The sequence below is a fragment of the Rhinichthys klamathensis genome, unplaced genomic scaffold, assembly GCF_029890125.1.
Source record: "Rhinichthys klamathensis goyatoka isolate OS25496 unplaced genomic scaffold, OSU_Roscu_1.1 h1tg000068l_1, whole genome shotgun sequence".
NCBI lineage: Eukaryota > Metazoa > Chordata > Actinopteri > Cypriniformes > Leuciscidae > Rhinichthys > Rhinichthys klamathensis.
The window spans coordinates 6168504-6218994 of record NW_026606611.1 but is presented as its reverse complement, the minus strand read 5'-3'; the positions used below and the strand labels follow the sequence as shown (position 1 = coordinate 6218994).

Here is a 50491-nt window from a genome sequence, read left to right as displayed (position 1 = left end):
TGTAGTTACTTTGTATCAAGGAAACCCTAAAATAACCAGTAATAACAATAATGTAAATTTGCAATTACAACTAAATAGCATCTGAACGAACTGGATCGTTTTATGAATGTACCTACCCGAAGCGTAAATAATAAAACGGTAAAAGTAAAAACTGACAGCTGACTTGACAGGTTTAACCATAGACTGTAGGGCAGGGGTCTCAAACTCAACTTAACTGGGGGCCGCTGGAGGTAGAGTCTGGGTCAGGCTGGGCCGCATCAAGTATTCCACAAAAAATAGTATTCAAGTATTCCAAAAAAGGAGCACAACTGATCCAATCTTCTCAATCTTTATTATTAACGTTTCTTCTGAACTGTTCCTCTGAATTTGAACATTCCTTTCTGTACATGATTGGTTCTTCATGAGCTGTCCTTCTGACAGTTGAAGTTCATTTTACAAACTTTCTTTGTCTATTTCTTTGTCTATTTTAATATTTATATTTGCTTATGTCCTTTTTATTTTCTTTATACAACACATTAATGATATTGAATGTTTTTTTTGGAAGGCACATTTCCTTTTATTATATACTTAGAATAAACAATTATTGCTTTTGAAATACAAATATTTGCAGTCATGTCTGCCCGTCTTATTGAATTCTTTCTACACATGCATAGTGTCTCAGGCAAATTACTGACTGCACAAATCAAAGCAAACCTTCTTATCAACCTGTTAGACACATATTACAAGCTCAAAATGATTATTCTCACATTGTTTAAAGCAGGGTCTCTCTCCAACACGTCGCTCTCGACAAGGGGCAGTTCACACATCGCCCTCACATATTTTGCGCGCTCAAGTTCGTTATTTCAAATGTAGGTGCGCGTGCGCGGCAAGCGCGCTCATAATTGAAGCGACGCGCTCATTTTTTCCAGGCGCGCAGTATGTTTGTACTTAGCGGTTGTCTATGGCAACTATTGACAACAAACCCACCGTATGGTAGCCCATTTAAAACGCGGCACACGCAACGACGGGCCGCACTAACATTACACTTTAATGTCAAGTAGGGGGCCACAAAATATCACCCCGCGGGCCATTTGCGGCGAGTTTGAGACCCCTGCTGTAGGGTTTAACAGATTCCCCGCCGCGCTCAAGATAATGTGCACGAGCGGTAGGCGCGATCTCGCACGCACAGATAGGTAAATGAGACTCCAGGGGCCCGTTTCAATAAGGAGGTTCAACCAACTCTGAGTTAAAACTTGAACTCTGAGTTGACTTACCCTGAGATGGGAAACTCTGAGTTTTCGGTTACAGAACAGCTGAAGTGAGTAAGTTCAATCAACTCTAAGTTGACTGACTTTGAGTTAAGCGCGTGCTCCACAACTATAAAAAGCCATTATCAATGGGACTCATAAATTTTGGGGCATCTCGCCCGGGGGGCGGGGTTACGTCCTGCTTCACATCTCTCATGCGGGTTCTCGTTGACCAGGGTCAGCGCGCACAATAGCGCACACAGGCACTAAACCTAGCTAGCGAACCTAGGTCTAAACCTAACCCTAATTCTAACCCTACCCGCCCCCCGGGCGAGATGCCCCAAAATTTATGAATCTCCATTGAATCAATGGAACGCAGATATAATGAGTCATCATGGTAACAGCGCCAGACAAAAAGAGGTCTGCATATTTCTCACCAGCAGTAGCCTACGCAAAAAGCAGCGGCGATCGAGAGAGTTAGTTTGGGAGAAAATAGTTGCTCGAATCAATGCGTAAGTTTACATTTTAATTACTGTTATACAGTGTTGGGTGTAATTACCAAGTAATCTAAATACTGTCATTTAGTTAAAGGGATTACTCTTAATTATTCTGTAATATAAAGTAAAATATGATGTCATTGCATTAAATACTGCATAGACTATAGAACAATTCTGTTTAAAACAATAGTAGATTTAACATAACATTTTTAAAAGGTATATTTTTAATGTAACCTTCACTCTCTACACACTTTGGTCAATTCAAGAATAATTCAAGCAATTGTATATTGTTAATTTGAAAGCATTAAAAGTGCAGTTTTGTCTCTTTTTGTATTGTTCAAGTGGTTGAGGTTGATATGGGATTTAGAAAGTAATTAGTAGGCTAATAAGTAGACCAATACTTTCAAGAGATAGTAATTATTACATTAATCTAATTACACTGTTGAAGATGTCATTTGTAGTTAGTAATTAATAACTATTTTAGAGGAACTTATACCCAACTGTTATAATATCAGAGTTATTCAACCTAATTTTAATTTTCATGTATGCAATCCTGCAGGCATTAAAAGAACATGGCAGCAGCTGAAAATGAAATATAAAAACATAATTCAATCAGGTAAGGCTTGAGCATATCATGGATGTAGGGTACCTGACTTTACAAACATTTGACATATTAAATAACTAAATAGCATCCAGCATGCAGCAGCATTTTTGACATAGGTCTAATTAACACAATTAAATGTTCATTCTCATTTGACTTCTACTCAGCCAACAGAAAGAAGGAAGAGGCTCACAAAGATGGAGATGAAGATGCAGAGGAGATGAAGATGGAGATGCAGAGAAGATGGAGATGAAGATGCAGACAGGAGATGGAGATGACCCTGAGCCTAAATGCTGGAAGGACAATGGCTGAGGGAATTCCTGGAGGGACTTCATCCGAGCCAGTCACTCCCAAAGATTCAAGTGCCTTCATATAAGAGATCTACATGTGTTATTTTTTATATAGGCTGTTTTTGATATTTCCATATATTTTACTTTGGGTTGGGTTTTTTGTTGCTCCCAACCGATTCTGGTGGTAATATCTGTCTTTTGGAGCCTCCTGTCCCAACAGAACCCCAGGCAGTTGTAAGCCTATACACCAGAAATTATGACAAATAGTATTATAAAATGTGCTCAATCAAATGCTCATCTTCACAGGACGATGGGGATGAAGAAACAGTTTCTGCTGCCACAGAGAGGCCTACTAGGAAATGTTAATATTATGTGTCTACACATCAAACAATCTACACATTCAAATTTCTTCACATTATTTATGTAGAGTAGCCTATAGAATCTAAGTTTATTTCTAAGTATAAACGGATATTCTTATCTCTCCCCTGTCCCCAGAGTGTGGAAGAACAGCAGGAGGAAGGTCCATCAACTTCTGGTGCACAGATAAACACAGTTCAGTGATTTTCAGTGAATGCCACAGTTTAATTCTGTAGAATGTGTTTAGAACTACATGATGTAACTTTAATCTACTGTATTTTCAGTTGCCAGTTAAGAAGTTATATAGACTTCATCTTATTAAAAAAATTGGAGAGAAAAAAAACAGCAATGAATAAATGTACCGAAAGAATGAATGAGGTGTTTAAACACCGCTTCCTCTATAAAAAAGGGGAGGAGACCGAAATAAACTCTGGGTTTACGGAAGTAAACCTGCTCCCGACCAGGTTAGGTTCACAGAGTAAGTTACCATGGTAACTCACAGAGTAAGTTACCATGGTAACTGACTCTGAGTATAAGTTACCTCTCTTTCAGGAACGGGCTTGACTGACTTACCTTACCCTGCTTTCTCAGGTTTGACTTACCTCCCATTCTGAAACAGAAAACCCAGAGTTTCCCTCATTTCAGGGTTAACATACTCAGCGTTTTCACTTAACCTCCTTTCTGAAACAGGCCCCTGGTGTGTTCGACATCGGCTGCGGCTGGATGTAACAAACTGGAAAACGGAGACGTGAAGTCGGACACTTTCTGGTTCCCGTAGTGACCGCTCACGTAGTGTTTGCATACTTTACCACAGCTGAAGTGAAATAAATGCAATATTTGCCAAATACACAGATATTTCAGACACATTTTTATTCAATACTTTACTGCTTCATACAGCAAGTTTGAACAAGAATAAAGTCCAAAATAAATAACCCTACATCAATGAAGTGGAGTCAACGTTTTTTAATCAGTTAAATTTTGATAAACATGACACAATATAACATCGCAACTACATGAAAAGACTGTTTACTGTTATAAAAAAACTGATGTGTGAGCTTTAGTGGAACTAAAGGTGTGAGAATAAACACGAAACGCACGTGATCGTTGTCATGCGGTGAATCCGGCCAATCGTGAAACAGCTGTGTCGTCATCAGAGCTTGTGCAGCCGCTCTTGAGAAGCTGCGCTGGCTGACTCCCTCAATGAAGCAGGGTCTTATTTCCTTGATCCCCAAAACGGATAAAGACCCACTTTTAATTGAAAACTGGAGACCTATATCACTGTTAAATGTTGATTATAAATTACTTGCTTTAATTTTGGCAGCTCGTTTAAAATCTGGCCTTATAATTGGCGAAACACAAAATGGATTTATGAAAAATAGGCATATTAGCTCCAACATAAGATTAGTCCTTGATCTTATTGATTATTCAGAGAATATTGATTCAGAAGCTATATATAGCTATTATAATGTTTTTGGATTGTTATAAAGCATTTGACTCTTTAGAGCACCAATCTTAGACTTTTTGGTTTTGGAAGTAACTTTATCAACATGGTGAGCAATAATGACATTAACTCTTCAGTGTTGGTTGGCTTTCAAACTACTAAACGTTTTAATTGCGATAGAGGAGTGCGCCAAGGTTGCCCCATTTCTCCATTTCTTTTTCTGTTAGCTGTTGAGTTGTTATCAATTGTTATTTTACAAAATCCCAGTTTAGAAGGTATTTCTTTATTTGGTAAAGAATTTAAAATATCTCAATTGGCTGATGATACAACCATTAAAGATCAAAGTCAAATTCCCTTGTGTATCAATATTATTAATTCTTTTTCTGCTGCTTCAGGCTTATATTTAAATGTATCAAAGTGTGAATTATTCTGTCTTTACGACACTCAACAACCATTGATGCATGATATACCTGTAAAAGACTGTGTCAAGTACCTGGGGATTTTCCTAACTAAAGATAGATTGCTCCGCCAACAACTTAATTTTTCACATAAAATAAAAAAAACAATTACCATATTTAATTGTTGGCCACGAGATCTGTCAATCTATGGGAGAGTACTCATTTCTAAAGCAGAGGGTTTGTCTCGTCGTGTTTACCCCTCTTTATCTTTATTTGTTAGTGACAAAATCTGTGATGATATTGACAAAATCTTATTGAATTTTATTTGGAAGAACACTTCACAAAGTTAGGAAATCTGTTTTGTCTAATAGACGTTCTGAGGGTGGACTGGAAGTTTTACACTTTAAAGAATTAGTCAGCTCTTTTAGAATTAGTTGGTTGAAAAAATGTCTTTGCAGTAATGGCTCGATTTGGTACTATATCCCCAATGCCATATTTCGTAGATTAGGCGGTCTAGAATTTCTTTTAAAATGTAATTTCGCCCCTTATAAATTACCATACGGACAAAGAAATGTATAAATAAATAAATGTATAAATAAATAAATGTGAAAATAAATAAATGTAGACATAAAAACGTATATACATAAATGAATGTGGAAATAAATAAATGAATAAATGTATAAATAAAAAAATAAATAAATGTACAATAAATAAAAAAATACAATTATACATAAATAAGGAAATAAAAGTATAAATACTCATTTATTTGTACTTTTTTTACATTTCTTTGTATATTTATTTATTTTTAATTAAGTCAGCTTTGGCATTCCTGGTGACCGTTGATATGCTTTTATTTTGAAATGGAAACTCTTGTAGGCGTAACCATAGCGATCGGTTCAGCAGTCTCAAAGCTGCTGTGCTGTCTTCACTCTACTGGCAGGAATGAGCTCTCACCGGAAGTGAGGTGGCCTTGTCGAGAGCAAGCGAAAAATAAACACGTAGCCGTGACTACAAGAGTTTGGAAGCAACAAGATTGCTTTAGATGGAAGGATAGAAGCACGACGCTGTCATAAGAAGAGGAACGCAAAAGAGGTCATCTCTCTAAAGCAGAAATAGCGGATTTCTGCGGCTGTAGCTGCTAGGTAAGACACATCTCAGTAACGTTACTGACTGCTTTTAGCTAGTCGGCCAGTTCATACTTGCCAGCATATGGTCGGGTTATTATAACACGTCTTCGCGGATTTAGTCAGTATTTATTATCTGTGTTGCAAGTTAGATTAATAACGACTGTCATGCTGTCTTTCGTAGCATTCATGTAACTTAACCGTTCAGTGCTAATGTATGGGTGCTGTTTTCAAACAGTCTGCAGCTAAGTTAAGTGTTAGAGACAAACCTAATAAGTTACAATGTAACTAATTTAAAGCTTAATTTTAGTCACTTCTGGTTTTAGTAATATTTAAAACATGCCCAGTTTATGCATATGCCTACTGTGATGTGGGCCCTTACTTTCACTTCAGTTTACTAGAAATGTCTATTCGAGGCGAGGCATGTGATTTTTTTTTTTTCTCCATATTTATACGGGTTTTAGTATTGTTGACTGTTCTCAAGCGGTAGTTCACGTGAACCTATCATCTCTTCCTCGTTACTTCTAATTACTGTACAAAATAAACATAAACTAACATCAGAGGGCATGTCACAGGAAACAGTAAGTTACAACTTACTGAAATATATCATGTCACATGTAATAGCTCAATCAGTGTTTTAACTATGGATAAAACGGCTTGTAAACAATTTACCTCACAAAAAGCCATTCACTGTTCATAAACTGTATAGTTAGATGTTCGTTATATTTTTTACTTTAATGCTATTAAAATGTATTATCATATAACATTATTATAAAAACGGCCTTATATCCAATTGTATACAAAAATACTGTGGAAGTCAATGGGTGCGTCAACTCTCTGGTTTCCACCAACATTCTTCAAAATATATGTTATGACAGAATTTATTTTCTGTGTGTGCTCAGGTTTTCCTTCTTTAGCTGATGACATGCCACAGCTGAATGTTGTTAATATTTGTTTGAGTGTCATGAAATGTTGCTTGTCCTCATCATTGATTCTGAAGCTCATGTCCTTTTTGAGAGCAGTGCATTTTCTCCTCTCTGCAGTGCAAGATGGTGCGAGCCACTCTTGTGACGACCATCAGTTTGGCACTGACTGGCACAGTCATTGCCCATGCCTACTTGCTCAAGCACCAGTTCTACCCGACTGTGGTGTACCTCACCAAAAGCAGTCCTAGTATGGCAGTAAGTCGCCGTTGGTTTATTCAGTATCAAATGTTGATGGAAAGACGGGTGGACACTAAACTCTGTACTTTTTCTTTGACAGGTTTTATACATTCAGGCTTTCGTGTTGGTTTTCCTTTTGGGGAAATTTATGCGGAAGGTCTTTTTCGGGCAACTAAGAGCTGCTGAAATGGAGGTTGGTGTCTAAATTGTCTAAGTGTGCGAGGGCAAATTTTTATTTTTGTCATTCTCATTTTTATATTCTTTATATTTTTAGCACCTGATTGAACGCTCCTGGTATGCAGTGACGGAGACCTGCTTGGCCTTTACAGTCTTCAGGGATGATTTCTCCCCTCGCTTTGTGGCCCTTTTCACTTTGCTGCTTTTCCTCAAGTGCTTCCATTGGCTGGCTGAAGACAGGGTGGATTTTGTGAGTGAATATTGAAATGTTACATTTTATATACAATATATACAATATTTGTAGGGCTGTCACAATTTTTTGGATGTGATTCAATTAAATGTACGCCTTACGAGTTTAATATATATATTATGCGCTTTAATTATTTACATGCGTGTAAGTTGCGGATCTGTTCACAGTAAATGCTTCTCCACATGAACTGTTATCATTTACATGTGTGGAGCACGTCTCAAACTCCGTCTCTGCATATGCTGTGAGTTCGGGTTGCTTAAAACGATCGTCTGGGAACGCAATGTGCGTCATTTAATCAAATTTGTTAGGTGAATCATTTATAAGCCTACGCCAACACAGGAGAATATGTTTCTAAATATGCGACCTGTTCACCGTGATTTCAAAATAAAAGTTTAAACCCATGCGCTGAGTTTGCATGTTTTGATGTCCACATATTCTTCTACAAGAAATTACAGTGGCTGTAGCATTTCTATCGTAAAGAAAAGGCCAAATATTAAAAATTAAATGGATATTTGAAAATAAATGTTGTTTAGCCAATATTAACAAGGATTTTATCATGCTGTAAAGTGTAACAACAATAGATTGTAAAAAAAAAGATTGAAGAAGTCACATCCCTGTTTTTATAGCATCAAATAACTAACTAAAACCAAACTTATTTAAAGAACGAACACTTGAACTAACTTCAGCGTGATTTTAAAAACAGCCTAAAATGACAGAAACCATATTTGGAAAAAAATGATTTGAAGTGTAATTTGATTGTTTAGTTTGTCTCGCGTTCATTGCGTTACATGGAGAAGGCGGGGTTTATGAGCTATACTGCATCTAGCAACCTGGGGGCGATCGAGACGCTCTGGCTTCACTTTTCAGGACTCGTGTGGCACGCTTGGTAACAACACCAGTCCGTTTGGCCTCTGCAGGCATTTAATATATTACAACATAGATACGCAAGTTGATTGTTTATATTATGTATATTATATTATGTTTTTTAACAGTCTTGTTCTATAAAACCATGATTACTTACTTTTGATCCTTTATTTGAACCAAAAATGATTGCCTCAAAAATCGACTGATTACTCTATTAAATATTTATTAGTGACAGCCCAAAAAAAAAAAAAATTGTGTGTATATATATATATATATATATATATAATTTTTTGATTCTAATGTTTTAATTGATTTTTTAGATGGAAAGGAGTCCAAATATCTCCTGGGTCTTCCACTTCAGAGTTCTCTGTGAGTACATTATGACTGGGTTTGCTGCGGCCTGTTTTCTATAGCACCAGTATATCTCTTACTTCCTTTTTATTTATGAAACTACTTTACCAAGTCATTTTTTTGAACATGCAAATTTTTTGAGCTGCACCTGCATTTTAAATTTAAAAGCATTTGACATTAGACTGCCTTCGGAGTCACTGTGTTGTGGTATTGCATCATTTCATGAGCGTGTCACTACTGTTCTTTTTTTTCTGGTACAGCTCTTATGGTGTTGCTGGGAGTGTTAGACTTTCTGTTTGTCAATCATGCGTGTCACAGCATTATAACAAGAGGGGCATCAGTGCAGCTGGTTTTTGGATTTGAGGTGAACAACAATTTAATTCTAGTTTTATTATGTCTTAGCTTGAGTGAGATCCTGCTAAACTGAATTTCATTAATATTATTGAAAGGCCCATTGACCCTAAACTCTCACATGGTGGCCCATAACTTGATGAAGTTGAGCAATTTAGAAATCAGAACATATTTTATACTACTAGAGTTTTAAAATGCCATAGACTTTACAGTAACATGAATGCTGTATTTCTTTCAGTATGCAATTCTGATGACTATGGTCCTCACCACCTTCATCAAGTACACCTTACATACAGTTGATCTGCAGAGTGAGAATCCATGGGACAATAAAGCTGTCTACATGCTGTACACAGAGCTCTTTACAGGTACGTCCTAGAGAACCAGAGCATGGGATGCTGCCTATCTATCAAATAAGCCCATTTACAGATTGACTGATATTATGTTTATCCTTCAGGATTCATCAAGGTGCTTTTGTATATGGCGTTCATGACCATAATGATAAAAGTGCACACCTTCCCTCTGTTTGCCATTCGGCCCATGTATCTCGCAATGAGGTGAGTGATACATCATCAGATTCCAGCTATGAACAGCTGTCTAGCTTGTCTTTATTCTTTTGTCGTGTGCAAAATGTCTGTCTTCATCAGGCAATTCAAGAAGGCAGTAACAGACGCCATCATGTCTCGACGAGCCATTCGTAATATGAATACTCTGTGAGTGTTTCTCTAAAATAATCATATCTTTTAATATGAAATTATTTTTAAAGTTTTATTATTCATCTATTTTATTAATTGACAAATGTTTTTTAGTATTAATTTCTTTATTTGTATTTTTTTTCTTTTTGTTTAGAAAAAAGTATTTGTTTATTTTATTGTGTATTTAATGTTTTTATAATTTTATGCCGTTCAATATTTTTTGTATTTTGTTTATTTTTTTCAGTAAAATTAAATCTGTTTTTATTTTATATTTAGTCTTTTTCTTAATATTGTGCCGTTTTTAATATGTTGAGTATGTATTAACAGTTTTCTGAGTGTTTCTCAAATCGCTGGTTGCCATGCTTTGTCACAGCTATCCTGATGCCACCCCTGAAGACTTGCAAGCCACCGACAATGTGTGCATCATTTGCAGAGAAGAGATGGTGACTGGAGCCAAGAAACTGCCGTGCAACCACATCTTTCACTCAAGGTTCATGTCCACTGATTGACAAATCTCAGTTCCTTTGGTGTTGATATCTCCATGCATATTTCAAATGGTCTTTTCCTCTCATTGTAGTTGCCTTCGCTCATGGTTCCAAAGACAGCAGACATGTCCCACCTGTCGTATGGATGTCCTCCGAGCATCCCAGCCAAACCAGAATCCAGCCCCAGCTCCTGCACAAGCACCTGCCCCTGCTGCTCCTGCTCCCGTACCCGTACCTCCACCTGTCAATGGTAAGACCAGGCCGGTTAATCTGCTGATATTTGGCTGAGATTGCTAATTGAGATTGCATGCCTACACTTCTGTGCAGTTGCTCCAGGTATGATACCTCAGTTTCCTCCGGGGTTGTTTCCATTTTGGGGTCCCTTCCCTGGCGCACCTCCTCCTGCTGCCCCTGGTGCACAGGCAGCTACTGACACGCCACAGACCAGTACCGATGGAGCTCAGGGATCAGGTGAGCACCTGTTCTACCTCCCTGTGGAAATGTAGAATACCCATGATTCTAATAAAAATTCTCACCATCTGTCATGTAGAATCAGGAGCCAGCAGCTCAACTCAGCCGACTGCAGACAGCGCCTCTTCTGCTCCTGGAGCTATCCCTGGATTCCCCTTTTCCATGCCGCCACCTTTCACATCAGCTCCATGGCTGCCGATGCCTCCACCTCCACCTTTTAGTATGTCAGAGTGGTCAAAATGCTTTCTTGTTAGATAACTTCATGTAGAACAAATGCTTTAGAAACCTTCCAGGTCAGATATTTGAGTAAACTGTGATATCTGTTTACTAGTGTCATCCATGCCACCGCCACCATCAACTCTATCCACCATGTCAGAGGCTGAGCTCAGAGAACTGGAGCAGGAGGGCAGGCGAGGTTTGGAAGCCAGGTTGCAGTGCCTTCACAACATCCACACATTGCTGGATGCCGCCATGCTCAACATTCACCACTACCTCAGCACGGTGGCTACATTAAGGTATGCAAGTGTTGCTTAAGGTTTGATAGAGAGTGGCACGTCCAGTTCCTACCTCTGAAATCCCCGTGTGTTTTTTTCTAAACTTCCTGTTTAGTCCGCCAAGATCAGAAACCAACACTGGTGAGACGAGTGCATCAGTGAATATGGAGTCCTCACCCTCCCCGGGCAACACGGAAACCCCCAGTCAGGAGAACGAGGCTCAGAGCGGTGAGTGGAAGAAGGAAAAATAATGCCACAACTTCCTGAATGACTGAGCTAATATTGTATAAAAAGAGTAATATTTGAATTGACACGCCCCCTGATACACAGCATGACTGACAGTGAAATGTTATATATGTGTGTGTATATCCATATATGCACCTCCTACTCTCCTAAACTATTATACTAAAACACTAACATTCTAACACAGATATATTAACTATGTAGCCAATTGGCTGCCAGGCGCCTTGGTCGCATGTTAGTACCAGGGTCATTGTATTCTCTTGTTCCTAGGTGAATCAGTGAATGGAGCTACAGGCTTTTCTCGACCAGACTCAACCACAGAGGACGACAAAGACCGGATGGAGGGAGATGAAGATGACGGCGAGCCGAGCGCTGCCGAGTTGAGACGGCGTCGCCTCCGTAAACTGGAGACCATGCCCACTCCTGACCACTGATGATGTGATGCTTAAATACATGACAGTAGAAACGCTTCTTATGGACTTTTTGGGCACTTTTCATGTTGAGATGTCAGATTATCTGAGGAAAGTTCATGTGTTCTTAGATGTTATCTAAATGAAGCACATCAAGGCACTTCCCAGTGTATGGAGGATTTGTCATTGTCGCGTGTACAGAAGACTCGGTTAGAGAACTGGTTTCTGGGTAACCATGCGTGAAGATTTAAAAAAAAACCTTGCACTTTGAAGGTCAGCCTTGACTATTGAATCGAGTATTGACGAGACTTTCCTCTCTGAATGTGATTTCTGTTTCTCAGAGGATCAACAAGGTCTGTGGATTTCTCATGTGCCCTTAAAATTTGATGTTTTCTCCCTTCTTTGTGTATTTTCATTATTTCTAGCTCTACATAATAGATTTTGTTTTCTTAGATCTACTTTGGTTGTGGGTAAAAGATGACCATGAACCAAATATGAGTAAATTAACTTAATGTACATAATGTATAAAGTGTTTTAATAGGAGGATATGTACATACTGCACAATAAACTGTTCAAAACAGTCTTGTGTATGTCTGGTGTGTTTATGAAGTCTGGGGTCAAAGAAATCAATACTTTTATCTGGCAAGGATGTATTAAATCAATATATAATGTTACAAAAGATTTCTATTTCAAATAGTGATTATCAAATACTCTTAAGCCGCCTTTCCACTGCACACGACAAACGACAGCCGTTGGACCGGAAGTCATTCATTTCCAATGGAGAGTCGTACGGGAGCTGCGGGGAGTTCCGATCATATGCGTATGCGGAAAATTAGTGTCCGATTTGAGTTTTGGATCTGTTGAAATATCTAAACTTCTGCGGCAAGACCGTATGCGACCGGCCGACCGGATGTGATGTATTCTAATCAAAACTATGAGCGTGAGGCTAGAATTACCAATATTTCAACTCTTTAATGTTATTCTGTAAACGATATTTCTGTAAAATGTTGGTTATTAATAATTATGGAAGAAAAAAATATTTTATAATTATTAAATCAATATTTATATTGATTAGCTCTGTAAAATCTATTGTTTTTATTGTAGATGTATTGAGGGTAATTTGTTTTGTGTGGATATACAGGTCCTTCTCAAAAAATTAGCATATCATGAAAAGGGGCTCTAAACGAGCTATTAACCTAATCAACTAATTAACTCTAAACACCTGCAAAAGATTCCTGAGGCTTTTAAAAACTCCCAGCCTGTTTCATTACTCAAAACCGCAATCATGGGTAAGACTGCCGACCTGACTGCTGTCCAGAAGGCCATCATTGACACCCTCAAGCAAGAGGGTAAGACACAGAAAGAAATTTCTGAACAAATAGGCTGTTCCCAGAGTGCTGTATCAAGGCACCTCGTTGGGAAGTCTGTGGGAAGGAAAAAGTGTGGCAAAAAACGCTGCACAACGAGAAGAGGTGACCGGACCCTGAGGAAGATTGTGGAGAAGGACCGATTCCAGACCTTGGGGGACCTGCGGAAGCAGTGGACTGAGTCTGGAGTAGAAACATCCAGAGCCACCGTGCACAGGCGTGTGCAGGAAATGGGCTACAGGTGCCGCATTCCCCAGGTCAAGCCACTTTTGAACCAGAAACAGCGGCAGAAGTGCCTGACCTGGGCTACAGAGAAGCAGCACTGGACTGTTGCTCAGTGGTCCAAAGTACTTTTTTCGGATGAAAGCAAATTTTGCATGTCATTCGGAAATCAAGGTGCCAGAGTCTGGAGGTAGACTGGGGAGAAGGAAATGCCAAAATGCCTGAAGTCCAGTGTCAAGTACCCACAGTCAGTGATGGTGCTTCTCTGTAGCCCAGGTCAGGCGCTTCTGCCGCTGTTTCTGGTTCAAAAGTGGCTTGACCTGGGGAATGCGGCACCTGTAGCCCATTTCCTGCACACGCCTGTGCACGGTGGCTCTGGATGTTGCCTTTGTATGTAATCTACTCGCGCAAATAATTAAATTCACGTTCGGTGTGAACACACCATTAGGTGTGAACGCAGCAGTTACATAATAAAATATTGGTCACAAATGATTGGTCACTTTCTAAATAGTAAAAGTATAGCGCATCTACTAATAATTATATAGTTTTTTTACCGATGCAGATGTTAGAAACGATGCATCGCGATACAAATGCCAACTTGTATCGATGCACACTTATTTAAATCGATGCATTGCATCGTTAGCTTTTATGCCGATGCACCGATGGGAATCGGTGAATCTTACCATCCCTAGTATATAAGCATTCGCCTCGATAGTAGTCGTGTCTCCATTGCGTATTTTTATATTTTGAATATATTCCTCCACTGCATACTGTAACCCCTTGTGCCTCGATCTGGAGGATATCGCTGAGGTATTGCTCCAAAAAAGGTCACTGACACGCACGGGTATACCTCTTCCCGTCATGGCAATCTGTCGCGCTGGTCGTGTTTGACCATTTGTTTGACAGGCGTAGTAACAATAACTAGGGGGCGTGGCTTTTGCGAACGGTCAATTGGATAGACCTACAACAACCAATCAGAGCAACGCAGTAAATGACGTATGTTGAGCTACGCATAGTCAACATAACTCAACTGCACACACGCTGGAAGTAGTAGTAAAATAATGAGTGTTGCTTATTTTACTTGGTCCTCCACAAGTGCCACCAAAGGAGAAACCACAACGACCACAGGGTTTTCATTGCGTCCCATCTTCTTAGCGACCATCGGAGCCAGCTGATAAATTAAACTTTTGCCGAATCCCGTAGGAAGGACGGCAAACACGTCACAAATGGTCAAATGAGTAATAAAGATTCATTTTCTAAAGTCTGAGTGTTAGTCTTTACTGAAATTCCAACAATACATGAACGCACCATAAATATGTAAAAAGCGAGTTAAAAATGAAAATGTTTAAATTAGTTTTTTATTAACGTAAATTGGCAAATATCAGAGCACAAAGTACCAAATTTATTGCTTCCATATGCACCATTTGAAATGGGAGGAAGGTCACCATCCCACACTCACAAATAAAAATAACATCTGTTAATACATTTCAAAGATTCTCTCACGAATGATAAAAAGATAAATGTGGTTATAATCCTTGTAGTAAAATCATTATCTGGTCCCTTTTATCATGAGCATCTAGTCTAATTGTGCTCAGCTTCAAAAAGTCAAGGTGCAATTTCAGAAGTATTAGTGCAAACAAACCTATTGAGCTACTCAACAGGAAGAGGTAATGCTGTGCTATTGCCTGAGAAGGTCAGAGGAAGATCTCTGCAGCTTTGCATAGCGGTCAGGTCTGTGGAGTGGAGTAAAGCGAGTGGTGTTGGTTGATCTGGTCGCTCCTGTTGAAGAGGAGTGGAGTCGTCTCACTCGACCCAAACCAGCTGTTGGTGCAGACACTCGGTTTTGATCACTATATCACAACTTTTAACGTCAAATATCTGAGTTGTAATACTCAAAGCCTGATGAACACATTACCTGCTATGAGGATTGATACTGTGGCTCCAGAGAGAAGCCGTGTCATCATCCATTCCTCGAGGATCATCAAAGAAATATGACTGTGAGGCTTGTGTGTTGCACATGGCTGGGCTGCAGTTCTGAAATAAACAACAAAGCAAACATCTCAATGACGTGACTTTTTTTTGTGCTCAGACTTATTTTATTCAAATATATATATTCTTTTAAATACAGGAAGCCAACATTTAATGCATATATATATATATTAAATTGGCAGATTAGTTTGCTTTTCATTCTTTTTTTTTGTCATTGAACTAAATACAGAAAATGTACACTACTGTTTAAAAGTTTGGGGTCTTGTAAGGTTACTTAATGAAAGAAGTCTCGTATGCACAGCAAGGCTACGTTTATTTGATAACGTAAAAACAGTAATATTGTGAAAGATTATTACAATTAAAAATGACTGTTTTCTATGTGAATATATTTTGTAATGTAATTTATTCCTTTTCTCATTCATTTCCAATGCGGACATTTTTTAATGTGAGAAGTACAAGAGTGACTATTTTTTGCACAATGACGATTTTTTTTTTTTTTTCACAAAGCAAGTGTGTCAACCCCTTTACCAAGTTTCGTACCATTCATTCATACCATGAAGTAAAAAATTCTAAAATAAAAACAAAAAAAACTAGGGCTGGGCAACGATTAATCGTGATCAATCGCATCCAAAATAAAAGTTTGTGTTTACATAATATATGTGTGTGTAGTGTGTATAATTATTTTGTATATATAAATACACACACATGCATGTATATATTTAAGAAAAATGTGTTATTAATATATCAAATATTTATATTTATATATAATATTAATTATGTATAAATATATATAAAGTATATACATGCAAATATTTCTTAAATATATACATGCATGTGTGTGTATTTATATATACAAAATAATTATACACACTACACACACATATATTATGTCAACACAAACTTTTATTTTGGATGCGATTAATCGTGATTAATTGTTGCCCAGCCCTAAAAAAAACATAAATTTTTTCAGTCAAAACTGACCAAAGAGTACCAGAGGGTTACAAAAATAAATAAAGACCTTTTCTTGAGGAGGCTGGCGAACTCTGAAGATGAGAATGAGCAGGCCAGTAGGTAGCAGCTCCCAAATGAAAAGAACTGCTCCAAAGATAATGTAGCCTCTTTCTCCAAGTTCACTCTGAAGGTCAGCCTTTGAGAAGAACACACAACCATCACAAACTGACCAGTGAGAGAAATACCCTTTCATTAGCAACCCACAAAGTGCCCACCTGATCAGAAATGTTGTACCAGTCATAGTCAAAAGCCTCGACTTTATGATTCTGAGACAAAAACAGCACTGCAAGATTGTAGCAAGCCCTGCTAGAGAAGAGCAAGATTACACCGGCCCCCAACACCACAGTCCGGCAAAGCCCCTGCAAACACAACACAGCTGGAAATAATGCTTTTTTTTTACCAAAGTTTGTCTTGTTTATCATGAACAGCAACAGAGATTTATTCTTGATTAGATATTTAGCAGACACTTATCCAAAGAGTACCATAAACTACATCAGAATATTTCAGATTAAACAAGTAAAATAGATTGCGACTACCATTTGAGCTCAAGTCCTTGCAAAGTATGTACCTTACTGCGTAGATAAGGGGGGGTGGTGGTGGGCGAGAATCGAGTTAACAGGAGCAGAGATGTGGCCAGACACACAGCTTCCAGAATGAACAGCAGGTCATTAACCAGAACCCGAAGCAAAACCAGGCTCCAAGCATTTTCACCACCTCCACCAGAACCTCCATGCTCTGCGAGGCTTGCGCAAACTATGTTGACGCACAGGAAGACGGCACTCATGGTGGCATACACACACCGAGCCGCCCGTCTGGAAGTCAAAGTTCACACACAATTCTTGGGAAACTTGTTTCTGCCACGGAATAAATCATAAGGTGATCGCAACTTTTTATCTCACAATTCTGACTTTATAACTTGCAATTGAAAAAAAAAGGGGGGGAAAAACCTCACAATTGTGAGATATAAACTCGCAATTCTGACCTTTTCCTCACAATTCCGAGTTCAGATATAAACTCGGAACTGTGAGATATATAAACTCACAATTGCAAGTTATAAAGTCATAATTACGAGATTTGAACTCTGAATTTTGAGAAATAAAGTCAGAATTGTGAGATTTAACTCGGTATTCCCAGAAAATTTCAGAATTACGAGTCACAAAACTCGCAATTATGAGAAAAACAAATCCAAGTTTATATCTCGCAATTTTGCAATTCTGAGGAAAATAAATCTGAATTGTGAGACAAAAAGTGACAGAAACAAGCTTCCATACAATTCTCATTAAACAAATGATATCCATTAATATTAAGGCAGTAGATTTAACATGTTAATTTAATTAGTTACGAAAAAATAACGTGTAACGAAACGAAAAAATTCTCTTTATTTACATTTACTCACCCTCATGTTGTTTCAAATCTGTATGACTTTTTATTGACCTGTATGATTATTTATGACAAGATATTTTGAAGAATGGCTGTTGTAACCTTAAAGGCTTCTGTGTAAAATGTTGAATATGTCAAATATTTAATTCTAAATCTACTTTAATAACTTTTTGATGTTTTTCTTATTTAACACTTTATCTTTTGGGGGAAATTTCTCAGCTGAATTTGATGTGCAAATTAATTTGCGATTAAATAGATTAATTAATTATCACATCATGTAATTAATTTGATTATTTTATTCACTTGACACAGCACTAACTAATATGCATGCATGTATGTGAACTCACAGTGCTTTGCTGGGCTCAATGTTGAATACACTTCTGACTTTGAGCAACTCCTGTCAAAATGAAACGTTGTTATTAGGGAGTGGATTGATTTCACAAACATCTTACAAATCTTTCTCTATCTAACTTTAACTTGACTTACCTGAGTAAAGTAAAGGTTGAAGAGACTCAGAGTGAAAAACTGCAAGCACACTGGGAAGCAATAAAGGAGCCAGTAGACTGGAGTGGACAGGTGGTTGGCCGCAAGGGCATCGTGGAAATAAAACGAGAAGAGTGTTGTGCGAAGAGCTGCCCAGAACAGGCAAAGAAAAAGAAAAATACTCTGGTAGCTCCATCGCTTATGCCGGTAGATTAACAGCAACCAAAGCTGAATGTATACGACTAAAAAAAGACCCCCATAGAGACAGGCGTAAAGAACCGTGACACCCAGCTGTACTGATGGGGCCACGGCTGGTCTCATGGGGGAAGGTGGAACTGAAGTGTGCATTATGATGATGGATGTGAGAAAAATATTATACAAAACAATGTATATACCAAAGCATCAAAATAAAATAAAACTAAAATGGTATAAAATTTCAGTATAAATCATATTAGCAAAATGGTAAAAAAAAAATTAATTCAGCCGTACTGTCTTTGTCTGAGTATCATTATATGATATTCTGTCACATATGGTGAAGCCAGGATCAAACTACACGACAAGAAAAACACACTTCTTCTGAAAAAAAAAGTCCTTTGTGAGAATTTCCCTTTTCAACCTGTGATCTGCAAAATAAAAGTGAAAGCGTTAAATGTACGTTAACTAAAGTAACACAGCCAAGTTTTACATCAACTCAAAAATTGACACAAGAACACCATTTTCCTCATCGCAAACAAAAGCATCTTTTATCTGACAACAGCCATTACAGTGTGACTGATTGGGAGTTTTGACAGTCGCGAATGACAGCACGACTTTTGTTTATTCGCTAGACCTGTTCGTCTGCACGGTGTACAGCACAAATTTTAATAGTTTTTAACGGTTTAACTCATTCTAACACTGAAACATTCGTATCAAAATTACTTTGTTTAGACTGATACAAAGTGGCTAGCTGTGTGGCTAACGTTGCTAGATAAGGGTTTAAAATCGATTTGCTAGTTCATAGGTCAGTTTTGGCATAAATATGCGACACGCATTCTTTAAAGATCCCCTAAAATATTACAAAAATAAATTCAACAATACCTTACAAAAAATGACCATGTAATCGACGTGACACGTCCAATAAATCCTTTCCCTCATCACTAAAGTCCCTTTCGTGTTTATGCACTGCCTTATCTAACGGACTCATCAATGGCGACATCTAGCGGTACATACTGGTAATGACAAACGTAAACAAACGTGACTTCCTCCTCATGCAAGACCACGCCCACTACGAAGAACGGTAACGAAAACAACGATGCTGTCCTTAAAATTCTTTCTCACCAAACTCTTCAAAGGTACAGAGGAGTTTCAAAAAGGGGGAAAGAGGAACAAAGAGATCCGCCATCTTAATTTTTAGGAAGTATTTTGTATTTAAGCATTATGTAGTGGGGGTGGTTTGTACTAGTGCTAGGCTGGCTTTACAGTGGTAGAGGGCGTGAATTGAAGTCTAGTTTCAGGACTCATGAGTCATGACAAACGCCCGTTGCATTACCGCACTTGGCCTGTAGGGGAGCCCTTAATCAATCAACCATGGTACTACTGTACTGAGAAACGGAGAAACGGCGGTTAGTTCAATTTTGCGCATCAATAACCGTCATGTCAGCTGTCATTCCTTCCTGTCATTATGATTTATACCTGCTTTTCATTACACGAACCGAATAAAGCGAGGAAATCAACAACTTGGTTTAAATAACACTTTTTAAAGTTATATATATATATATATATATATATATATATATATATATATATATATATATATATATATATATATATTGTATTTGATGAACTCATCATTTCATAACATGAACAAGAGTGATGATGTGCGGTCAGTATAGATTCGCAGGCTGTGAGTCAGAGGTGGTTTGTAACGTCTGAACTCATAGCGTGTTTAGTAGGCGAGGTTCTTCTTCCTCACTTTTTCCTCTCACTCTCTCGCTCTCTTTTCTTCACTGTACCGCACTGTGTGAGCTGTAGTTCTGCAGCCACGTCGCAGACCGATACAGCATCTCCTTTACCAAAGTATCCGCCTGGGATCGACTACAAGTTTACCACCTCGTACAGATCGTCATACGTTTTGTTTTTACCGTTTTATTTTTGAAAATAGTTACTCGTTACGGATAAGTTGAGAATAGTTATCGCCTGTGGTCATGGTGAGTAGCTTGCGTGCTAACTAGGGTTTCAAACTTGCTGGCTTGGTGTTTAAAAAGGTTAACTTACAGCTTCTGTTCTTTAGCGTTTAAACAGTTCAGTTTGTCTCACACACCTTCTTCTACTGACCTTGCATAATGTTAGACAAACGTTTTGCTACTTGTTAACCAGTCTTGCATTTAGAGATCAAGGGATGTGGAGTTGATTATTCAGTATTATCTTTCTATTCTATCTGTCTACTCTACAGTCTTTGGATCTTTTAAATAATTTTGCATTTTATACTTGATAATAACATACTGCATGTACCAAATGCATCTACAAACAACAAATTAAATATACATTATTTGTATACACCCTTTATCCTGTCTATATATCTACAGTCTTGCATTTTATAATTGCTAACAACATAAGCATATGTACCAAGTGTAAAGAGTGTATGTATACAAACAACAAATTGCATATGTCAAATGTGTATACACCCATTATGTTATGTTTTTGCATTAAATTATGTTTTTGAACTTATGCTATAGGAACCAGAGGATGTATATTTTAGATCACCAGAACAATTGATAGATGAGGAGGCGAATGAGAAAGCAACATCCGAGAGGAAGGAGGATGGAGAGGAATCCCGTAAAGCAGGGAGACCACCGTTGTCCCGCATCCCTACCTTTCAAAGCTCAATGGGCCGCAAGCGAGTCACCATCCAGAGTGCAGAGTCATCACTGAAGATGGATGGATCCAGCCAGCAGGGCCAAAAAGAGAAAGCTGGTTCTACAGAGGCTGGAAGAGGCAAAATGCCAGTATCTGGGGGGAGAGAAAAAGCACTGCCCATCCCATCGGCTCGTTTACCCACAAGCCTTGCTGATGTTCTCTTTGAAGGTGATATCTCGGATCACACCTCCACTCTTTTAGCTCCGAAAATAGATCAATCCCTTGATCAAACGCCTGAGATTACAAAAGACTCTGATCAGGATGACATGTCACTGCAGCGACCCCCACTCAGGGACATCTATGAGACCAATGATCTCGTCGCAAAGCCTGTTTCTGAATTTGAAACTGCAAGTGCAGAGAACATCTCAGAAGATGAGCAGATGTCGGCACAGGATGATGTTGTAGAGGATCTGAGCTCGGGCTCCTCTGATGATCAACTCGAGGCCTCGGCTCAAGCTTGTGAAGAAACTTTGAGTGAGGAAAAAGGAAGTGTATCCCAATCACTTTGGACAGAAGAAAATCGTGTCACAGAGAACAATGTGAAACAGTGCTTTGTTTCAGATAAGGGTGATGGATCCGCACTTAGTGGTCAGGATGAAACCGCTAAGATGCAGAAACCTTTAGATAGTAAAAAATGCATTGAAGAAACACGACAGGGAACCAAAACTGGCAATACTAGTCCCACAAAACACACCCAGGCCAAAATGTTTACACCCTCAAAGGTGAGGTGAATTATATTACATGCAATATGCAAAATGAATGGTGTTTGCTTGGGCAAGCAGACTATTGTTTTTCCTGTTGAGGAAAGGCATGCTATTACCTTTCTAAGTGAACAGACATAGATTTACCCTGAAGAAGGGAATCACTGCAAATCATTTTCTTGTTTTCCAGTACAACTATCCAAACATTTTTAAATGAACATACATTTACTTAAGAATAAACAAGGCATAATATATTAAGTTTTCTGAATGGTTTATCAAAATAAAATCAGTTTTCTGTTTAAAACAAATGACTGCCAATGGGCTAAGAAAAATAAACTTGTTTTCCCTTAATATTATGCTAGTTTTGAGCCTAAAACAATATATTTTGTCTTGTTTTAGGCACAAACTCACATAATTTTTATACAAAATAAGACTCAATAAAATAAGTAGTTTTGCTCCTCAAGTAAATGTATCTTGTTTTAAAAATGTTGAGGTGTTTTTCTTTTTTACTGGAAAACGTGACAAAAATACTAGGTAAGAAAGAAAAATACTGCGGTGCAAGCCATATCTGCAGACCAGAATGTCTTTCTCGGGATTAATTTGACCTCTTTAATTTGCATACATATACAAATTCGAAGTATCTGAGTCTAGTTGGCTTCAAATATGTGTTTTCCCATCAAAGAAGAACAGAATTTCAACAGAAGAGGATATGTGAAATGAAAAAGCCACAAAACAGCAATTTCATCACTAACAGATATCTGCATATCTTGTTAGATAGATGCTAGCATAAGTAAATAGTATGTCTTTCATTTTATTTTTATATTGTTTTAGCAGACAAAAGGAAGGAGCTTTTTCCTTTTCTGTCTCGTGCCCTCCATTCTCCTTCTTTTGGGTGGATTTGCATCGCATATCTTGCAGTATGGAGTCCCTAAATCCATGTCACACCTGATGTCACAACTGGAGCTTCACTGTCTGGAAAGTTTCTGGATGCCTCAAGAGACGTGCATCTCTGACTGTAGGTGAGGAAACGGATCCTGAAGAATGTCTAACTTTTTTAAATGGCGAGTTTGAGATGTTTAAATGTGTTTCTAAATGTTCTTTATCAGGCTCACTCTTGTTGAGAGTGTCCCAGAGGGCCTCAGCTTCCCTTCAGGCTCACCACACCTGCCAAGCATTTCAGAGACTTGGACTAATCTACTAAACAGAGCAAACAGCTCTGTTCACATTGGTGCTTTCTATTTCACACTCCGAGATTCAGACCTGGGCCTTACGGAGCCCTCGTCTGTGCTGGTATGTTGTGCCGTGGACATTTTACTGTGCATAAGTGAGAATAATGCACTCTACGCTCTAGAACATTTGTTATCGGCATATGATCTAATAAGATGTGGATAATAATAGGATAGTATTGATCCTGATTATATGGGAAGGCAGTTCATTTGTATCTTTTCTATAGGGCAAAAAAGTGTTTAACCAACTGAAGCAGCTGGAACCAAAAGGAGTGAAGTTGAAGATTGCAGTGAACGCCCCTCAGCCATACATTGCAGACACAGACGAACTGGTAGCAACAGGTACAACACCATGTCTGTTGCACACATTGAGAATTGTAAGAGCTTGAATGATTTTGAATGAATGTTATGCAGCCTTTTCCCCTCAGCTTACTTGCTTTGTGCTTTCTCTTTTAGGGGCTGACGTCAGGGGAGTTGACCTGCAGAGCATCACTGGAGGCATTTTGCATACCAAACTGTGGGTTGTGGATAAGAAGCATATATATTTAGGGAGCGCAAACATGGATTGGCGTTCTCTTACCCAGGTGAGTCGAAGGCTGCATCCGGAAGCTGAAAAATGCTATCCTTCGCTGCATACAATATCCCAATTCTGTGTGTTAAGATTCTGTCACAGTAAGAGCTAGTGTGTGAAACTAATTAACAACCTAGGAAACTAACAAAGAACTTAGGCAGGCAAAACAGGAATCAGTTTTGTGAGGTACCTTTGTGAAAAAAACCTGCCTGCAAAGTCATTGCTTGATAGGGCAGCTTTCGGACGCAGCCGATATCTATCAATATCATTATCTTATTGGATGGTAAATGGATCGTATTGGATGTTTCTGTTGACATGCAATGCCCTTGACATAATGTAATTTTTGTTTTGTTTTTATTTTATTCATTATTCAGTGCCGTTTATTAGACTATAATGTCAAAATCAACCCAAATAAACAATCCTATAAAAATGCTTATGCTAAAATATAGTCAATATTTCTACTAGGTGAAAGAGGTTGGAGTGACTGTGGAAGACTGCAGCTGTCTAGCACAGGACGCTTCACGGATATTTGACGTGTACTGGGACATTGGAGCTCAGAAGAATGGATCTCTACCTGCTTTCTGGCCAGGCCGGTTCTCCGCCCTCTCCAGTTCTAAGTACCCATTAGCTGTTAAATTCAACGGTGTCCCTGCACGTGTCTATTTGTCTGTGAGTTGTGTTTCTCTCACAAGTTGACTTTGTTGTTATGTCTGGTTTTCGTTCACCCTATTCATGATATATATTTTTTAATTGCATGTTTTGCAATCATTTTATTCAACGCGTTCACAATTCCACTCATTCTCTGACTCTTTTGTGTTTGCTGGTTTTCATTTATTCTATATGAGTTTTTTTTTTTTATGCATTGTGTAGAAAGGTTGGCTTTTTGTCATATTGTCACCTTTTTCACTTCTGAAAAAATTTAGCTTTTTAATGAACACATTGCATGGACTGTATGTATGTCCTGTATCATTAATTTTCATTTGTTTCTAAACATGATATGCATTTTTTTGTGTGAGCAGAAATGTTTGAAATTTTTACATGGCAATTTTTGACTTGTTCTTTTAGAGTTCCCCTCCTCCTTTATCACCATATGGCCGTTCTGATGACCTCTCAAGCATCCTGTCAGTGATTGCTGATGCTGAGCGCTTCATTTATGTGTCTGTGATGGACTACCTTCCCATGTCCCAGTTCACGGAGCCCATTCGGTAATCTTTACCATTTTATATTGAGTAAAACTAAAAACATAAAAATTGAAATAAACTTTAACTGAAATGAAATAAAATAAAATATTAAAGTGCCCTCATTATGCTATTTTAAAGGTTGCTAATTTAGTTTTGGAGTTCCTCAATAGGTTTACATGCATCCAAGGTCAAAAAACACTTTAATTTTTTTAACGTCCAATGACGTTTGAGCAAGACTGGTTTAATAAGACTGGAATTACTATTGACCATCAGTCAGTTCAGAATTGGTTCTTTCTTTTGGGAGACAATAACAACATTTATTAGGCACTTTGATCTTTGAAACACACCTTTTACATTCACAAACAGTTATATTACACAATACATGAAAGTTAATATCCAATAAAAGCATAATAGAGGCGCTCTAACAGCTAGTAGCCAAAGCGACATTTCTCATTTCAATATACTAAAATAACTAAAACTAAAACTGAAATAAAAATTTATAAAAAGTATAGATATTCTTTTTTTAATCAATAGCTAATAAAAATGACAAAAACACAAAATTACTGATAATTTATTTAAAATGAAACTTGAATATAAACTCATTCAAAATATATATATAAAAAAAATACTATCTCAAAACTAAAATAACATTAGTGGGAAAAATAATTCCATTAACTGAAGTAAGTTAATCATTTGTAATGTATGTGGTGTTTAATAGCTTAGTTTGACTAGTTGAAATATTGGTTTCCATGATTTTTAGGTTTTGGCCTGTCATCGACTCGGCCCTTCGTGAGGCTGCTTGTACCAGAGGTGTTGAAGTGAAGCTGTTGGTCAGTTGCTGGAGTCACTCTCCTGGTGCCATGTTTGTCTTTCTTCAGTCTCTGTCAGTCCTCAACAAGCCCCCTCTGAGCTGCAACATTCATACTGTACGTTTCTCTGCTCTTTATATTTAAAATAAATAAATAAATAAAATGTTAATCGAGGCATCACATTTACATTTACATTTATTCATTTAGCTGACGCTTTTATCCAAAGCGACTTACAATTGCTTTATGTCAGAGGTCGCACGCCTCTGGAGCAACTAGGGGTTAAGTGTCTTGCTCAGGGACACATTGGTGTCTCACAGTGGATTCGAACCCGGGTCTCTCACACCAAAGGCATGTGTCTTATCCACTGCGCCATCACCACCCGCATCACTGGTGATTTTAATTTTAATGCCTATAAACCTTTTATATACAGAAAGTTTTCGAGGTGCCCTCAACACGAGAGCAGCAGAGGATTCCGTTTGCACGTGTCAACCATGCCAAGTACATGGTGACTGATCGAGTTGTTTACATTGGTATGTTAGCTGTCTACATGCACAATTTCACACTTGCATGCTTTTCCATATTGCTGCAATCTGACGGCAGGTTTCATAATAAAAACCTGCCAACAGAAACAGTCCATGTTTACATTTTGAAGCACTGTGAATATGAGTGGTGCAATAAAGTCAATGTCATACTTATAATCCTGCTACAATGATCGATTGTTATATTGTGTTTTACAGGAACTTCCAACTGGTCTGAGAATTACTTCACCCAGACGGCAGGGGTTGGGCTTGTTGTGAATCAGACAGGTTCTGCAGTGGGGCAGGGCCAGCATACTGTTCAGAGCCAGTTGCAGAAGATTTTCCAGAGGGATTGGCATTCAGAATATGCCCAACCCATCACTGACGTTCACGCAGAACATTGTAGCGGAAAAAAGCTTACATAATGTATCATGCTCTTTATTTGTTATGTTGCTAAGCATTATGATTCAAAAAACCAAAACATCAAAAACCAAAAACTCTTCCCTGCGGCATTCCTGCCTACTGATAACTTATTTATGTTTTATGTATTTGCCAAAAGGATGCTGTGCATTTTTAATGTTTGTTATAAATATGACATTAATTCTCTTTTTTTTTTCTCCATCAAGTGCATTTATTGTATATTTGCATTATGTGACATTTGCCAGAATAAGGACAAGGTCCTTGAGCAAGCACTGATCTATGATGTTGAACTGGTTAAACATGCATGTCAATAAAATGTTGTAATAGGTGCCTTGGCTGTAAAGTTTGTTTTCAAAATAAAACTACTTTTCAGTAAGAAAATGCTTGTGCTCTGTTGTTCCTGAAATTACATTTAGCTTATTTAGGTCTTTAGTTTAAATATTTTTTTAAAGTTTACTTATATAGTACATCGTTTAATGCATCAACATTTACCTAAAACAAACAAAAAAGACAGATGTCTGCCACTTAACAGACAGGCTGAAACTCAGCTCTACAGCTAATTTTAGACATTTTCTTTAAAAAGAAAAGTGACGCCAACACATAAAATAATTTAAAATGTGTCTTATATATGTGCAATTGTGCATGTTAATTGATAAACGGCAAATTTACAACAAATTGTAACTTAAAATAAAACAAAACAATCTTGTAAATGTTGCTGCTGTGTCTCAAAACCTAGTGAGCCCCCTACCTAGACTTCGCTTTTAAGATTAAGAATGCTAGTTCCCATGATGCCCAAATATGCTGTCTAAGTAGGCAGCTCACTAGGCTTTGAAACACAGCCTGCGTCTTCTCTGCGCAGGAAGTGAAGGCGCGGAGGAAGGAAGACGCTAAAAATGGCACAAGAAAGAAGCCCAGCTTTGTGGCTTCACACTCAACCAAGTGTAACTCGTAAAATGCCGGTGTGTCACAGAATACTCTTACTTTTATGGCTACTCCACTTTTCTTCCGTATATTCAGATATAACGGACGGGAATGCGGAGCACTTAAAGCGGGAGCACTCGCTCATTAAGCCATATCAGGGTGAGTAGCCGCTGCCTGCTAGTGTTGTGGTTTGTTCTTGACGTCATTTAGCCTCATCATCACTAACGTGCTTTAAGTTTTCTGTTCACTACGTTGAGTAGGATTTCACCTTTTATTTTGTAATGTCATAGATCATGTATTTTATTGGTAGCATGTACCACAGGGAAATAAGTTAAGTAGTCTACAGTAGAGTATTTAAAGGAACACAACTTAGTGTAAACAAAACTAGTCAGCGCCTTTATTTGAACAGGTGAGGGTAGTTTGCATTGCCTTCACACGCAGAGCATGCAAATTATCAATCACTATTTTAATTGTGGGAAAAAAGTAGCATTATTCTTGCATGGCACATTTACTCTTTTGTACATGCAAACATGCGTAAATATATCCAAATATTTAGAAAGTAGCAGAAAGCAGTTTTGTTATTTATACACTATATAAATATACACATATTTACACCTCAAGTTTGTGCTAAACTTGATGATCATGTTCTCCAAAATGGCAGAAATCTGCAGTTAAAACTACTGTGGTGTTGTTTTCAGTAGTGGAGGAGGATGCCTGTATAACCTAACCATATGTTTTATTAAGTAACATAATGTTAATATACCGATCTACTTGAACTACCATAAAACTACCAAAATCTGCTTTGTACCTTAAAATGTGCTGACCTCATTATAAATGAGCCAGCATTATAATACAAGTTTTAAATTAAGTGGCCTGTTCATAAAACATGGTCAATACTTGTATGTAGATGGTGCACAAAGTCGTAAACAAAACACCATCATACCGAGTAACATACATGAGAATAAAATAATGTATGAACATTAATTAAAACAAAAATTGTAACACAAAACCCCCTAATTTTACATTTCTAAAAACAAAGTCATAAGTAAAATATAATCATATGTGATGTCACGTGGGCTTCTGGTAATGTCCTTTTACTGTTTTTCACTGTAAATGATATTGTTATTAATATTTTTTATTTGACAGAGTATTTCACAGTAAAATCTAATGTTAAAGCATTTACAAAAGTTCACTGTATGTGGTAACTTGGAGTACTGCAGCATTTTTATTTTTTTTTCTGTAAAAATGTCAAACAAATGTTTACAGTGTGTAAATTTACAATTCAATATTTTCATTGTGGTCTCCGGCTTTTGAACCCCAGTGTATGTGATGTCTAGTTCATGTTTATCTCATAATGTTCTCATGGTTTGTAGTGTGTGTACAAGCTTACCATTACAATCATGAGAAGCTTGTGACTGACATCCAAGACACTGTGAATAAATTATGATTATTAATTTATCTGACGATCAGGTGTTGGAACGAGTCCCTCAAGTCAGTGGGACTTTTGGGGAAGTACTTTAGTAACCAGCCAGTATGTGCGTCTAACTCCGGATGAGAGGAGCAAACAAGGGTCTATCTGGAATACAGTGGTGAGTAAAACTTCCTTGAACTAAAAACACAAACTTTTTTTTGTCAGCCGAACCCTTTAGATGTAAACTATTTATTGAAGTACCCCTTGAGATTTTAATACGTCAACATTTTTTTTATATGCAAGTATCCTTGTGAAACATAGTCGGTTATGTCATGTGAATGTAAACGGTTGAAAAGAAAATGTGTGTAACAGTAAGTTGGATACGTGTAGCTCTTAAAGTGACAACAGCCTGATAAACCTACTGCTATCCTCAATGCTAATCTAACAACAAAAGATAGAGAAAATCACTAAATGCTCTTGACTGATTAAGCCCTGCTGGAGCGGCTCTAAATATTCACTGTGCTATTAAATTAAAGATAAAATATGATAGAGCAATAATATAAACAGTGAAAGTAACAGTAGCTCCTACAATACATTTGAACAGGCATATATCAATTGCAATTTTTAAGTAAATATTAATTTACTAAGCCACATAATTTGATTCATTTTCTTGCCAGTTTCTCTGCCCAATATTAAAAAAAAAAAAAAAAAATTAAATGAGAAATTAGAAAATGAAACTGGCATCGGTACTCTGCATCGTCAAGTGCTAAAAATAATATAATAAAAAAATATTTGATATAATAAAATAATAATGTCCATTGTATGTTGTCAAATGCATCTCACACTTGCTTTCAAACCAAGTACCTTCCTGTTGATCAACTCTCAATTCATATATCCAACTTGAATGCAAAATCTGAGTGGGGAAATCTTTCGCCCTCGTGCGATTCCTATTTAAACGAATTGTATTTGATTGTGAAAATTCCCTAAAATACCGCATCTTATCAAATGCAAAACAAAGCTATACGAGTAATGTTAATTGTTTTGCCTTTTGTAGCCATGCTATTTGAAGGATTGGGAGATGCATGTGCAGTTTAAAGTTCATGGATCAGGAAAGAAGAATCTCCATGGAGATGGCTTTGCCATTTGGTACACGAAGGAGAGACTACATCCTGGTAAGTTTGAAAGCTGTGATCCTGTGAAGGAAAATTGCAAGTTCAGGTCCTGTTTTAAGCACTTTCTCTGACCATTTCCATTGCGCACTTCATGATTTTAACTGTAATGAGTTATGATGCTGTGTGTGTGTGTGTGTGTGTAGTCCATCTGTGATCCATTTGCTAGTCTGCTCTTTCTTCCCTGCAGTTGATTGTGTCATACTTTCATTTAGGCCCAGTCTTTGGAAACCAAGACCATTTTGTAGGCCTGGCTATTTTTGTGGATACCTTCCGTAATGATCTCCAAGGAATGGATGTAAGTGAGCCGTACTCATGGGTCCTTCTTTCTCTACAGGCACCGTGTTTGGAAGTAGTGGCAATTTCCATGGGTTGGCCATTTTTATAGACACATACCCTAACGATGAGGCTCCGGATGTGAGTTGAGAGATGTAAAATGTTTGTGTTTTTGTACCTTCATTTGAATGAAAGCTTTGCTTTTCCATGATCAGAAATTGACTTGAGACTAAAATGCAAAGATATTTATATACCTAATATGTTTTGAAGCGTTAAGAATACTGGACTTCTGGCATGTTTGGTCTGCTTCTGGCTTTTGTCCTCATCTGTAAACTGAACTTTAAGGGATAGTTTGAATACGATTATGTGCCAGGTATTTGCTTTCAGATGTTGAACTGAGAGAAACAATCCTTCGAGTAGAAAATAATAACTTTTATTTGGACTATCCCTTCACTCTCTTTTGATTTGCTTTGTTCCGAAATGATCTTTCAACATTTTTTCAAGTAAGCAATGCTTTCTTTGTTTTGCCTGCATCATGTGGTCCGTGTCATTTTCTTACCCGCCGCATCATTAATTATTTTTTGATGTAGCATTTGGTAAAAAATATTCAGTGTTTATTATTTTGATTTTAGTAGTTTACAGTGACCTTTTATAAATTTAGATAATTCTGTTTGATTCAGGAACAGCTGTATAAAGGTACAAAGTACCATCATTTGGTAACTTTCAGTGTATTTTTGTGTCGTCAATATAGAAAAAAAATCAATGAAATACATTTTATTCATATTCATTTTGGTCCTCTAGCGCTCTTTTCCCTACATTTCTGCAATGGTGAGTAACGGCTCCTTGCCGTATGATCACGGGAAAGACGGCCGGTCTACTGAATTGGGAGGATGCTCTGTTGAAGTCAGAAACAAAGATCATGACACATACCTGGCTGTTAGATACTCCAAAGGCAGACTCACGGTAAGAGCTCAATCATTGTAAATGGTAATAATCAGGATGGTAAAAAAAACCCAGTAATATTGTGAAATATTATTACAAGAACTGTTTTCTTTTTAATATATTATAAAATGTAACTTATTCCTGTGAATGTTCAGCTTCATTACTCAAGTCGTCAGTGTCACATGATCCTTTAGAAAACATTCTAATATGCTGATTTGCTGCTCAAGAAACATATTTTTATTATTGTCAGTGTTGAAAACAGTTGTGCTGCTTAATATTTTTTTCAGGATTCTTTGATTATTAGAAAGTTGGAAAGAACAGCATTCATTTGAAATATACATATTTTGTTATATTTACATTATAAATGTCTTTACTGTCACTTTTGATCAATTGAATGCATCCCTGCTGAATAAAAGTATTGATTTCTTTAAAAAATAAAAACTTACTGACCCTTAACTTTGACCCCTTATTTACTTTTGAACAGTAAGGCACGTTCACACCAAGGACGATAACTATAGTGATAATGATTTTTTCCAGCTGATGAGCGAAAAAAACATTGACAGCCAATCAGAATCCATCATTTCATTCATCAATCAATTCATTTACACGACAAGGGCGTTTTTGGGGCCTGAAAACGCTAACTTTTGAAAACGGGTTTCAAATTGCAAGTTTTTGAAAATGATACCGTAATCGTCTCCATGTAAACTACAAAAATGTGTAAAAACGGTGACGTCATGTGCATGTGTATTACCTGTTCGGTCTATAGGTGCGTAGTGTTTCTTTACAAAGGGACATCGTCAAATACTGGCCTGGATTTTGCATACTACAGTGTTTTTAGTCGTTTTCATGGATCCGTGAACGAGGATCGTTTTGGCAATGTTGTCAAAATGTTGATTTTTTTTATTTTTTATTTTTAGTACATCATTGACACGTAAACATACCCTAAAACGGCAGATGATATAACTGCAGTGCCCGCTTATAATAAACAAAACTATGTATTGACGCTATTATAGTTATCTTTCTAGTTATTGCTCTTGGTGTGAATGGGTCTGTAGTGTATATTGTTTTATACTGGCATTTTAATTTTGACACTGAAAAAATCATGACCATTTTTTTCATGACTTTCGTTTTCCTTTCCCTGAACCTGAAGAATTCATTTAGATTTGCATGCTTTAAAGAAACATGTGAAATGAGCAACCACTCAATGGAGAAGATGTTTTGAGTTCCTTATGATAAGTCCTTTATTATATTGAATATGTATAGAGGTTTTTCACAGCTAATGTATATGATGTTTTCACAGATTATGGTAGATGTGGATGACAGGAACGATTGGAGAGAATGTATTGATATTGGGGGCGTCCGCCTCCCTACAGGATACTATTTTGGGTCTTCTGCGGCCACAGGAGATCTCTCTGGTAAGGGTTAGTTATAAATCTCCACAGTAGTCCTGATGTCTTTTTTCCAGACCTCACTGGCACGGTTTCTTCTGTGCAGATAACCATGACATCATCTCTATGAAGATGTACCAGCTGATGGTAGAACATACTCCTGAGGAAGACAACCAGGACTGGACGAAGATCGAGCCTAGTGTCAGTCTCCTCAAGTCGCCAAAAGGTAACAACGCTGATGTGTAGTTGGAGACATATTCAAATTGTTGGCAGAAGGATTTTTCATTCAACTGCTTGTCATGTTTACATGTCTTCTCCCACAAAACAGACAATATTGATGATCCAACGGGAAATTTTCGGAGCTCACCCCTCACTGGCTGGAAGGTCTTCCTACTACTTCTGTGTGCCCTGCTGGGAATTGTGGTTTGTGCAGTTGTTGGTGCTGTGGTCTTTCAGAAGCGTCAGGAGAGGAACAAGAGGTTTTACTAAACATCTGGATTTTAAAGAACTCTCTAGATTGTTGGTGAAAAACATTAATGTGAATTTCGAACAGCTGTACAAATGTTGATATTGTTGAAGTGCTTGATTGGAAGGAGTAGGATTGGTGGCTTCAAAGAAACCTTTCTTTATGTTTGAGTCTGCTTACATATAGTAGATTACACATTTTCAATGTGTTCAACAGTAGTACATCTTTATTTCTGTGTTTACACTACGTCTCTAAATTCTTCTTGGTTTCATTTTTTTATAATTGTTTTTAACCCTTAATCTGTTTCATCTACACATTGTTTTGTTCTGATCTGGAGTGTTAATAATGCTGTGTACAACCTGTATGATTTACTTAGGGTTTTAATGGACTGCAAAAGAAATCAAACTAATGAAAATGTTCTCTTAAATTGATCAAATCAATGTAAATATTAGTAGCTTATTTTCTAAAGTTACTACCCTGGTCCCTTCTCTCTGCAGTATATTGTTTCAGCCTTGTTTTTTAACCAATATTGAAACAAATAAAAGAAGAAAACGAATTGTCTTTTTTTTTTCTGCAGGGTAACAAGAATTCAGCCTTGTGAGTTTTTGTTTCTAACATCCTTTTTGCAATTTTTTGCGCATATGAGAGAAGTGATTGCAATGCACTGATTCACAACAGTTTATGAAAGAAGTTCCCAAAGGTTTTCTGTTGGAGAGCAAATGGGCAGTGACTGTAAAATTATGCTTTTGGTGAGAAAATAAAGCAGTTAACAGTTGACTTGCTAAACATGTGTTTTTTCTTTTTTGTATTAGTTTAGCCATGTGTTGTAGCCTACTACTATATATTCATCATAAACCACTCAAAATTAATTCCAGGACTGAAATGATTATTTGTCCTGACAAATATTTTAGTATAATAAAAAATGTCACAAACAATGATTTTGTACAACAACTCCGGATCGATTCAAATTCGTATCGTTTTGTCGCTGTGTCAACAGTTGAATCCCTTGAAGGAAGCTCTGACACATCTGACAAAAACGTTGATTTACTGCAAATATGAGTATTTCATTCGGTGAATCTTCTAGTAGTTTAACTACAACCTTCTTGTGACGTCAAAAACATTGCAGGAATCTAGTGGTGTTAAAGTACACGCAAAAACACTTGAACTGTGAAAATTAGATGAAATCAGCGTATTAATCATTGGACACATCTTTGCAGTATAACAAAATTATATATATTATATACTTCCATTATCACACTACTTTTTCATTACATGTTGTCCAAGAACACATTCATATGCAAATTAGATACAACATTATATATATAGTCTTCATAGAAAGTATGGTTAAAAATAACCTGGAACCAACAAACAGATGTATAGAGCGTTATCTTACAAAGTAACAACCATCCTGAATGTTATTTTATGAAGCTGATATAGTAATTTTATCTTTTTACTTCAAAATAACGTTTTATCCACAAACCCCTCATTAACAAATAGCCAGAATATATATATATATATATATATATTCAACTCAATACAGTGCCATAAAGATCACTATTTTCCAGAGAGACAAAATATGATAATTTAACCTCAAAACTTTTTTCCCGCCACGCCACCTGCTGGCCATTTAACTAAACAAATCCTTTTGAAAGATTCGGTTCACTGAGTTGAATGAAAAGTCCCACCACTAAACTACAATGACCATGAACAATCTCGGGATTGCACTTTCCGCTTGTGATTGGACGATGGCCGACGATGGGTTACGTGGCATTGGAGTCTCTGCGCAGGCGCAGTGTACTTATCACCGGTAGTGTCAAGATGGTGGCAATCAGAATGCAGTTTACACTTTATTTGGTGTTGTTGTTAAATATTTACAACAGTTTTGTGTCTGCGTTGTACTTTCATATCGGCGAGACTGAAAAGAAATGCTTCATAGAAGAAATACCAGACGAAACCATGATAATAGGTAAGTAAGAGAAGCAGAATAAGCCAAATTTGCAGTGCACGTTAATGCTTAGCCTAGTGCTAACTAGCAGGTTTGTCAGGTAGAGTTCATTCGTTTGGCAACCAGTTTGACTTTAATGAACAAAAAAGAAGTTACAAAACATAATTTATACGAATTAAAATATAAGTAGATATCTACTGGCTTACTGGTTTGGTAAGCAACATGAGCTTATACGCTTTTTTTAAACATTGTAACTTAGCTCTTAGGTAACGCCATAGTGATCCATCCTGCTGCCACTTTGACTCAAGTTTGACGAGGATGTAAATTATGAGATAAGAATCTGATTTTGAAATATCATGAATGCCCAAGTGACATTCTATATTGCAATATCAAGTGAATATGATGTAACAACTCCATCTAACTCTAAGATAATAACGACTTGTGTTTAGTGTATTTCTTACAGTTCTAATCTGTTTAGGTGCTGAACAAAGTAGTTTGTGTTTATGACTTTGCTCTCTTTCCTTACAAGTGTGTAATTCTGTTTTAAACAGGTAACTACCGAACGCAGCTCTATGACAAGCAGAAAGAAGAGTATTTGCCTGCAACTCAAGGACTTGGGATGTTCGTGGAAGTGAAAGATCCTGATGAGAAGGTCTGTTTGGTTAAAGATTTGTGAATAATAAAAGCCCAGTTTGTTTGTTTTTCATCATGCTCAGTCATTTGCTTATCTTTTCTGGGTTTCAGGTGATCCTGTCCCGCCAGTATGGATCTGAGGGCAGGTTTATTTTCACCTCCCACACACCTGGAGAGCATCAAATCTGCTTGCACTCAAATTCTTCCAAATTTGCTCTGTTTGCTGGTGGGATGCTTGTGAGTTAATTTTGTGCATCACATCTTCTGGTTTCCTTAAAGTCGCCATAAAATTAAAATTGACAGACAATTCATACATTTTTTTAAATGGAATATTGCAGTATTTATTATAAATGAGTTATCTGTGCACATCATTATTTTTAAATTAATGTGCCCTCGTAATCGTTAATCAAAACAACTTCCCCCTCCCTATTGCAACCACATCTCATCTCTTCTCTGATGACGTGTTTACTGGCGCTGCTGTCATTCACATGAGATCACAGCAACAGCAAACCACAGCCATCCATACAATTCCCAATGGACAAAATCAAGTCCCGCCCTACAATTTTCTTGTTTGGGAAGCCGTTTCATTCAGATGTCACATTGCAGAAGAAAAGTCTATCGTGACCTGTTTCATGCCAAATTTAAAGTATTTTGCTTCAAGTTTCTTCCAGATAAATTGACAAAACATTATTGCAAGTAAGGATGTGTCAATCTATTAATTACAAAAAAGATATTTTAATATTTTGTCAAATCACAATGTGTGTATATATATATATATATAAATAAATTTGTTTATGTATCTTATTTAAAAAATATATAGATAAAATATATATATATATATATATATATATATATATATATATATATATATATATATATATATAAATTTGTTTATGTATCTTATTTAAAAAATATATAGATAAAATATAGATATTTATATATATTTCGTAAAGTGTAGAGCACCATCTGTTATTTATCTACCTATTTTTGCCTACTTTTCCTTTTGAATTTTCAATACAGCGTGTTCACTTGGACATCCAAGTTGGTGAGCATACAAACAACTATGCAGAAATTGCTGCCAAAGACAAGCTCACGGAGCTGCAGCTGAGAGTTCGACAGCTGATGGAGCAGGTGGATCAGATCCAGAAAGAGCAGAACTATCAGAGGGTAAGTGTCCTGCAGGTTTGGCAACTGAGATCTGGCTCATTCAGATCCACCGCAACCAAATTATTCAAGGCATTCTTCCACCGATGCAGATAGAACATGTTAGTGAAACATGCAATACATGCATAAGCACCACTTTTGCCATTGCCATCTGCGCTCAAGAATGATCCTTACATGAATCTTTTTTTACTTTCAGTATCGTGAGGAACGCTTCAGACAAACCAGCGAGAGCACCAATCAGAGGGTTCTGTGGTGGTCTATCGTCCAGACGCTGATCCTGGTGGCCATTGGTTTTTGGCAAATGAGACATCTCAAGAGCTTCTTTGAGGCTAAGAAATTAGTATAGAACTGTATTTGGATTTTTTTTTTTTTTTTTTATTCTTGATAGAATACACACAATTTTGAAGATCGCCTGCTTCATATGTGGTCAAGACTGCTGAACACTCGACATGCTCTCAGTTCAGTTCCCACCCTAAATTCCCCTGGTTTATACTGCATTGATTCGTTTTACATTGCTCGTTTCAGTGCCACACCCCAAGTAATGTGAATCTAGTTTCTGTTCAGAAATGCGTTACAGTTTGTTCTAAACTGTTTTGAGGTGATAGGCTCTCAAATACTGGATTCAAAACACCAATTGCATAGTGGTTGCCTTACAATTTTTTTTATAGCCCCTTAAGTTGTTAACAGTAGGATTTGTTTCAGAAAGCCGATGAAGAAATTATCTTGGCTGTGAGTTTGATGTTTTCCTAAATGTCCTTGGATTATTTGTGTAAACATTTACAAGACAAAAATAACTGCGTTTATCCTGGTGGCAGGTGTAAACTTCTTCTGTTTGGTTATGCAGTAATTAGTATGATATTTAAAGTTTTGTTCGGAGTGAATGTTTCTTGTTTTATTTTTGTTCTTTATACAATTGGTTCATGTTTTCTCCCCATTTTATTTTTGTTAACCATCATTGTGATCTGGATCATGTTAGTATTAGCGTTCTTTCCTTTTGATAGCTACACTTTGACAGTGACCTCAATGATTTTGCATAAAAGTGTACATGTGTTTAAAGTGTATATATCTAAATAAATGGCAAAATGTAGTTATCAAAAGGTAAAATGTTTAATTGTGAGTACTTGGCACATTGAAAGTAATGATATCAAAAAGTTATTGTTTTAATTTATCATGAATACCTAAATCCCCATTGTCTATTAATCTGACTGAAGTTTTGACAGATTTTAATCGAATGAGATTTCCTCACATCCCTGTGAAATCCGTAATGCCATCTTGCACATACATTGTCATTTTTCTATTTCACATCTTTATTTTCCTGTTGTCACTTGCTCAGGTTGATGTAGAGATTTCACAGATTATTTGCCCCTCAAAGTGATCTGGCCAGAATATGCTGTAAACATCTAAAAAAGATATGTGTTTGCTTTTTTTAGTTACCATAGCTGGTGTCATTGTATTTTCTTTAAAAAAAAAAAAAAAGCTTGCTTTTTGAGTGTTTTGTTACACCGATTATTGCTCACTGAATTGCTTTGCCATCTCATTGTATTTTTTTTATTTTTTATTTTTTTTTTATTTGGGCCTTTTAGTTTATAAGCAGCCACAGGGAAGTGGGGTTACCTTTTTAAGTGGGGATAGGGGAGGGAAAAGTTTGCTGGTGAGAAATCAACCCATAATTGCACTCAGAAATAAAGTTTCCCGCTCCCCCAACATTGGCTCAGTTTTAATGTCCACGTCACAGCTGTTTGGGTAAGATTATGTTGAGGAATTAATTTACTAGTGGAGTGTTTTACTACTACTACACAGCTTGGTCAGATTGGCCATGATAACACTGTTGTGTTGACAGACATTCATACAGTACATTTTAAACATTTACACTTAGGCGTCCTATTCGGTAAAAGTAAAAAGTAGTTTGTGCCTGCCATACAGCTTTAATAGGTTGTGTAATATAAGGGGATGACAGTGACCATGCGATAGCTTAAAATAATTACTGATATTTTTAACCGGTTCATTAAAACCAACTGTTCAAAAGAACCGATTCGCGGAAAAGATTCGAACTTCACATCACAATTGCTTTTGAGTGTAATCATATTTGTTTATTATTACATGACACATTGCACTCAGATTTCCACTATCTATTGGTGACCTTCGCTATGTGCATATAACTGTAAAAAAAAAAATCGCAATATGTATCATGTCTAAAACTAATGTAGCTACCTGTCAGGTCAGAAAATCCTAGGAACTTTATTCCGTACACTGTTTCCAGAGGAATATTTTAAAGACGGACGATTCCAGCCAGCGTGTAATTTTTTTTCTTTTGTCACCGTTCTCAGTTAAGTTTTTGAACGTTTATCGTCAATGACGCGCCGTATTAAGAATTATATAACGTTAGTATCTTAGCGGCTTGTAACGCGTCGTCAGACGGACGTGTCGTCCTAAAGCCATCACGCGAGCTCGTGCGCGTTTTATTTGTCGTACCGTTATGATCAACGTGTAACTGAACTCACGAAATGCTCTATTCAGACATAACGAGGATGAGTTAGGTTTATATAGATTGAGATAGAGTGATTGGCGTCGCACCTTCTATGCAAGAGAACGTTAAACAGACAACTAGGAAGAATGTGGTTTAAAGTTATAGATCATTCATGATGGAAAGAGATAAAATACACTATTGCAAACGAGAAATTTGATTTTAACATGTAGACGTCATAAGGCTGTATCAGTGAAGTATATGTGAATATATTGCGATCTGCTTGTCTACTTCATGCGTGGTACAGTGTTGCACTGACAGGCACAAAGATGATGTATTCTTCACGGAGAAAACCTGTGCTGTATTTCAAAGATGATAGAAGGTAAACGCTTTAATCATAACATCCATATCAACATGTGATCTCTGTCTCTCTCTCTCTCTCTCTCTCTCTCTCTCTCTCTCTCTCTCTCTCTCTCTCTCTCTCTCTCTCTCTCTCTCTCTCTCTCTCTCTATCTATCTATATATATCTATATATATATATATATATATATATAAATAAACTTGTTCCATTTGCTGAATTGCTGTAATTATTTGGAAATGCTGGTCTGTGGGTTTGTAAAACCCTCTGTGTGTATGAAAAGAAATGTAATCTTCGTTTGCTAGAAGTTGTTTCATGTGTTTCAAAATATAAAGAAGTGAAAGTCAAAGGATGCAGCGTCATGAAGAGGTTCAGTGAGTATAAGTGTGAAGTTAAGTGTGAAGAGGTTTAACCCTGTAAAGCCTGACATTTTAAATCACAATTAGAACAATGTTTATTGAACCTTAAGTCAAAATATATAAGAAAAAAAGTTTGCATATGTTTTATATAGAGTATAATATTTGATGCATAAAGCTTTATGGCTCAAAATGGAGCTCACACTCAAGGAGGAAAATACAACGCATACATTCTATTCAGATGCCCAAGCTGAAATATGATAGCTTGTAATGTAAATCAATGAGATTTTTATGACAGACTACTCACATAAAATGAATATAAATATCAATAGTCACTCTATATCTCCCAGTAATAAGTCTTCGTAAGATATTTAAATTCTTAGTTTTATTGTTAAAGTTCTATCATTTCAATTGTGGGAGACAAAACATATAATGCAATTCAATAAAATGATGATTGAGAGATGAACAAATCAATGTTAATCAAAAGCCTGATGGATCATATTTGATATGCATAATTTCTTAGAAAATTGTTAGTGAATAATCAAGTAAACATAAGTTGCTTCAGTTCAGTAGTGTTCATCTTGCAATATTAATAACTATATAAAAGCTATTCTTATGTTTACTTCTTAAAATTCAATACAATTTCCCCACCAAAAAGACGTGTACCACAACCTGAAGGGAAATGTTTTTACAATTATACTAAAAAGCCATTTACTTGCTAAAAAGGTATGAACTATTAATCAGACGACATAGAACATGTAGTAGATTAGATTCCTAGTCTAGGTTTTTCAGCACAGGTTTTTATCATGTTGCTAATTTAGAGCCCTTAAAGGGATAGTTCACGCAAAAATGAAAATTCTGTCAGTAATTACTCACCCTCATGTTGTTCCAACCCCATAAGAATTTTGTTCATCTTCGGAACACAAATTAAGATATTTTTGATGAGATCTGGCTCAATCCTTCATAAGCTGCTAGGTAATTGCATCTGCCGGCCCAGAAAAGTTAGTAAAGACATTGTTAAAATAGTCCAATAGTCCTTAAGTTAATCTAGCAACGAGAATACTTTGTGCGCAAACCCCCCCCCCCCCCCCCAAAAAAAATAACGACTTTATTCAACTATTCATTTTCTTCTGTGTGGGCCTCTGACGTGAGTTCTCTGAAATTACCAAGCAGCTTATGAAGGAGTGAGACAGCTCTCAGATTTCATCAAAAATATCTTAATTTGTGTTCCGAAGATGAATGAAAGTCTTACAGGGTTGGAACAACATGAGGGTGAGTAATTACTGACAGAATTTTCATTTTTGGGTGAACTACTAACCCTTTAAAAATTCATGTATCAAATATACAGTAGACTTTATGGGCTTAAGTCTGGTTGAGCAAGACAAGTTGTTTAGAGATGCATGGTATTTATTTTCTAGAAAAACTAACCAGACGTATTGATGACTCATCTTGCACTCGATCAAATGCTCTCAAGAATGAGAATGTACCTCCCACTAATACTGCCTGTATTCGCCTGAATTCTAACCTGCACTTTGATTTGTCGCAACACTTACTTCCTGGTTTAAAGGGAAATACGTCAGTTGCTCTCATTAAGCAATGTCATGGGTTATTTAAAGTGCTTTTAGTGTGTCTTGAACGGCATCCGCATAACCAAAAGATGCTGACCGTTGACTTTATGGTTTGCAGGAACTGTTATTATCCTTTTATTGAATGCTTGACATGTGATATATCAGGTTTAATTATTTTTATTTTTCACACAAATGCATTTATTGCTTGCAGTTTTCTGTCGAGGAAATGCACCGTCTGGAAGCTCTTCGGGTTCTGCATGGTGTTTGTTTTGGGGTCCCTTCTTTGGGTGCAGCTGACTTGTTCCGGAGACATGAACCAGACTGTTGGATACAGCCACCTCCCTCATCAGCCCTGTCCCATAGAGAGACAGTCATCCTCTGCTGATGACCCCTCCTGGGGCCCTCACAAAATGGCCCTCATCGTGCCATTCAGAGAGCGCTTTGAAGAGCTGCTAATATTTGTCCCTTACATGCATGCTTTCCTCAACAAAAAGAAAATACGGCATCAAATATTTATTATAAACCAAGTGGATCGCTTTCGGTGAGTAATTTTACTATGTGTCTTAACTTTTTGTGTTTGCTATTGATTCTTTAAAGTGCCCTTATAATGCTTTTTCGGATATTAGCTTTCATGTAGTGTTTAAATAGCTGTTTGTGAATGTAAAATGTCTGCAAAGTTTCAATGATCAAAGTGCAGATAAATTAGTTATTGTCTCCCCCAAAAAAGAACTGCTGAAACGAGTCGTCAGTAACTCCAGTCTTACTTCATTCTTGAACGGTCGCAAGTTTGTAACAAATTTGAATAATGCCAGCCTATAGTCTACATTGGCTGCCCACGAACAGCATCTACTTTGACCCTCAAACACTGTAGTTGTAGCTGAGGCCTGGAAGAGTTTGGTTCATGTTGTCGACATGTCGAGAAGCCTCTGTTCTGCACTGCGAAAGCAAATCCTCTTTCCAGGCACTTCCAACGGATATGGACTCTGGCTTGAATTGATATGGTAAGACCAATCAGAGCAGAGTAGACCAATCACAGCTGATCAGGCCATCTGACCAATCAGAGCAGAGCAGACCAATCATAGCGGATCAGGCCATCTGACCAATCAGAGCAGAGTAGACCAATCATAGCGGATCAGGCCATCTGACCAATCAGAGCAGAGTAGACCAATCACAACTGATCGGGGGTCTGACCAATCAGAGCAGAGTAGACCAATCACAACAAATCTGACCAATCAGAGCAGAGAAGACCAATCACAACAGACCGGGACGTCTGACCAATCAAAGCAGAGAAGACCAATCACAACAGATCCGGCCGTCTGACCAATCCGAGCAGAGTAGTCAATCACAACAGATCCGGCCGTCTGACCAATCAGAGCAGAGCAGAGTAGATCAATCACAACAGACTGGGTTATCTGACCAATCAGAGCAGAGTAGATCAATCACAACAGACTGGGTCATCTGACCAATCAGAGCAGAGTAGATCAGTCACATCAGGGCTGCGTTCAGCCCCGACAAAACGTTGCACAACGTTTCTTAAACAGAAACGGTGATGCGTTGAACACACTGTTCTGATGACGCAAGAGTTGCAACTATGGCAGCTGAGAAGGCCATTCTTTGTGTTCTTTGTGAAGAATTTTCGGAACCTGATGAAGTCGGTATAAATATGTGTTTAATACTACAAAATATGCCCGATGTTACAGTTACTGCACTTGCCGCCCGGAACACAAGAGAACATCCCAATCGAGTGAAGGGATTTGTGGAAACTGAAATGGAAGCACACATCTTACCTAATTCAGACTAAAGCACATCTATTTAGCCTCACATACTGACTTTATTTGTAGTTCATACTGTTTTAATACCCTGTATTTTTTTCTCATTTTTAGGAAAAGCACTTAATTACCATTGTTTGTCATACACTTGCAATGAAGCTAAAAATAAACAACTACATCATTATGTTGATATCCTATATTTTTACAATAAAACTTACGACAAACATGTCTTCTAATATCCTCAGTTGTTGCGTATACCGAGCTGCATCAAACACTTTTGTAAATTAATAAAAACACATTGTGCGAGTTCACTTTAATACCGCTTGCTTTATATACATGTTGCTGCTGATTGGACTGCAGTTCTGACACACCCACCAAACAAGAGAAAACTCATCTCAAACCCCGTTGCACACCGGTGCACGCCGTTTCCAGGAAACATGACCTTCAACCCGGAAACCGTAGCAAAACGTTGCGCACCGTTTTGAACTTGAACGTGCCCCTGATCCGGCCATCTGACCAATCAGAGCAGAGTAGATCAGTCACAACAGACTGGGGCATCTGACCAATCAGAGCAGAGTAGATCAGTCACAACAGACTGGGGCATCTGACCAATCAGAGCAGAGTAGACCAATCACAACATATCCGGCCATCTGACCAATCAGAGCAGAGTAGGCTTTTGGAAAGGAGGGGTTTAGAGAAACTGAATCCTTTATCAAATGGTTTCAGACACTGTGAGAAAATTTATATTATTAGAAAATTAAAGTGTTGTTTTGACCTTATGGCGCTTTTCCATTACCAGTACCAGCTCGACTCGACTCGGCTCGCTTTTCGCTCCGTTTTCCATTGCAGAAAGTACCGGCACAAATAGTACCCGGTCGTCATAGCGACGCCTTTTGTTCCTCGTTGCCCCATCAAGCTCTCGCTGGATCCTCTCTTCGGCAACCAAACAAAGGAATGTCTGCACCTCCTCGTTTGACCACGGCGTATTTTTCAGAGTTGCCATAATAATAGTAGTAAGTTTAGTAACTATCTCTGGCCAAACTATTTAAAAATGGCGGGGTTATTCGGGATACTCCATCTGGCGCGTGCAATGATGACGCAGATTCTCTGTGACCAATCAGCAGTCGGCATTGTTTTCACGTCACATTTTAGTATCGCCTTAGCTCGCCTCAGCTCGCTTAGAACCTCGCAAGAGGTGGTACGAAAAAAAGTACCCGAAAGCAGGTACAGGTACAACTTTTACACAGTGGAAAACCAAACAAAGGCGAGTCGAGCCGAGGCGAGCTGGTACTGTGTAGTGGAAAAGCGCCATTAGATGCATCTAAACCTATAAGAGACACAATTTAAAGGTATAGTTCACCCAAAAATGAAAATTACCCCATGATTTACCCTCAAGCCATCCTAGGTGTACATGACTTTCAGACGAATACAATCGGAGTTATATAAAAAGGTGTCCTGGCTCTTCCAAGCTTTAAAATTGGAGTGAATGGCCGTTTCTGTTTTGAAATCCATCAAAGTGCATCTATCCATGATAAAAGTAATCGATGTGTACGGCCGTCTGCCGGAAGCTAGTTATTTTAGTCGATAAAGTTTTAAATATGGATATTTTACACTAACGCATCGCTTCACTTCAGAAGGCCCCCCAGAGCCGTGTGAAGCACTTTTATGATGGATAGATGCATTTTTATGGACTTCAAAACATAAAACGGCCATTCACTGCCATTATAAAGCTTGGAAGAGCCAGGGCATTTTTTAATATAACTCTGATTGTATTCGTCTCAAAGAAGAATGTCATGTACACTTAGGATGACTTGAGGGTGAGTAAATCATGGGGTAATTATTTATTTTTGGGTGAACTATACCTTTAATAACCTTTAAAATAGCATATTAGGGACACTTGAATCATTGCAGGAATAAATATATTATTTTTGCTGAAGGCAATATCCATTACCACGAGTGTTATGGAGTAAAACAATTTGGATTTTGACTCTCATTTTTGTTAGGTTCAATCGTGCCTCTCTTATTAATGTTGGCTACATGGAAAGTGGTAATGACACGGACTACATTGCAATGCACGATGTGGACTTGTTGCCCCAAAATGAGGATCTGGATTATGGATTCCCAGAGGAGGGGCCCTTCCATGTGGCCTCACCAGAGCTCCATCCCTTATATCATTATAAGACGTATGTGGGAGGGATCCTGCTGCTTACCAAGAAACATTATCAAATGGTTAGAAACCTGAATACGTTTGTACACTCAGTACTGGTTCCAGGACTACAGAATTTCATTGCAAATTACAAATGCTTGTGATTTTTAAATTTTTTTTTTCCTATAGTGCAATGGGATGTCAAATCGCTTTTGGGGATGGGGAAGAGAAGATGACGAGTTTTTCAGAAGACTAAAAACGGCTAAACTCGAGGTACAAAAGAACTGAACAATTTTACACTATTTATTCCTACGCACCTGCTTATAGGATTTATAAGGAGTTGATGCGTTTCATTTTATTAAGTTATTAAGTTATTTAATCGTGACAATTCAAATCTCTGCAGCTTTTTAGGCCAACGGGTATTACTACAGGAACTAAAACATTTAGACACATCCATGATCCAGCCTGGAGGAAGAGAGACCAGAAGCGGATCGCTGCACAAAAGCAGGTAGAAATAATTCTTTTTAAAAAGCACCTCAGACCTCAGCGCTCAGTACCTGCTCAGAAGTAGTCTCTCAAGTCTATCAAAAATACAGTAAAAACAGTAATACTATGAAATATTAATATAATTTATTCATGTTATGGCAAAGCTGAATTTTCAGCATCATTACTCCAGTCTTCAGTGTCACATGATCCCTCAGAAATCATTCTAATATGCTGATTTGATGTTCAAGAAACATTTTTATTATCAATGTTGAAAATTTTGTCTGGACTCTTTGATGAATAGAAAGTTCAAAAGAACAGCATTTATTTGAAATATAAATCTTTTGTAACATTATAAATGTCTTGACGGTCACTTTTGATAAATGTATTGCATTCTTGCAAAAACAAAACAAAAAGTTCTGGTCTTAAGGTTTTGAGTGGTAGCATACCTTAAATGGATTGCAATGGATTAACACTATGGTATGATTATGTATTAATCAAATCTTAAATTTGATTAATTTCACTCACATTGCCAATATTTAAATTGGTATAAAGATGTGGATTATTTAATAAGCTGTATTCATAAAATATCTTGCATAACCATGTACAACATTTGAACATATTTGGCTGAATTTATATTTATAATGATCTTAAACATTTTGATCAAATACAAATATAATTGAATCTATAAATATATTAGATCAAATATAATATTGTTTTGAGAATTTTTGGTCACTACATAATTCCCTTGATTCAGTTTGTGTTATTTTATTATTATTGTAAGGTGTGGAAAGGCACTACTAATAAAGACTAGGTATGTCGACACAGCTTAACTTGTACAAACATATACACTTCCAGTCTTTCTAAAATGAAACGAAGTTTGTCAGATGTTTTCTGATCAGTAGTTGTTTATGTCGTGACATCATTGTCATGATGCAGCCTCTTGTCCCAATGTTTGGATTGATATTGGTCTGCTTTCGACAGGAGCAGTTTAAGGTGGACCCCGAGGGTGGCCTCACCAACCTCGGCTACAAGGTGGAGTCCAGAAAAGAAGTGACCATCGGTGGAGCTCCATGTACTGTCATCAGCATCGTTCTAGAGTGTGACCTCAGCCAGACCCCATGGTGCCAGCCCAGCTAAAGTGCTTGAGCAGGACCTGTAACTCCAGAATGATACGCATTCTGGTGGCAAGAAAGCTTTCACAGATTATCAGTGCCAGTCACTCTGTGATCGCCTAACCAAAAGGAACTGAATATGTGATGGTGGGGAAAGAACTTTTCTCTGAGGATTTATTTTTATAGGACAGTGTTGTTGACTTCATCCATGATGAAGTGCTGCCTCATTTTTTAATTGATCTATGGACCAATGTCAGGTACTACACTGAGTTTGCATCATCAACTTTGCAAATACGAGCATCCAAATGTCCGATTTTTTAACGAGTTTTATAATATTTTAGTTGTAGCGGTGGACTGTTTCTCTTAGTGCAATTGTGAGTATTTGCTCAGCCCTGTCTTGACAAAATTGTTTCTTTTTTGCTTGAAGTCAAAATCATGTCTTGAAAAGGACAATATTATATATACATGAAATGGGTTTAAGGGTACTTTGATTGTATTTGCACAATATTCAGTATTTATATAAAAAAACAAATGTTTCCTAATTTCGAGTCTTTTTACTTTTCCCCTGTTTCAGAACGCATGGAATGCTGTTACAACGTACACTCACAGGATTATGTAGAGACACAATGACCTGGAGGCATGAAGCTATATCCAAAAAAACAAACAGCTTTCGGTGCAAATGTTAATAAAATTCAGACACCACATACTTGTTTTCATTAGCAATGCCTGAACATAAACTGTGACCTGAGTACTCTGTCCAGACTAAGATGCATTATTGTGCCTGTGGCAACAAACTGCTACACAACTGCACAGAACATGTGTGCCAAAAAAAATAAAGAAAATATGTCTCAACGATTACTTTGTTTAGTACCCTGTTTTTTTAAAAAGACAATCACCAACAGAGCAATAATACTAGTTTGAGTGTGGAAAGAGAATTAGTAATTCCTGCCCCCATTTATTCGTATATTCTTTAACAATCTTAATCAGCATTCTATCCCTTGTATTTGGAGATGTTTCAAGAAAAAATCAAATTGATTTCAAGTTTGTGTACAAGCCATTAGTGCATCCTGTCTAGCTCCACAACATTATTCAGTTAATGAAGTTTGCTGTGCTGTGTTTTCATGAACTGTTGCTTAATTTTATCTTCAGCAAATGAATGGCTATTTATAGTCATTTTAATGGGTTGTTAAGATGGGTTTTGTTGACCTAAAGTGTCAAAGGTTTGGACACACTTATTGGAATTTGTTTCTTGTTAGCTTACATGCCTTCAAAATGTTGAAATATTTTAAGTATACTAGTTAAATCTATTTTTTGACCAGAGAGAGAAAAATGTGTAAAGAGGAGAAGAGCTGGAGTCAAAGGGATGTGAATAAGGCCTCGTTTACACTGTCAGTGAAATGTGACCCAATTCCAACGACACAGATCGGATGTGTTCTATGACAGTGTAAACAGGGAAAAAACGCATCGTCGCTGTCGGGCGGAAACCTCGTATGTCCAAATTTGGTCAATTTAATATTTTTTCACAAATCGATGCTATTGGTCAGTCTCCACGTGGGTCTGTTATTTTTACAAATTATTAACCAATCGAAAGTGTTGAAAATAGCTTGTGAGCAAACCTCTTAACTCCATTGGACACTTCAACTGTCTGAGAAACCTCGTAACTCCACCCCTTCTTCACTTGGCGCCGCCGCGCTGGAGCTTCGCGGCATTTTTTCTCCTCAAGATTGGAAGTCGCAATCCTCGTTGAGCAACACGTCCTCTGAGGTAAATGTCCTTATTCATGATTTAGTTATATAAATTATATAATAATAACAGTTTATATATTATATATAACAGTTTTATCTCGATCGAAGTAATGGTAGTGCTAGTTTAGTGTAATGTATCATTTCTGAGGATGCTAGATTTTTCTTTCTGCTATGTCTTGCATTGGACGGTAAGTTAGCTAAGTTAACTTATCATGTTGATTGAAATCTTCCATGGTTTTGTTTCTGACGAGGACATTTTATTTAAACCGCAAAAATTGCCTGTCGTTGACTTAGTTAGCCGCTATGTAACGTTATTGGTTTTGTCATCATGTTAGGTGAGATAGGTACGTAGACTAACCATGTTCCGTACAACACAGGGTCCCCGCGGGTCCTTAAAAAGTCTTAAAAGGTCTTAAATAACATTTTCGCTTTTTAAGGTCTGAAAATGTCTTAAAATCTGCAATTTCCAATAAGGAGGTCTTAAATTTCACGTACGGACCTTAAATTTCTTGTAGGAGACAACAACACATTACAGACGGTGTTTACGACCGTTCATGCTTACGGTCGGGTTGCCAGATTTAAATAATTAAATCCCCAGTCAGAGCTTTTCTGTTAAAATAACACGCTTTCTACCCGGTCTTGTCAATAGTATCTGGCAACCATGCTCGCGCGCGCTCTCTACACTGCTGAAGAAGCGCGGATGATCTGAAAACACTGATAAGTAAGCTGGAGTTCAGTGATCTTCATTTGAGATTTTCTACTTACATTAATTAAAGTGTCATTCAGTTGGTCTTTATTCTGTCACGAGCCGCTTGCGCTGTTTGTGTGACTAAATCTGCGATCAATACAGGCTGATATCCAGCAGTGTTTTTAATGTTGATCATATTATTGCATATTATTGTTATTTTGCAACAAAAGCCACGGCTGCAGACAGTGGTGATTCGAGAACGAATCTGTGGCTTTGAACGAATCGTGAGATTCAATGACCCGTTCATAAATACAGCCACTTGCTTTGTTACCATAGACTGTTGTGTTTGATACTGAATGAATGAATGACTCGATGACGGATGACTCACTCATAAAGACAGTGACTTACCGCCACCTACTGGCGATTTTAATTTAATGTTAAAAAGTATCACCTCGTTTTTACCATCATTGCATATTTATTGAACATTGTTTTATTTAAAGCATTATTTCTTTTATAAAAGTATTTATAAAGGTAAAAAATTAACTGGAAAAAATCGATTAAAAGGGGCAGATATTGTCCCTTAATGGAAAAGGTGTGACTGCAGTCTAAGTGCAAGAGCGCCACGGCTGGTGGCGGGTTGACTAGCTTTCGTGAGGCACACTCGCAAGGTCTCTCTTGCTCTCTCTCTCTCAGCCGTGCTCGCGCTATGTATGTTATGCGCGCAGTATGTTCTGTCTCGCATGCGCGCTCTAGATTCCGGCAGATCTGAACTAATTTGCGGGCATCAGGGAGACGCAGGAGACTCCCGGGAGACTTGGGATGTCTG

At 37.4% G+C, this 50491-nt stretch overlaps 6 protein-coding genes across 11 annotated transcripts; 5 read left to right on the top strand and 1 right to left on the bottom strand.

Annotated features, from left to right (window-relative positions):
* Nucleotides 1–5736: 5736 nt before the first annotated feature.
* On the top strand, nt 5737–12466 carry syvn1 (synovial apoptosis inhibitor 1, synoviolin). Of its 2 annotated transcripts, none has more exons than XM_056250375.1 (16): nt 5737–5941; nt 6978–7115; nt 7198–7290; nt 7372–7524; nt 8709–8757; nt 9000–9103; nt 9329–9455; nt 9545–9644; nt 9735–9800; nt 10156–10272; nt 10360–10517; nt 10595–10738; nt 10818–10958; nt 11070–11253; nt 11348–11460; nt 11746–12466. In XM_056250375.1, exons 2-16 carry the CDS (start codon nt 6984–6986, stop codon nt 11907–11909), a joined length of 1845 nt encoding a protein of 614 aa, XP_056106350.1. In that variant the 5' UTR covers nt 5737–5941; nt 6978–6983; the 3' UTR covers nt 11910–12466. The 2 variants fall into 2 exon arrangements, with proteins under 2 accessions (XP_056106350.1, XP_056106349.1); XM_056250374.1 differs by having other exon boundaries at nt 5737–5945.
* A 2631-nt stretch (nt 12467–15097) lies between these two features.
* Nucleotides 15098–19497, bottom strand: gpr137 (G protein-coupled receptor 137). Of its 2 annotated transcripts, XM_056250386.1 has the most exons (8): nt 19415–19493; nt 18341–18960; nt 18202–18251; nt 17043–17286; nt 16690–16833; nt 16482–16610; nt 15390–15508; nt 15098–15295 (listed from the first exon to the last, which is right to left on the bottom strand). In XM_056250386.1, the coding sequence occupies exons 2-8, from the start codon at nt 18683–18685 to the stop codon at nt 15202–15204; spliced, it is 1125 nt and encodes a 374-aa protein (XP_056106361.1). In that variant the 5' UTR covers nt 18686–18960; nt 19415–19493; the 3' UTR covers nt 15098–15201. The 2 variants fall into 2 exon arrangements, with proteins under 2 accessions (XP_056106361.1, XP_056106363.1); XM_056250388.1 differs by lacking the exon at nt 16690–16833 and having other exon boundaries at nt 19415–19497.
* Nucleotides 19498–20312: 815 nt separating this feature from the next.
* pld7 (phospholipase D family, member 7) lies at nt 20313–27039 on the top strand. Of its 2 annotated transcripts, none has more exons than XM_056250368.1 (11): nt 20313–20523; nt 21052–21954; nt 22768–22952; nt 23040–23223; nt 23387–23501; nt 23616–23743; nt 24196–24399; nt 24796–24935; nt 25672–25837; nt 26151–26250; nt 26458–27039. In XM_056250368.1, the coding sequence occupies exons 1-11, from the start codon at nt 20521–20523 to the stop codon at nt 26661–26663; spliced, it is 2334 nt and encodes a 777-aa protein (XP_056106343.1). In that variant the 5' UTR covers nt 20313–20520; the 3' UTR covers nt 26664–27039. The 2 variants fall into 2 exon arrangements, with proteins under 2 accessions (XP_056106343.1, XP_056106342.1); XM_056250367.1 differs by having other exon boundaries at nt 22765–22952.
* A 477-nt stretch (nt 27040–27516) lies between these two features.
* Nucleotides 27517–33787, top strand: lman2 (lectin, mannose-binding 2). 2 transcript variants are annotated; one of them, XM_056250390.1, is made up of 8 exons: nt 27517–27738; nt 29050–29168; nt 30045–30162; nt 30497–30576; nt 31237–31398; nt 32678–32792; nt 32872–32991; nt 33094–33787. In XM_056250390.1, the coding sequence occupies exons 1-8, from the start codon at nt 27552–27554 to the stop codon at nt 33252–33254; spliced, it is 1062 nt and encodes a 353-aa protein (XP_056106365.1). In that variant the 5' UTR covers nt 27517–27551; the 3' UTR covers nt 33255–33787. The 2 variants fall into 2 exon arrangements, with proteins under 2 accessions (XP_056106365.1, XP_056106364.1); XM_056250389.1 differs by lacking the exon at nt 30497–30576 and adding an exon at nt 30375–30457.
* Nucleotides 33788–35017: 1230 nt separating this feature from the next.
* Nucleotides 35018–37338, top strand: tmed9 (transmembrane p24 trafficking protein 9). The gene is made up of 5 exons (XM_056250400.1): nt 35018–35197; nt 35728–35828; nt 35921–36046; nt 36830–36976; nt 37170–37338. Exons 1-5 carry the CDS (start codon nt 35050–35052, stop codon nt 37317–37319), a joined length of 672 nt encoding a protein of 223 aa, XP_056106375.1. The 5' UTR covers nt 35018–35049; the 3' UTR covers nt 37320–37338.
* Nucleotides 37339–39260: 1922 nt separating this feature from the next.
* On the top strand, nt 39261–48085 carry b4galt7 (xylosylprotein beta 1,4-galactosyltransferase, polypeptide 7 (galactosyltransferase I)). 2 transcript variants are annotated; one of them, XM_056250393.1, is made up of 7 exons: nt 39261–39299; nt 39745–39819; nt 41931–42260; nt 45492–45717; nt 45824–45907; nt 46038–46142; nt 47102–48085. In XM_056250393.1, the coding sequence occupies exons 2-7, from the start codon at nt 39767–39769 to the stop codon at nt 47255–47257; spliced, it is 954 nt and encodes a 317-aa protein (XP_056106368.1). In that variant the 5' UTR covers nt 39261–39299; nt 39745–39766; the 3' UTR covers nt 47258–48085. The 2 variants fall into 2 exon arrangements, with proteins under 2 accessions (XP_056106368.1, XP_056106369.1); XM_056250394.1 differs by lacking the exon at nt 39261–39299 and adding an exon at nt 40101–40169 and having other exon boundaries at nt 39707–39819.
* The last annotated feature ends 2406 nt before the right edge of the window (nt 48086–50491 follow it).

Coding starts and splice junctions, on each gene's coding strand:
- tmed9 (XM_056250400.1), top strand. CDS start 35,050: ATGGTGGCAATCAGAATGCAGTTTACACTTTATTTGGTGTTGTTGTTA. Junction 36,047..36,829: donor TGTTTGCTGGTGGGATGCTT/GTGAGTTAATTT, acceptor TTTTCAATACAG/CGTGTTCACTTGGACATCCA. Junction 36,977..37,169: donor AAGAGCAGAACTATCAGAGG/GTAAGTGTCCTG, acceptor TTTTACTTTCAG/TATCGTGAGGAACGCTTCAG.
- syvn1 (XM_056250375.1), top strand. CDS start 6,984: ATGGTGCGAGCCACTCTTGTGACGACCATCAGTTTGGCACTGACTGGC. Junction 9,456..9,544: donor GTACACAGAGCTCTTTACAG/GTACGTCCTAGA, acceptor TTTATCCTTCAG/GATTCATCAAGGTGCTTTTG. Junction 10,739..10,817: donor CGATGGAGCTCAGGGATCAG/GTGAGCACCTGT, acceptor TCTGTCATGTAG/AATCAGGAGCCAGCAGCTCA.
- lman2 (XM_056250389.1), top strand. CDS start 27,552: ATGGCACAAGAAAGAAGCCCAGCTTTGTGGCTTCACACTCAACCAAGT. Junction 32,793..32,871: donor GGCCACAGGAGATCTCTCTG/GTAAGGGTTAGT, acceptor TCTTCTGTGCAG/ATAACCATGACATCATCTCT. Junction 32,992..33,093: donor TCTCCTCAAGTCGCCAAAAG/GTAACAACGCTG, acceptor CCCACAAAACAG/ACAATATTGATGATCCAACG.
- gpr137 (XM_056250386.1), bottom strand. CDS start 18,685: ATGCACACTTCAGTTCCACCTTCCCCCATGAGACCAGCCGTGGCCCCA. Junction 17,287..18,201: donor ATTGAGCCCAGCAAAGCACT/GTGAGTTCACAT, acceptor TTTGACTTCCAG/ACGGGCGGCTCGGTGTGTGT. Junction 15,296..15,389: donor AGTATCAATCCTCATAGCAG/GTAATGTGTTCA, acceptor CTGCACCAACAG/CTGGTTTGGGTCGAGTGAGA.
- pld7 (XM_056250367.1), top strand. Junction 23,224..23,386: donor CGGAGCCCTCGTCTGTGCTG/GTATGTTGTGCC, acceptor TCTTTTCTATAG/GGCAAAAAAGTGTTTAACCA. Junction 25,838..26,150: donor TGAGCTGCAACATTCATACT/GTACGTTTCTCT, acceptor TTTTATATACAG/AAAGTTTTCGAGGTGCCCTC.
- b4galt7 (XM_056250393.1), top strand. CDS start 39,767: ATGATGTATTCTTCACGGAGAAAACCTGTGCTGTATTTCAAAGATGAT. Junction 45,908..46,037: donor TAAAAACGGCTAAACTCGAG/GTACAAAAGAAC, acceptor AAATCTCTGCAG/CTTTTTAGGCCAACGGGTAT. Junction 46,143..47,101: donor GGATCGCTGCACAAAAGCAG/GTAGAAATAATT, acceptor TGCTTTCGACAG/GAGCAGTTTAAGGTGGACCC.